Genomic DNA, 72,089 nt, shown 5'->3' with positions numbered 1-72,089 from the left:
CATCCTTTCTGCTTCATGTACAGAAGGAAAGAGTTTCTTTCTTCCAACAGCCAAACAAAAATCCTAGTTCTTATTATTATTGGTCAGATTTGGCCTGTCTCTCAATAAAATACAAAAAAGGGCCGAGGATGTGGCTCAGTGGTTAAACACCCCTGAGTTCAATACGAGTACCAAAAAAAAAAAAAAAAGAGTTGAACATGTGACCAAACCAGCCTAGTGTCTGAATTTTACTTCCTTGGTGATTGATTGGTTGATGGAAAGTTTTTTGACCAAATTTGCTTAATATTATAATGAGTCATGGGAAAAGGTTTCATTTCAAATTATTTTTGAGATGAGGTCTTGCTATTGCCCAGGCTAACCTTGAATTTGTGGGCTCAAGTGATTCTCCTGCCTCAGATGTCAGAGTAGCTGGAACTATAGGTCCACACTTCAGAGCCTGGCTCCTCAAATAACTTTGAACCTTAAATGATATAAGATGACCATTTTACCATCTCAAGGTTAAAAACTTGCCTGAGATAAAACTAGCACATAGAAATGTAACCAAAAGATGGGAGTGGGGAGAATTTAGTCCTGGTATCATCATTATTTCAAATGTGATCACTACTCTTACACTTTTCAATTATATGAGTCAACAAATTCCATATTTTGATTAGGCAAGTTTAATTTCACTAAGCCAACTATTTATTAGTGAGAATTCTCTTACAAAAAGTACCAACTAGGCCAGGTATGGTGGCATACACCTGTGATCCCAGCAACCCGGGAGGTTGAGGCAGAAGGACTGCAATTTCAATGCCAATCTCAGCAATTGAGCAAGGCCTTAAGCAGCTTAGCAAGGCCCTGCCTCAAAATAAAATATAAGGGTTGAGGTTGTAGCTCAGTGCTAGAGTGTTTGTCTAGCACTTACGAGGCACTGGGTTCTATCTTCAGCACCACATCAAAAAATAAAATAAATAATAATAAAGACATTATTACGACTAAAAGGTATTTTTAAAAATATACTTACAACTAAAAGGTATTTTTTAAAATTTAAAAAGTCAAATATATGGGCTGGGGATGTGGCTCAAGCGGTAGAGCGCTCGCCTAGCATGCCTGCGGCCCGGGTTCGATCCTCAGCACCACATACAAACAAAGATGTTGTGTCCGCCGAGAACTGAAAAATAAATATTAAAAAATAAATAAATAAATAATAAAAAGTCAAATATAAAAGGGCTAGAGATGTGGTTCAGTAGTACAGCACCCCTGGATTCAATCCCTAGCACCTTTTTTTTTTTTTTAACAAACAAACAAAAAACAGAAAAACAACAACAAAACCAACCTGGTGTGTGACATGTATCTGTTCCCAGGAGGATCACTTGAGCCCAGGAGTTAGAGGCCAACCATAGCAACATAATGAGACCCCATCTCAAAAAAACCCAAAAACATACAAATACCACATGATCTCACTAATGAGTGAAATCTCAAAAAGTCTAATTCAAAGAATAAAGAGTGAGCTGGGAGTGATGACGCATGCTTGTAATCCCAGCAGCCCAGGAAGCTGAGGCAGGAGAATCACAAGTTTAAAGGCAGCCTTAGCAATTTAGCAAGGTGCTAAGCAACTAAGTGAGACCTTGACTCTAAATAAAATATAAAAAAGGCTGGGGATGTGGCTCAGTGGTTAAGCACCTTGGGTTTAATCTCTGTACAAAAGAAGAAAAAGGAGAAGGAGAAGGAGGAGAAGGAGAAGGAGAAGGAGAAGAAGAACAGAATGGAATGAAATGGTGGTAGAGGATATGGGTGGAAAGTAGATTGGTCAAAGGATATAAGACAGGAGGAATAAATTCAAAAGATCTATTGTACAACATGGGGACTATTGTTGATAATATCTAATTATGTTCTTGAAAATTACTAAGAGACTAGATTTTAAGTGTTCTCACCACAAATAAAGTATAAATATGTAATATAATTCACTGCATTAGCTTGATTTAGCCATTCCACCATGTATACATATTATAAAACATTATGTTGTATGCCATAAATAAGCAAAAAAGACATAAATTGAAAGTAAATGGAAGAAAAAATAATTATGCAAACAACAAGCATCATAAAATAAAAATTGCTATATTAACATATGCTAGACCTCAAGACAAGAATATCATTGTTATCATCAGGGGCTAGGAATATACAGTGCTTGCCTAGCACATTCAAGAACCTGGGTTTGATCCTTGGTCCTGAAAAAAAATTATTATGATGATTAATAAAAGTATATACTTTAAATAGTTGCAATATGGTCTATGTAAATTATTCCTCAATAAGCATTTTTTTAAATGAACAAAAATTATTTTTAGCTAATTCACTCCTCAGTGCCATGTCCAATTTGCTTGGAACTTTTTATTTTATTTTATTTTTCTGACTTGTAAACCATGGACAAATTTTGTTGTACAGTCTAGCCTAGGTGAGCAAAAAGGACACAGGCAGACATCATGTAGAGACAGTCCATCATAGATATCCCGTGATTACCCTTTCAAAGTTTTCCAGAGAAGCCATAAACAACTCAAATTCTCCAGCTGCCTTGAGATAGCAGTTACCCAAGAAAAGGAAAGCAAAGTCATTATTCCCAAACTGTGTTTTTCCACCATCTCATTTTCCTTATGTAAATAATGTTCTTGTTTTCATTAGAATTGATCTATCAGGCTGGGCAAGGTGGCCCCCTGCCTGTAATCCCAGTGATTCTGGAAGTTGAGGCAGGAGGATTCAAGTTTGAGGCCCTAAGCAACTTAGTGAGACACTGTTTCAAAATAAAAAATAAAAAGGGCTGGGGCTTTAGTTCAGTGGTTAAGCACCCTTGGGTTCAATCCCTGGTACTCACCCTCCCCCACCCCCACCCCCCCAAAAAAAGAACTGATCTATCAGTTGATCTCTCTTGTATACAAATAAAACAGCATGCTAATAATTACTTCTCTTAATTATTGTTCTTTGATGCAAATTAAAACTACACTGAGATTTCATCTCACTCCAGTCAGAATGGGAATTATCAGGAATACAAGTAACAATAAATGTTGGCAAGGATGTGGGGGAAAAGAAAAGGTACACTCATACATTGCTGTTGAGACTGAAAATTGGTGCAACCACTATTAAAAGCAGTATGGAGAGTCTCCAGAAAACTTGGAATGGAACCACTATTGACCCAGTTATCCCACTCCTCGACATATACTCAAAGGACTTAAAATCAGCTTGCTATAGTGACGTGGCTACATCATTATTTATAGCAGCTCAGTTTATAATTGCTAAGCCATGGAACCAACCTAGGTGCCCTTCAACAGATGAGTGGATAAAGAAAATGTGATACACACACACACACACACACACAATGGAATATTACTCAGCCATAAAGAAAAATGAAATGATGGCATTTGCCAGTAAATGGGTGGAACTGGAGACTAAGTGAAACAAGCCAATCCCCAAAAAACAAAGGCTGAATGGTCTCTCTGATATGCGGATGCTAACACACAACAAGGGGTAGGGGGAAGAATAGAGGTTATTTGGATTAGATAAAGGGGAATGAAGGTAAGGGAGGGGAATAGGAATAAGAATGATGGTAGAATGAATCAGACATGACTTTCCTGTGTTTATATATGAATACACAACCATTGTGAACAACCACAAGAATGGGAAGTTGGGCTGGAGTTGTGGCTCAGTGGTAGAGTGCTTGCCTAGTACATGTGAAGCACTAGGTTCAATCCTCAGCACCACATAAAAATAAATAAAATAAGGCATTGTGTTCATCTACTATATATATATATATATATATATATATATATATATATATATATATATATTTTTTTTTTTTTTTTTAAGTACTACCTTAAGTTTGGTATTCAGAAGGAGACTGTTCCTTCCCTCCAAAAGTAATACAGAATAAATGTCTTTTTGGAAATCTTACCTAGATGATATGAAAGCACTGAAGAGAAGTATCAAATACAGCCTGGGTATAACTAATTAGCAAACTATTATGCCAACATCAAGTTTTGGGGTTTGGTTTTTTTTTTTTTTTTTTTTTGGTACTGGGGATTGAACTCCAGGGAACTTTATTACTGAGCTATTTCCCCAGGCCTATCTATTTATTTATTAACTGCAGTTCCAGGGATTGAACCCATGGCTAAGCAAGCACTCTATCACAGAGTTATATCCCTAGCCAGTTCCCTTATTTTTTTTATTTTTTATTTTTTTAGTTGTAGATGGACATAATACCTTTATTTTATTTATTTATTTTATGTGGTGTCTCACACATTCTAGACAAGTGCTCTACCATTGAGCACTCTACAACCCCAGCCCTCCTGGTATGTATGTATGTATTTATTTATTTATTTATTTATTTTTGAGACAGGGTCTCGCTAAGTTCCTGAGATCCCACTAAGTTGCTGAGGCTGGCCTGGAACTTTTGATCCTCCTGCCTCAGCCTCTCAAGTTGTTGGGTTTACATCACCACACTCTGCAAGTATGATGTTTAAGAAAATTTATGATTTTTTAAAGTGTTTATGTCTGTAAAGGGAAAAAGTGAGATGCAAAATGCTATAGATTTCTTTTATATATATATAGTATATTTATTTTTTAGTTGTAATTGGACACAATACCTTTATTTCACTTATCTATTTGTATGTGGTGCTGAGGATCGAACCCAGGGTCTCCCACGTGTGAGGCCAGTGCTCTACTGCTGAGCCACAACCCCAGCCCTAGAGATTTCATCTTAGTAATAAACATCAAACCAAAACATTTATTAAAAAAAAAAAAAACTAGAAGAAAATGCACCTAAAATTTAATAATGGGTAGAAGTACAGGTTATGAGCTCCATTTTTTTCTCTTTTCTAAGCTTCCAAACCCTGCCCACTGCCATATTTCCTTTTATTTTTTTTTAAAGCGAGAGAGAGAGAGAGAGAGAGAGAGAGAATTTTTTAATATTTATTTATTTTTTTAGTTTTCGGTGGATACAACATCTTTGTTTGTATGTGGTGCTGAGGATCGAACCCGGGCCGCACGCATGCATGCCAGGCGAGCGCGCTACCACTTGAGCCACATCCCCAGCCCTCCTTTTATTTTTTTTAATATTTATTTTTTAGTTGTAGTTGGACACAATACCTTTATTTCACTTATTTATTTTTATGTGGTGCTGAGGATCGAACGCAGGGCCTTATGCATGTGAGGCGAGTGCTCTACCATTGAGCCACAACCCCAGCCCCTAACTGCCATATTTTCTATCACTTTTATAATTAAATACTTTAAATTTTATTATACAATTAATTAAATGTAATTTTATCATAATAATTTTATATTATATAATGTAATTTTATTATAATATTATTATAAAATTTTATTTTAAAAATTAATTAAAAGAAGAGCAAAATAAACTCCTACATATTATTCTCCCAGATTCAATAATTATCAAGATTTTGCCCCATTTGCTAAATCTACCCTTCTTTTCCCAGAAGATCTTGATGGAAATTCCAGACATCATATTATTTTACCTATAATTACTTTGGTAAAAATCTCATATAATCTGTTTTTATATAATCACAATGCCTTTATAGCATTTACCAAAACTAATAATAATCCCTTAGTATCTTCTCATACCACCTAGTCCTCATAGTCCTATTTCCACAACTGTCTCAAAAATGTTTTTTTAAAAAAAACTGGTTTATTCAAATTCAGGTACAAATTAGGGGTGTGTGGGGGGAATAGAGGGTGGGAGTGGGGAAGGGTGTGTGCAAGGGATCAAGGGAGTGTCTGTGTGAGTCTGTGGTGCTGGGGATCAAACCCAGGATCTCACACAACCAGGTAAGCACTTTACTCTGCCTCGATTGACACTCGACTCAGTCAGTCAGGGTCTATCCAGGTGAATTGGGCTGGCATGAACAAATCACACAGACACAGAAAGTACCTTTTTCTTGGGGTTGCATAGGCATGGGCATTACCAAGAGTTGTTTCTTAAATTTATTTTAATTTGGAGAAGACTCACCCCGCCCCCCACATATATATTCAAGTCATTGATGTGTTGCAAAAACTGTGGTGCTTTATAGAATATTCCACATTTTATATGTGTAAGTTTACTTCCCTGTATTATCATTTGACTTCTTCCTCTACCTCTCTTATTTCATCTAAATGGAAATTACTCCAGAAGCCCAATTTGATTCAGGTTCAACATTTTGTGCAGTAATATTTTATAGGTAATGCTCTCAAAACTTTTGTGTTTAAAATGAATATTTATCTCATATTTATCCCCTCCACACACACACAAAATATAGAATAAAAATGGAAGCAGTATTTTGCCTGGTGTGGTGATGTGTACCTGTAATTCCACTAACTCAGGAGGCTGAGGCAGGATGATCACAAGTTCGAGGCCAGCCCCAGGATCTTTCCAGTCTCAAAATAAAAAGGTCTGGGGATGTGGTTCAGAGGTTAAGCACCACTGAGTTTAATCTCCAGTACCAAACAAATAAGAACAAAAACAGAAGCAGTATTTTATCATGGAAAGAACATAGGCTTCAAATCAAACAGACTTACGTTTGAATCCTGGTGTCCCTATCAGGTATAAGCTTTTAGGTAGGTGATTTTAATCTCTTAGCCTCGATTATTGGGCCTGTGGTGGCATAGTATATCATGGTGGGAGGACACGTCAGAGGAGTTTTGTTCACCCCATGTAGGCTGGAAGCAAAGAAAGAGGCTGAGGTGAAGTCAGGCATGGTGGCCTATGCCTGTAATCCCAGTGGCTTGGGAGGCTGAGACAGGAGGATAGCGAGTTCAAAGCCAGCCTCAGCAACAGCAAGGTGCTAAGCAACTCAGTGAGACCCTGTCTCTAAATAAAATACAAAATGGGGCTGGCAGGGGATGTGGCTCAGGGGTTAAGTGCCCTTGAGTTCAATCCCCAGCACCACAAAAAAAAAAAAGAAAGAAAAAAGAAAAAAAAATACAAAACAGAGGTGAGGTTGGGGTTCCAATATCACTTTCAAGGACATACCACACCCCCAGTAACTTAATTCCCTCCATGAGGCTCCACTTCCAAAAGGTTCCACCACCTTGTGATAGTGCCACAGTCTGATGAAAGTCTTTAACACACGGGCCTTTGGGAACATTATAGCAGTTAGATAATATCTTAAAAGGGCTTAGTATTGCCAGCGACCTGAGCTGATGGGATGAGCTGGGTTCAAAAGAGCTGGCTGCAACATTAAGCTAAGAAAACGGTGATAAATCACGCAACACAGAAGTAGTTTTCATGTCGAGGGTAGGACGGTTCTGCCACCTCAAGGGTCAGTTTCCACAATGAAAGGCATTGGAAAGAGAGAATGCACCTGGAATCTCTTTATTTTTATAGGGAGGGGGACACACAAAGGAGATTTGATGGAGTGTTCGGCACCAAATAAGGCAGAGGATAAGGTTTCAAAGGTGGAGTCTTGCTTCCGGATGTCTTGTGGTCAGCAGATTGATTGACATCTCAGGTGCTGTGTGGGATCACAGGCAGAGCCAGAGGAGAGGCGCTCTTGCATTGCACAGCCCAATCAGCATAGCTACAATGCGCAGAGCTCACACACACAGCCCATGGATGGCTTGCGACAGCTTAGTATGGTGTATAGCAGAAGAGTTGCTCAATAAATAGTAGCTACTGTTAGTACTGACAATGAGACTTCATTATTTTCTTTAGTGCACATCAACTCCTTTTAAGCTCCAGTAAATGGATGAGGGTTTATATTCAGAAATAGGGACATGTTATAACAGGTTTGGTGATCTCATTCTGTGCTTCCTAATGAGTAATACATTACCCTTTTAGGTTGTAATGTTGACACTAGCAAGTCCCTAAACTCTTTTCTTTGAGGTCCTCAAAATTCAATGCTTGCGCTGGGGATGTGGCTCAAGCGGTAGCGCGCTCACCTGGCATGTGTGCGGCCCAGGTTCGATCCTCAGCATCACATACAAACAAAGATGTTGTGTCCGGCAAAAAATAAAAAATAAATATTAAAATTCTCTCTCTCTCCCCCCCCCACCTCTCTCTCTTAAAAAAAAAAAAAAATTCAATGCTTAACAAAGCCTTTTCTACATTAATGTGATTGTCAGACCAAAGCAATAAATAATCTTAATCTGACAAAGAGTAAAGAGAAATCATTTATTTAATCTTAAGGACACCCAAACAGGTTTGAACAGGGTTTTCTTTCTCCTTGGCAACTTTATATTCCAAGATGAAATCTGCGCCAAATATTCAAAGAAAACACAAATTTTCTCCAATATGTGATAAAGTCAGAGTGCTATATTACCAAATTATGTAACAGGTCTCTAATAAGAATTAATCTATTTTAGGAAAATTATGTTTTTCTATTATTGGAGATAACCAGTCTATCACCAATGTCAACATTTTTCTAGGAGCCAATAAGTTGCATTTATAGTTTATAGTAGGAATTCAATTCAATTGCAATGTGTTAATTATCTGTTTTCCTGAACAAATTTTAAAAAGTGATTATATGTTCAGAAATGTTAATGCAGGTCATGGTGATAAACATGGTAATCTTATCCTGATAATTAAGTAGAAAAAGGGAAAGAAGGGAAGGAGAATAAGGAAGGAACTGTATATGAAGTTAGAATATCTGATCATGGTCAGGCATGATGGCGCACACCTGTAATCCCAGTGACTTGTAAGGGTGAGCCCTAAACAACTCAGCGAACCTGTCTCAAAATAAAATATAAGAAGGGTTGGGGATGTGGCTCCATGGTTGAGTGCACTGGTACCAAAAAAAAAAAAAAAGAAAAAGAATTGTTGATCATGTTAATGCACATACTAAATAGCACTTCACCAAGAAATACAAGCGAATACAACTTCAGTGTCCTAATTGCTTTGTAAAATAATATTTTTTTTAATTAGAAGATTAATACATGTATGGGGGGGCAAAAATCAACAATTAATCAAAATGAGTAGTTTTAAAATCACAAAGTTAAGTATTATTACAGCCTTCTAATTCATAGCTCAGTATATTTTCCACTAATTATTTCATCATTTAACTACAGTTGACCCTTGAGCAACTCAGGGGTTAGCACACCCACCTCCATGAAGGAAAAAATCCACAAAACTTTTGACTCTACCCTAACTTTACTAATAGTCTGCTGTTGACTGGAAGTCTCACAACAAGCATTGATTAACAGGGGCTGGGGTTGAGTTCAGTGGCCAGAGCACTTGCCTAGCATGTGTCAGGCACTGGGTTTGATTCTCAGCACTGCATATAAATAAATAAAGGTTCATTGACAACTAAAAAAATTTTTTTTAATTAATAAAAACAGTTGATTAACATATACTTTATATATGTATTTCAGTGACAGATATGTGAAAACCACGAGACATTACTTTTTACTTGATAGGCAATTTACTAAAGAGAGGAACTGCTCACATGGTTAGAGTCACACAGTGTTTATTTGTTCTTGGTACTGGGAATTCAACCTAAGGGCCTTTTACCACTGACAGGGTTTCACTAAGTTGATGAAGTTCTCCTTAAATCGCTGAGGCTGGCCTGGAACTTGTGATCCTCTTACTTTGGCCTGCCAAACTGCTGGGATTATAGGCATTTGCCACGGTGCCTGGCTTCACACAGTGTTTTAAGCAGACACTTGCAATACTTGATCTCACCGCAATAGCAACAGGAAGTTACTATGAAATTATTGCAGTAGTATAGTATGTAGTACAGCTAATTTTCTGCAGTTATGACTTAACACTGCATCTTTCCATTTGTTGACATTTCTCTTGACTGTGTGTGGCACCAGTCTATATGCATAAGTTTTGATAAATTTTAACTTTATAATAGGTACATACACATTTTATGGAGGTAAATGCTAATGTACACTAATATAGACCATATTAAATAATATATTGTGTGAGCTGGGTGCAGTGGCTCATGCCTGTAATCCCAGCAACTCAGGAGGCTGAGACAGGAGGATCACGAGTTCGAAGCCAACCTCAGCAATGGCGAGGCACTAAGCAACTCAGTGAGACCCTGTCTCTAAATAAAATACAAAAAAAGGGCTGGAAATGTGGCTTAGTGGTTGAGTGCCCCTGAGTTCAATCCCTGGTACCCCCTCCAAAAAATAAATAAAATAATAATAATATATTGTGTGCATTCATGACATACCCAGCTATTGTTTTTGCAATGTTTCTGGGTTGTGCAGTTTGTCTGCTTTTCAAATTATTGCAAATCTCAAAAAAAAAAAATTTATAAATGAACCTGTGTATTTCAAATCTGTGTTTTTCAAAGATCAACAGTATATTAATTATTTTATATTTTAACCTCACTGCATCTCAGTCTATTCATTTTTCAAATAAGGAAGTTGAGGGATGGGGATGCAGCTGAGTGGTAGAGCATCTGCCCAGCATAAACAAGACCCTAAGTTAGTTTCCTAGCATGACAGAATAAATAAAGAGAGAAAATAAGGAGATTGAAACAGATATGAAGATAGGGCACTTGAGGGTTATTTCCACTATTCCACAAAGAACATGATACTGATTGTGTCAGGATGTGCTGCCATACAGGTATTAGAGTCACATGTCAGATGGTCATCTGCACATGCTGAACACATTGCGCATGCTTTGTGTGGCAAGAGAGTTCAGAATGTCTGGCCAAAGCCAGGCATGGTAGCATAGTCCCATCTGAAGCAGTAGGCTGAAGAAGGAGGATCATTTGAGTCTAGGAGTTCAAGATCTATCTTTAAAGAAAAAAAGAAATGCAACATCCAATTTAAGCAGCAAAATGTTCTCCATGGATCCTCACAGTGAGAAGATTGGAAACCACCACACTAAATTGCTCTCTTGCCTTAGAGTGGCAGAAAGAGGTAAGTAACTTCCTGCTACTGCCTCTTGTTTACACCTTATCTGAAAGTGGAAGAGATGAGTCAGAGTTGAAGAGTCCCCCGGGGAAGTAGATGAGATAGCTATACTTTAGGCCTTCAGGCCACTGACAGAGGGCCTGAGCTTAAGTTTACTAGGCTCTATTTTCATTTCCATAAACTCAGATATTTTTATTTTAGGCTTATTTGTTAAGCTTCAAGGCTTGAAACAGCTTGTGCAAATAAGCTCATGCTGTTCCAGACACTGCTGTTGGGGAATTTGGCTGGGGAACACATCCCTTTTTAATGTTTCATTAGGATTTAAATTTATCACTGCCCCCACAAGCCTTGTGTTTGTTCTCTTTTTAAATGTTTTTGTTCTCTTTTCAATAGAAAATTTTATTAACATCCAGATTTTAATCACAAAGTTGAAGCTACAGAGTGTCTTATTTAGTTTTTTTTGTGTGTATGTATAAATCAAATTATGTATATATTTAATCAAATTATATATTTTTAATCAAATCTGATGCATCTGATATAGATAATCTGGATGATTTGTAAGTTTAAACATTTGCTGTTGCTCGGATCATTTACTTTTCTTTTGGTAATGATGGATCATTTGGAGGTTGTTGAAAGGAAAACAACAACTAAGGTTTTTGGCCTTACATAAGGCTTTAAGCCAAAATGATGGTAACGATGCTTTTAAATTTAAAGGATTAAATTATGGGGTGCATCATTAAAGGGGGGAATTATAGTGGCACCCCCTCCTCCACAGAAAAACTTAACTAAGCCCCTCCAGAAATCTTCACCATGATTGATTTTAGGACTATCAGCAAAAGAGTCTCTACAAAAGAGTTCAATGTAAGTAAACTTCCTGTTTTCCTGTTGCTCTATTTTACTTGGCCAGTGGTCTGGGGGAAATCAGCACTCCAGGTGCTAAACACCCCTTTACTAGTTTTTCACCAAAATTTATCCAGTATAGAAGTTTGTAGAAATGTGTTTGCAAATGTGAAATGTGTCAATAAAAAGACAAATCCTTTAACAAGGCCTCTGGCTGTGAGCTGGGCTTCACAGAGATGTCTACATTTCTAAGATAAGAGAAGTTACCAATTGAGACCCATGGTAACAGCTGGCAGGGGGAGGAAAGAAAGAGAAGAAGCAGCTCTCCCCTTCTGAGGTGTGGTCCTTGAAGGGTTAACTTGCCCAGAACAGTGAAAGAAAAAGCTACTTTTTTGAGAACTTCTGGTGCCTGGGAACTTCTGAGCCCCTCCCCTTCCATGCTGAGTATAAAGTTCTGAAACTACCTAACTCTGTGTTCAAGGGATTAATTGATCACAGTGAAAGCTGTGCCCTCTGAGCCTGGCTGCAGCCAAATAAAACTGTTTCCTGCTATCTTCGGTGCTCTGTCTTGTCTGTCCCCTACAGCAAGGTCAGAAGCTTAAGTTTTGATATTGAATACTGTTGTCAGGCACATGAAAAGAAAAACTCCAACTTTATTATTTATTTAGTTAGTTAGTTTAAAATCTATTTAGGGAACTAGACCCTTATGGAACAGTTAGCTACTCAAAGTCAAATTCTAATAAAAATGATATATTATGGTGGAATAGATTCTATAGGTATGTTTTATCATACATATGATATATTGGATATGTGTACTTTTATATATGTTATGTGAGTGAGTTATTTATTTATTTATTTATTTCGTAATGGGGATTGAACCCAGGAGCACTTAACCATTGAGCTACATCCTAGCCCTTTTTAATATTTAGAGACAAGGTCTCACAAGTGGCTTAGGGCCTCATTTAAATGCTGAGGCTGGCTTTGAACTCACAATCTTTCTGCCTTAGCCTCCCAAGCAGCTGGGATTATGCATGCTTGACTGCATCTGACTATGAGTAATATATATTTTATTATAGTGTATAGTGTTGAAGAAGAATGCAAGCACAACTAAAATCCCACCTCTACATGTGGTGATGTCATTTTATAATAAAACTTATGAACAAGAGAGATATTGTATATCTGTTAGACAGTAGATTGAATCAGCAAAACTCAGAGACTTAATATTCAGCTTGGGAATAGGTAGGAATCAAAACTAAGTAGTTGACCTTTGGTAGCAACATATACAACAAAAGCCAAAAATTATGGTAGAATGTCTTTCACATTTTTCTAGCAGTCTAACGCCACTAAATAAATAATATATATATTATATATTATTAATATAAGTAGGGGCTGGGATTGTGGCTCAGCAGTAAAGCCCTCGCCTAGTATGGGCGGGACCGGGGTTCGATCCTCAGCACCACATAAAAAAATAAATAAATAAAGGCATTATGTTGTGTCCATCTACACCTAAAAAATAAATATTTTTTAAAAATATATATATAAGTAACATATTTATTTAGTACTAAATAGTCAAAATACAGGGGCTGGGGATATAGTTCCGTTGGTAGAGTGCTTGCCTTGCATGTACAAGGCCCTGAGTTCAATCCCAGCACCAAAAAAAAAAAAAGTACGCTGTACACACTCACATGTGCATGTTAAAAAGTTCAACAGGCTGGGCCTGGTTGTGTACATCTGTAATCCCAGTAACTCTGGAGGCTGAGGCAGGAGGATCACAAGTTCAAGTGCAGCCTGGGCAATTTAGTGAGATGCTGCCTCAAAAAAAAGAAACAAAAGGTGGGGGGTGGGATGAGGTGGGGAACCTGTTGACATAAATGTAGCCCAGAAGTATAGCACTCTTGGCTTCAACTGTCAGTATCTTCCCCCAAGGCAAATTGTTTGTGACTGAGGTTATAGCTCAGTCAGTGGTTGAACCCTTGCCTAACATGCACTAGACCCTGGGTTCAACCACCAGTACCTCAAAACCCAAACAAGTCAAAAGGCTTAATAAAGCTTTTAAAGATGAAGATCAGTTCCCTGTATTTCCTCTCTACTCAGAATATCTACTCCCTCAAGGTAATTTCTTTCAACTCTTTTAGTTGTTTCTTTTAATATTTAATAGTTAATGCTGCATTTATAAACATAATTACTCAGCTATTCTGAATTATTAACCATCTACTAAGAAAGATCATTTTGCTCTCTTATGACCCCCACTACCATATGCTTCTCTTCCCTTTATCCTCCTAACATCCACCTACTGACATAGTTAGATATCATTCCCTGCTGGGAGCCATTAGCCAAGTAAGTATGACAATTTCCTTGCCAGCGTACCCCATGTTGCAGTGACATTGAATGTACTTAACCTTGCTCAAGGACCAAGGCAGATTAGGGTGTTCCCGGTTTTAAGATAATCTTGTTTAGGGCGTTCCCAGTTTAGGTTCCAGGTTTAAGGTTTAAGATTATTCCTGCTGGGAATAGGGCGTATCCTGCTGCCTGAGTTCCCCTTGAGTTCTCACGGGATTCAGACAGTATATTTTGGAGATAGAAGCCCAGTGGAGGTGAATTTGGGCAGAGAACGTGGATTTGGGCAGAGAACGTGGATTTGGGCAGAGAACGTGGATTTCCCCAGAACGTGGTTGTAGACGGCTGGTGTGAGTTCGGGAATAAAGAGTTGCTGTTTGAATCTACAAGCTGTGTGGTGGCTCGTGATTGTGTGCCCAGCCAGACTGCGGCATTTGTGCCCAGCCAGACTGCGGCAATTCCCCCCTTGAAAAACAGGACACCTTAGGCCTAAGAGATGAACGCCTCTCAGGAAAAGAAGACAGCCAGGCTAACTCTCAGCCTTGTGGGGTTAACAGCCACACCAGAAAATCAGGAGTTAAAAAGTGAATCATTCTTCAAGGCTACGGAGAGCAAAGACAGCACCCCAGGAGGTGGGTGGGAGGCTGGGAAGGCAGCTCAGCCTTCTGAGACTATGTGGTCAGGAGAAATGTCGGCGACAACCAGACAAAGCAGAGTGTGTCCAGTTCTGAAAATAAGAATACTGAAGACTTTCCTGGATGATAAGGAACAGCTTCAGGTGGTAAGGGGCAAACACATGCCTAAAATAGTCACTAAAGTAACACGCACTTACCTTTATGTTACTTGTATAGTAAAATGCACACTCCTAGGGAGAGACTTCAGATGGAAATAAGACGTGTGACCCAAGAAGCTTGATGAAGAGGGCAGGCACAACTAAAATCCCATATGTGCTGACATCAAGAGGCAGAGTTTCTGGGGTGGGGCTGTAGCTCAGTGGTAGAGCGCTTGCCTATCATGTGTGAGGAGAGAGAGAGAGATTTCTTTTCTACTTCAGGCCCTAGACTGATGCAGAATTGATTCCTGGGGATTTTTGTCTCATGATCCCCATCATCATTCATGGAATTTTTACCTCTTCCCTATGATGGATCCTTGGTCTCCTAGTTACTATGACTTCATATGGTTTAGAACCCCCTCCCCCCCACCCCCACCCCCACCCCGTAGTGCTGAGGATTGAACCCAGGGCCCTATGCATGCTAGACAAGCACTCTACCAACAAAGCTATATCTCCAGCCCCAATTTCATATTTCTTGAATACCTCATTTCTAGGAATACATCCTTCAGTAACTTTCTGAGAAAAAGAACCCATCTAGAAAATTGTTTCTTAATATTTCTTTTTGTTTTGTTTTGGTAGTACTGAGGATTGAACTCAAAAGTGCTTTACTACTCAGGAACATCCCTAATCTTTTTATTTTTAGTTATTTTGCTATTGGGGATTGAACCCAGTGATACTCTACTACTGAGCTATATCCCCAGTCCTTTTTATTTTTTGAGATAGTATCTCACTAAGTTGCTGAGGGTTGCAGCTAAGTTCCTAAGGCTAGCCTTAACTTGTGATCCTCTTGCCTCAGCTTCCTGAATGACTGGAATTACAGGCATCTGTCACTGCCACTGCATTGGGCTCATTGTATTGCCTTCTAACCGGGAATTGACTGTTTTTGTTAGGTGACTGTCATCTATAGGTCTTGCCTCTGAAAGAATATTGCTTTGTTTTTCCAAGAAAGGAAGGAAAGCAGGGTGGGGTGGGTTACTAGCTTATAGGCAGCTCCATAGGAAGAGGTTGGTTTTCTCACCTTTTAGAATACTGACTTCAGTAAGGGCCCCTGTCTTCAGGTAGGACTGTCTTTAAGAGTAGAGTACCTCTTTCTTCAACCAACCTGAGAATAAAACCACTTCATTCCATTATAGAGGAACAGGGGAGGGGGGTGATCTGACTGCAGGGGCTGAAGGAGATACTGAGGAGACCAATTGATGTTTAACATACTGCAAGCAGTTCCTTCCAAAGATGTGTCACCACTACCATAATTCAATCTAATCTCCCTGTGGTTTTCAGAGCCCTACATCTACCACTCTTTCCCTTATTTACATGCTCCAACCACATTGGCTTTCTTTTCCTTGAATGAACACACCATGGCCATTTTTTTTTCATGCTATGTCTTTCTTTAAAGCAAAGATCACTAGTTGTCCCTCAATATTTATTATCTCCTCTTCCTTGAAAATATAACCCCTAATTTTTAACTCAGCATGGCCATCCAGAACAGAAACAGTATTTTCTAGCTAGATGTGGCTAGCAAGGCTTTAACCAGAGGGATAGAACTAGAAATTATATATGTTAAACTTTCAGGAAGAGTCTTTAACAAGAAGTTAGCTTTTCTTGATCCTCTGCATACCCCAACCCCCACCCCTTCCTCCTTCCTGTTAGCTGTAGCTCAACCAACCCATGCCCACTAGGAAACAGAAGCTGCTTAATGAGGGTGTGAGGCAACAAGCCACCTCCATCAGAGGCTAGGTCCCTGATACCACGGAGTGCCACTCAGCCACAGAAGGCTTACCTACAAACTGCATTTATGTGGCAGAGAAATAAACTCTCATTTTCTAAATCACTGTTATCTGGGTTTTCTGTCACAGCTGAATTTCACAATGACAGGTTCAGGATATATGTTACCTCCTCAGAGTGGTGTCCCCCAGCCTAAGTCACTTTCTATTTTTTCCCTTGTAGCACTACTCATGATCTGAATCTATTATATTTTAAAGTTTGCTTTCTTAATATTTATCTCTCCCAACAAGAATGTAAATTTCATAAAAGCAAGGGCGGGATCAAAGTCCTACTGATGTCAGAAAAGAGAGCAGAATCTTCTCTGCAGGGGATAGTTCCACTCTCTCTGTTCAGATACCACATTCACATACCAAATTACAAATTCAATTTACCAGGTGTTCTGGAATCAGAATATTAAATTTGGAAGTGGGAGTACCAGAAATTGAACTCAGGAGCACTCGGCTATTGAGCCACATCCCCAGCCCTATTTTGTATTTATTTAGAGAAAGAGTCTCACCGAGTTGCTTAGTGCCTTGCTGTTGCTGAAGCTGGATTTTGTTTTTTTTAACTTGAGATCCTCCTGTCTCAGCCTCCTGAGCAGCTGAGATTATAGGTGTGCATCACGTGCCCAGGTGGTACCAGAATATCAAATCTCTGAGGAGATGACTCATATTTTTTGGTTTATAAAAGGTGTGTTTCAGTCAGCTGTAGTGATGCAAGCCTGTTATCACTGCAATGGGAGATTGGGGCAGGAGGATCAAAAGTTCAAGGCCAGCCTCAGCAATATACTGAGGACTTAAAATAAAAACTGAAAAGGGCTGGGGATGTAGCTAGTGGTAGCGCACCCCTGGATTCAATACCCAATACCAAAAATAAATAAGTAAATAAAATATGTTTACACCATGATTGATAAATTGAGGTTATGGTTTATAATTGATTAGGGGGCATAGCTTGTTGCGGGGCAGATAAAGGTGTAAACAGCAGTTTTACTACTTATGGAAATGTGAACTGGACTGTCACAGCTGAATTTACTGAGCTTTAGTCCCTCATTTGTTAAAAATGGAGGCTGTGGGAAAGACTAGCAATATCTGCTGGTGTGAGGACCAAATGAGATAATACATATAAGAGATTAAGTAATTTGCTCAAAAAGAGAGCTAGGAAGTAAGGGGACCAGTTTTTTTGTTTTGTTTTGTCATTTTGTCTTTAAAATGCTTTTTTAGTTGTCAATGGACTTTATTTTGTTTATTTGAATGTGGTGCTGAGAATTGAACTCAGTGCCTCACACGTGCTAGGCAAGCACTCTACCACTGAGCCACAATCCCAGCCCAGGGACCGGGTTTTAAACCCAAGTCTATGTGATGTCGGATTCTTAGCTCTTACCCTCTATACTATGCCACCATTGAAAAGGCCTCTATGGCTATCCTTGTCAGTCTAATGGTCTTATAAGTTGGATTATTACCTTAGCTTGGTAGGATAGAAGAAATGGGGAGTGGTAGGAAGGAGACAAGCAGGAGGGAAGAGGCACTACAACCTGCAACTTCAAATCTAAAAACTCTATGAACACCCTTCTTTGCTTTCCAGGCCTGTTTTTCCTCCAGACCTAAATTTATCCATTAATTATCTCCCCGCCCCCCGCCCCGCTCTCTCTCTCTCTCTCTCCTTCCCTCTCTTTCTCTCATTTATTTTTTATTTTTTGAAGTACTGGGGATTGAACCCAGGACACTTTACCACTGAACTACATCACCAGTCCTTAATTTTTTTTTTTTTTTTAATTTGGGACACTGTTTTGTGACGTTGCTAAGGCTGGCCTGGAATTTGCAATCCTCTGCCTTAGCCTCCAGAATCTCTGGGATAAAAATTCTTAAAAGATCCAGTAATGTTGGGCGCCGTGGTGCATCCTTATAATCCCAACGGTTTGCCTATAACCTTAGCGTCTTGGGAGGCTGAGGCAGGAGGATCGCAGGTTTAAAGCCAGCCTTAGCAACAACGAGGCACTAAGCAACTCAGTGAGTCCCTGTCTCTAAATAAAATACAAAAAAGGGCTGTGGATGTGGCTCAGTGGTCAAGTGGCTCTGAGTTCAATCCCTAGTATTCCCCGCTCAAAAAAAGACCCAATAAATTTTAGAGAACTGTAAGTCCAGTTAGTTAGTGCCTATATACCTTGTTAGTTACAGAATGTATTTTTACACTAATTAAAAGATGTCTGGAGAGATATTGCTATAAACCCATGATATGGGTATAGTCTAAGCACCATCCATTAACTAGATAACATCAGCCTAAAGGTTTTGAAAAGAACCTGCCCTGTGCTTCATGAGCAAAAGAATGCAGCTGATTCCCCACTAATGCTTCTCATGTCACCATTTATAGTTTCTTTTAAAAGAAGAAGACTGATAATAAACAATAATGCAAGTAATTATCAATGCAGTTGTAAGGAAGTGGGGGGAAAGAAACACTTCTACACTGTTGGTGGGATAGTAAACTAGTACAACCATTATGAAAATCGGTAGGGAGGTTCTTCAAAAGTCTAGGCATGGAACCACCATATGACCCAGCTATGCCACTTTTTGGCATTTTCCCAAAAGAATTCAAGTCAGCATACTATAGCAATCCATGCATGTTCATGTATTCACAATAGCCAAGTTCTAAAACATGCCTAAATGTCCATCCATAGATGAGCGGATAAAGAAAACACAATATACATATACAATGGAGTTTTATTCAGCCATAAACAAAGAATGAGGGGGCTGGGGTTGTGGCTCTGTGGTAGAGTGCTTGCCTACCACGTGTGAGGGACTGGGTTCGACTCTCAGCACCACATAAAATAAATAAATAAATAGAATAAAGGTATTGAGTCCATCTACAACTAAAAAAAAATTAAAAATAAAAAGAATGAAGTTATGTCATTTTCAGGAAAATGGATGGAATTGGAGAGCATCATATTGAGTGAAATAAGACAGATTCAGAATGTCAGAGTGAAAGAGGGAGAGAGAGAGATACAACAACAACAAAAACACTTCATGTCAGGCATGGTGGCACACTCCTGTAATCCCAGCAGCGCAGGAGGCTGAGGCTGGAGGATTGTAAATTCAAAGCCAGCCTCAGTAACTTAGCGACAGCCTGTCTCAAAATAAAAGGGACTGGGAATGTGGTTCAGTGGCTAAGCCCCCTTGAGTTTAATCTCTGGTACCAAAAAAAAAAAAAGGGCACTTTATGAAAACAGAAGGGAATAGAGTCTAGTGGAACATCTGTAATCCCGGCAATTTAGGAGGCTGCTGCATCTGGCTCTTGGGCTTTTTTTTTTTTTTTTTTTTTTTGATATTAGGTATTGAACCCAGAGGGGCTTAAACAGTTTTGTGATGAATCCTTAAATACCTTTCTGCAGCTTAGGTCAAGAACCTGCCAGAGCTGAATTGAGACCCTTTTCTTCCTTTAGCAAAAGCTGCATGGACCCTAACCCCGTGACAAACTGACTTGGAGAAAGAACACTACCCTCTTCATATCAGTTTACATGATGAAACAAGACTGAATGTTTAGAACTTGGAGTTTGTTCAATCACAAATGGGGACATTTGATAGGAAGGTTAAATTTTGGGTTGGAAAGCCTACTAATAGATCAGTGAATCCAGCTCTAGTACTCTTAACAGTAAAGAGGCATGTCCCTATGTTACATATATTAACTTTTACCTCAAAAGTTTATTTTCCTAAAAAATAGCTTGTGATACAACTCATATACCATACAATTCATTCATTTAAAGTGTATAATTCAGTGGTAGAGTTGTGCAAACATCACCACAATCAATTAAGAAGATTTTTGTGATTCCCAAATGCAACCTCATACCTATTAGCAATCATTTCCCATTTCTCTGCCACTTAGGAAGTGGATATATAGCTCAGTGGTAGAATGAAGCTCAGCATGTACAAAACCCTGGGTTCAATTCCTAGCAATGCAGAAAAAGAAAATCAGTTTACCATTTCTCTACCACTTTTCCCTCCTGCCCTCCACCCCCATCCTAGCAGCCTCTAATCTTTCTCTGTAGATTTGCTTATTTTGGACTTTTAATATAAATAGGATCATATAGAATGTGGCCTTAATGTTTTTGAGGTTTAGCCCTGCTGAGGCACACATCAGTATTTCATTGTCTTTTATGGGTGAATAATATTATTATTTTCTTTTTAAATTTATAGTACAAATTTTATTTCTCAAATTTGGGAGGCTGGAAGACCAAGACTGGGGGCCAACTTCTGAGAACATTTTTGTTGTGTCCTCCTGGGGAAGCAGGTGAAACAGGGACAAGGGCTGCTTTGAGAAGTCCCTTCCCAGGGAAGGTGAGTCCATGGCCTAAGCATATCTTCAAGTCCCCACCCCGTAACACACCATAATGCAGAGACAAAATAGAATGACATTCCATGCTCCCCAGAACATCCCAACTTCTTGGCATGACTCAATTTCTGCTACATTTCACAAGTCTTGATTTTGGATAAAACAAGAGTTAAGCTTAACACATGGGGAGAGGTCTCCCTTCTCGGCTCCTGCTTGCAGTGTTGGATGTGGCCTTACAAGCCATCACTGAGGTTCTGCACAATAGCTCCAACTGCCCCCCTACCACATCCCCATGGGGCTGACTCACACTCAAGTCCTGAACACTCCCAAGTCCAGAAACCAGAAACACAGGAAAATTCAAGAGAGATTTGTTCAAAGTCCGCCAAAAATACCAGTCCACACTTGCTCAAGTCTCTTACAAAAATGGCAAGTATTTGCATCTAAATGCTGCATATCTTCTTCCTATAGCACTTCCATTATCTCTAGATGACTTTTGACACCTAATGCAATGAAAGGGCAGTGTCATTCTCGGTAATACTGTAAAATCCAGGAAACAATGAGGAGAGAAGTATCTGTCCAGAGAGACACAACTCCTTTCCTGATAGTTTGGATTTCCACCTGGCGGGGACCATGGATGCAGAAGAATGGGTGCAGAGCCAACTGCACTTTCTTGCTTTTCATTGATGGGAGGAAACATTGCAGCCAAGATGAGGGCTTCTAGGAGCTGATATCCTTCAAGTCAACATCTGGACACATCTGCCCTTCAAGCCGGAAGACTTTCTTGCAGGGGATCCAAGGACTTGCCTCAGTGTGGAACTTTTCAGGACAAAGGGGATCAAATCTCATGAAGCAACTCTTTTCTCTTTTAGCCCATGGGCAATGCAAGGAACCTGCATGATACCAGAGGCTCACTTCTCTCTTCTCATGTCTTCTGGAAATGAATCATTAATGCTTCCTTCAAAGTGAAGCAGAAGCCTGCATTCCCAGCTGCACAGAATGTTTGAGGGCACTGTCTCCCAAATGCAAAGGTCCATGAAGAATTACAGTCTCTATACATGAATTCATCATCAAAAGCCTCGAGTCAACAGGGGCTTCACAAAATGGCTTCTTGGCAAACTTGATGACCTCCTCCTCAGGCAATGCTTCCACCTTCTCAGCCGCCTGGACCCGGCAAGCCAGGACCTGCCAGACGGGACCTGCAGCTGGTGGGGCTACTTCCAAGCTCCTCTTTATGGGTGAATAATATTCAATCATATGAATGTACGACTTTTTATTTATCCATTCCTCAGGCGATATACATTTGGGTTGTTTCCACTTTTTAATTAATTAATTTATTTTTTTGTGGGGCTGGGGCTTGAACCCAGGGCCTTATGCATGCGAGGCAAGCACTCTACCAACTGAGCTACATCCCCAGCCCATTTCCACTTTTTGACTATTATGAATAATTCTTCAATGAACATTTATGTACACATTTTTATGTGGACACTGTTTCCATTTCTCTTGGGTGTACAGTTAGGAGTACAATTGCTGAGTTATGTGGTAGTTCTGTTTAGCCTCTTGAGGAACTTCCACCCTTCTCTCCATAGTGGCTGCACCTGGGGAGGGGGGTGGGGTTCTCCACATCCTAGCCAACATTTACCAAATTTTTAGTTGTAGATGGACACAATACCTTTATTTCATTTATTTTTATGTGGTGCTAAGGATCAAATGCAGTGCCTTACACATGCTAGCCAAGTACTCTACCACTGAGCCACAACCCAGCCTTGTTTATTATCTTTGTTTTTCATTTACCATTTTTTTAAATTTATTTTTTTGGGTACTGGAAATTGGATTCAGGAGCACTCAGCCACTGAGCCACATCCCCAGCCCTATTTTGTATTTTATTTAGAGACAGGATCTCACTGAGTTGCTTAGCACCTTGCTTTTTGCTGAGGCTAGCTTTGAACTCATGATCCTCCTGCCTCAGCCTCCTGAGCCACTAGGATTATAGATGTGCACTACCAAACTCTGTGCTTGTTGGTTATTTATTTATTTATTTGGTACAGGGATTGAACCCAGGGATGCTTAATCACTGAGCCACATCCCCAGACCTTTTTAATTTTATTATTTGCTATTTTTAGATACACATGACGTAGAGTATATTTTGATATATTATACATACATGGAGAATTAGGAGATCCTAATTCTAATTAGGATCCCATTCTTGTGGTTTTACATGATGAAGAGTTTCACTGGTTGTGTACTCATACATGCACATTAGGAAGTTCTGTTGAATTCATTCTACTGTCTTTCCTGTTTCCACCCACTTTCCCTTCCCTTCCTTCACCTTTATCTATTCCAGTGAACTTCTATTTTATACTCCCCCCCATTATGTGTCAGCATCCATATGTCCCTTTTTATTTTTTATTTTGAGACAGGGTCTTGCTAAGTTGCTGAGGCTGGCCTCAAATTTGTGATCCTCCTGTTTGAGCCTCCCAATTAGCTGGGAGTACAGGTGGGCACCACTGTGCCCAATGTTGTTTGATTTTTAAAAACCATTAACTAGCTTCAAAACTATAATTCTTCTATTTGAAAGTAACTGCAGTGGCTAATTATATAAGCACATATTATCTTGCAAAATGAGAAATTATGAGTCAGGTAAATAGTACTTGATCCTGTTTCCTGGTCCAATCAAGCAACAATCATTAATGGTCACTGAAGCTATAAGTGGTGTGTTCACAGAGAGCTCTAAATAGATCATCTTACAGCAACAGAACCCACTGAATAACTTTAATATCACTAAACATGGGGCACCCACATATCATATTCCTCAAAATGTGATGCAATAAGAAGCACATGCCACTGTTTATGAATATTCTTGTTAAACCTACACCTAATCAAGCTTCTATATCTAACTACTAGTTTATAAAAAATATGGAGGTTAGAGGAACAAGAAAAACAACATTGTGTAGATACAATCAGCCAAATCCAGAATGTGAGAAATTTACAGACCAAATGATCTAGTATTCAACCAAAGTTGGCATTTAAAAGAGAAAGAGAGCTGTGTGTGGTGGTGCACACCTGTAATCCCTGTGACTGGGACAACTGAGGGAGAAGGATCACAAGTCTGAGGTCAGCCTTAGCAATTTAGCATAGTCCTTAGTAATTTTTTAAGACTCTCTCAAAATAAACAAGAGCTGGGGATGTTGCTTAATGGTTAAATACCCTGAAACCAAAATAAATAACTAAATAATAAATAAAAATAAGAGAGAACTGTTATAACCAAAATAGTCTGAAGAGATATACTAGCCATATACAATTTGTAGATTTTATTTAGATCCTGATTGAAAAAAAAACACTATAAAGGACATGGTTGAGATAATGGAACATGAATATTAGATGATAATAATAAATTACTATTATTTTTTGGCTATAATAATGGTATTGTAACGGTTTTTTAAAATTTTTACCTGTTAGAAAAATATATTTAAAGTAGTCAGATATACTCCAAAATATTCCAGCAAACAAGAAAAACAAGCTAGGAGCTAGGTATGGTGGTACATGACTGTAGTTCCAGCTACTCAGGAAGCTGAGAGAGGAGGATCAGTTTGCTGAGCCCATGAGTTCAAGACCAGCCTGGGCAATACAGCAAGATCCCATCTTGAAAAGAAAACGAACAAAAAACCTGTAGGTTAATGGAGATAGATGATACAAGAATGGCAGAAAGCTGATAGCTGTCGAAGATAGGGGATGATCTCAGGGGATCCATTATGCCATACTTGTGTGTGTGTATGTGTGTGTTGGTGGTGGTGGGGACCAAACCCAGTGCCTTATGCATGTTAAGCACATACTCTAACATTGAGCTATACTCCCAGCCCAATTATACTATACTTTTTTTTTTTTTTACTTTTATGAGCATGTGAAGTTTCCACAGTAAAAGGTTAAGATAATAACTAAATTGATTATTACATGAAAAATTAAAGCTATTAAATTATAGAACATACAGTAACTCTTCAGATTATTTCCTTCCAGTCCTGAGATGTAATTATGTACACAGAACATTTAAAAGCAAGCAAGAAGCTGGACATGGTGGTGCATGCTTGTAATTCCAGCAGCTCAGGAGACTGAAACAAGAAGACTGCAAGTTCAAGGCCAGCCTCAGCAACTTAGTGAGACCCTGTCTTTTTCTTTTTTTTCTGCTTTGGGGTACTGGGGATTGAATTTATGGGTGTTTAACTACTGAGCCTCATCTGTAGCCCTTTCTTTGGTAATGTTTTTAGTTGTAGATGGCCACAATACATTTATTTATTTATTTATTTATTTTTTATTATGCAGTGCTGAGGATCAAACCTAGGGCCTCACATGTATTAGGTAAGTGCTCTACCACTGAGCTACACTAGCCCCTCCAGCCCTTTTTTATATTTTATTTAGAGACAGGATCTCGCCGAGTTGTTTAGGGCCTCACTAAGATACTCCTGACTCAGCCTCTCAAGCTTCTAGGATTATAGGCATGTGACACCATTCCCAGCTAAGACCCTTCTTAAAATAAAAAGAAAACAAAAAGGGTTGGGAATGTAACGCAGTGGCAGAGTGCTTGCCTAGCATGTGTGAAGCCTTGGATTTGGTTCGCAGCACTGGGGAAAGAAAAAACAACAACAACAATAAAAAGTCAATGTGGGGCTGGGGTTGTAGCTCAGTGGTACAGCACTTGCCTCAAACATGTGAGGCCAGCCTTGAACTAGCGATCCTCCGGCCTCGGGCTCTGAAGTAGCTGGGATTATAAGTGTGTACCATTACAGCTGGCTATAGTTTGTATTCTTTTTTTTTTTTTTTTTTAGTGGTGCTGGGGATTGAACCCAGGGCCTTGTGCATGTGAGGCAAGTACTCTACCAAATGAGCTATAACCCCAGCCTATATTTTGTATTCTTATCAAGTTGCAAATGTTCTTTATTTATTCTGGATACAAATCTTTTGCTGATATATGACTTGCAAATATTTTATCCTATTCTATGGCTTTTCTTTGTTTGATCTATGAATTAAAAGTTTTACTTTTCTATTAAGTATTAATTTTTTCTTTTGTAGATCATGATTTGGTGTCAATAGCTAAGCAATCTTTGCTTAAATCAATACAAAAACATTTTTTTCTCATGTTTTCTTCTGGAATTTTTTTCTCCCTATACTGGTGATCAAACCAAGGGCTTCGTGCATGCTAGATAAGCCCTCTACCACATTATTGTGAAGAAAGCAAAATAACCAGGATGAAGTTGGTGTAGATGGTATATGCCAGATTATATATCCTATGGGGTGTTATATCTGATTTTGCGTGATCACAGTGTTTTGATGAATTTTTAGTAGGGTAGTGAAAATACGTTTTTCTCTGTTTTCTATTATTTTATGTTCTGTTTCTCTAATAAGAAGAAAATAATGTTGTTTTTTTCTCAAAAAGTAAAAATAATGCACTTAATTCCATAAAAAGGAAAAGTATAAGAATACAGAAAGGCCTAGCAGGGTGCAGTGGTGCACGCTTGTAATCCCAAAGGCTCCAGAGGCTGAGACAGGAGGATTGTGAGTTCAAAGCCAGTCTCAGCAAAAAGCAAGGTGCCATGCAACTCAGTGAAACCCTGTCTTTAAACAAAATAAGAAAAAGGGTTGAAAATGTGGCTCACTGGTGGTGTGCCTCTGAGCTCAATCCTTAGTACCCAAAAATAAATGAATAAATGAATAAATAAATAAATAAATACAGAAAGGCTTGACTTTAATTTACCGAGACCAATTAAATGTACTTCCAGGAAAACTGCACAATGCTAGGAACTGGGACCACAAAAGTAAGATAAGGACAATACACTCAAAGAAAAAAAAAATTTTTTTTTTAAAGAGAGAGAGAGAGAGAGAGAGAATTTTAATATTTATTTATTTTTTTCAGTTTTCGGTGGACACAACATCTTTGTTTGTATGTGGTGCTGAGGATGGAACTGGGGCTGCAAGCATGCTTGAGCCACTCCCCAGCCCCCACTCAAAGAAATTTTGAACCAATGCATAGAATAGCAGGCAGAGGTACCTCAAGGACTATGGAAGCAAGTGAAAGGGAAAAATGTTCCCAAGACCTAATACCCATCCTAAACTCTCAAACTTTCAACTACAATTATGACAAGTTAACTTTTAGAATCTATATTATGTGTTGGGATCTATGTATGATCCAATTTGAATAAAGTACTCTATGCCTTTAGAAAGGTTTGAAAACCACTGGTCTAATAAAAGTGAAAAGTGAGAGGCTGCTACTACTGTAGAAAGAATACTGGATTGGAAGTTCATAATACAAGTTTTATTCTAATTGTCCTACACGTATAGCCATGTGGAAGGCAGAATTCTAGTTCTCAATGACTCAATGACACTTTTTTATGTGAATGTTAATGTTATTCGTTCAATAAATATTTGTTGAATGTAATAAATACAATAATGTTATTCACATATTCATGATAAAGTAATGACAAGGAAGGGGAGAGAAGAACATGTGGAGGTTATCAGCAAAGCCATCAGAGAGATGTAACAAGTTGGGTCTTGGAGCCTGAGAAGTCTGTATCCATTGATTAAAAGGAGAAACCAGGAGCATTACAGATAGGTTCAATAATAATAATAATAATAATAATAATAATAATAATAATGCTGCCACAGAATAAATGCTTGCTTTTGTGCACAAAATTTTATTCTCATAATCACCCCCTGGAGGTAGAGGTTATCATCCTTTTGAACAGACCTTGGGTTTACCCACAACACAAAACTCTTGACTGGCAGGGCCACACCTGAAATTGGGGTAGTCTGATGTCAAAGTGGAGGCTCTGGGTTCAAATAGGTACATATACTTAAGATATGTGAGCAACGTGGGGCTATTTGAAGAGGGAAGTGGGGAGCGAAGAGGCTGAAAACTTAGGCAACCACTCTCGCTCAGTTGACCTCAGGGAGTTTGGGCAAAGAAGAGCTGGTATGGAACCGGAGGTATTGAATCAAGGCGTGATTTCAAGTAAGTGTGGGTGTGTATCCATCCCAGCTCTGTGGACTGAAAAGGCCTAGAAGCAATGACACACCAAGGCACATTCGATGGTTGGGGTAGGCAGGGACCAAGGACCTCCAGGTTCGCTCCCCGCTCTCCTGCTGGCTTCTCCGCCACATTCCACTGCCACCTCGCGGCAGACCCGGTGTTCTTCACCTGCCTGCCTCTTCTGCAGTCCGTGAAACCGCGCCCTTAACTCCTGCGACATCTTAAGGAGAGATCCGCAGCATCCCCGACGCCGGCCGCCATTAGCGTCAAGCAGATCACAGGAAACTATAGAAGAGGTGAAGAACACCGGGGCGCGGCCACCTGACAGGCGACCTGGAGGAGCCGTTTCTTATTGGATTTCACTGCTGCCAGTCGCGACCTCCTATGTTCTGTCCCGCCCCTTCCGCGCAGTCTGTTCTCTAAGTGGCGGGCGGGGCCGGGCGGCAACTTCCGGTTGGGGGAAGAAAGTTAGGCCGAAGGAGGGGCCACGGAGAGGGAGAAGGAAGAGGCCAGGGCCGGGCGGCGACGGCTGTAGGTTGTGAGACGGCGGCGGCTGCGGCGGCGGCTCTCCCTGGGGTGGACGATGGATAGCCAGGGCAGGAAGGTGGTGGTGTGCGACAACGGAACCGGGGTAAGTGCCGGGCGAGGAGTCCGCGGTGGCCAGAGGCCCGGACAGGGATGTACGGGGCTCCTCGGTGCCTGGGGCTGCACGTCTGGGCCTCTGGGGTGAAGGGGGGCGAGTGGCGAATGGAGCCTCCCGCCTCCATGGGCGTGGGAGCAAGCGGGTCCGGCTCTGGACCCGCCACCCCCGTAATTTCCCAGGTCTGAGCGGTAGCGAGACCGGCACTGGACGCTGACCCCCACCTGCTGTCCCTAGGGGGCCGGCTCGATTCTCTAGCCGGAGCAGTTTGGCCAAAATATCCTAAGGTTTGGGTAAAAGACTTGAGTTTGTGCAATCGAGAAGGGTTCCATTTCTCAGACTCGCCGGTGTGTAAAAAGGAGAAAGACCTAGAGGCCTTCCTCTTCCTGTAAGGTTGTAGATACCAAATGGGAGGCAGGAAGCAGAAAAAAAAAAAAAAAAAAAAAAAGGAAGTGCTGTCATGCAATTGGCCTCAGCCCTTTCGTAGTGCTTCTTGAGGGTTTGTTCTTTGCTTTTTCTTCCTTCTACCTGTCTTGAAAGAAAGGGAAACCAGATCGGCAGTGTATCTATTGCTTTTTTTTTCTGCATGTGATAGTTTGGTCCTAGTGCACCCTCGCAGAGACCAGCGAGCATGTTCCATGGGATGATTTGAGAGGTCTGAGTGTTAATTCCACTGACTTGGGGAAGTTAATCAGTTTTAGTTCCTCCTTCTCTCTCCCCTTTAAGTACAGAATACAGATGTTCAGTCTTGAAGATTCTAATTGTAAAAATCCGAGGAAAGCATTAATTTAGAAACTCTTTGAAAGTGATTTCTTTTCACCCCCCCCCCCGCCCTTTAATTATTTTGGATGCGTTCTATAGTAATTTCTATTTTAGTGTTGCAAATTTTGTGATTCCCCCCTTCCCACGTATATAATGTGACATATAATGAATTAAAGTGGGTTTAAGTCGAACTTTAAAACACTTTGGAAATTATATTTTCTTTTAGATTTTTAAAACAAATTGTATTTGGTTTAAGTGCTATCACTTTTCATTATTCTCAATTTCATTTATGGAAATTGGATTGTTGGGGCTGGGTTGTGGCTCAGCGGTGGACCGCTCGTCTCACACGTGAGAGACCTGGGTTCGATCCTCAGCACCACATAAAAATAAATAAGTGAAATAAAGGTATTGTGTCCAACTACAACTAACAAATTAAAAAAAAAAAGAAATTGGATTGTTGGTGGGGGGTTAGAGCTGGCATCTATTGCCATAATCTTGCCCTTGATTGGATTTGTTTTTTGGTTTGTTTTTGGAACTGGGGATGAACCCAGGGCTTTGTGTATATCCCGGCCCCCACTGGATTTGTTATAGACTTCTACAAATAAAAATTATACTAGGTTCTTCTGAACTGTTAAAAATGGACAAGAGGGCTGGGGTTGTGGCTCAGTGGTAGTGTTTGCCTAGCATGCATGAGGCACTGGGTTCCATCCTCAGCACCACATAAAAATAAAATAAAGATATTGTGTCCACCTAAAACTAAAAAATACTAAAAAAAAAAAAAAATGAGCCAGGGTAAGAAGAATGTTATAATGCAACAGGTCATTTATATAAAATAATTTTTTAAAGGGAGGCAGATCCATTTGTAGGGAAATGTCTAAAATTTATTAAGGTAAAAAGTTTTAGAATGAACCCATTTATGTGTATTCTTTATTAAATATATTTGTATGCCCACAAATTTGTGTCTATATATGAAAGTTTTGGAAGGATACTTGAAATTCTATAAGTTATCTATGGGACAAGGAATAAAAGAGTAAGGTGAGAGGAGAGAACTTCATGAATTCTCTGAATAATTGGAAAAAAGTTCTTTTTTTTTAATGTTTATTTTTTAGTTTCAGGGGGACACAATATCTTTATTTTATTTTTATGTTGTGCCTAGGATCGAACCCAGTGCCTTCTGCATGCCAGGCGAGCGCACTACCACTTGAGCCACATCCTGAGCCCCAGTGTTTTGTTTATTTTAACAAAGCATGTTATTATATTTAAACTAATTTAATTACATACATATATTACCTTAGCAGTTAAAACTGCATTTTAAAAGACTACAGTAAAGGTGCATTTAAAAAAAAAAAACATGAAGTTTTTTTTTTTCCTTTGGTACCAGGGATTGAACCGAGGGGTGTTTAACCACTGAGCCACATCTCTACCGTGTTTTTTATATTTTATTTTGAAACAGGGGCTCGATAAGTTGCTTAGGGACTCACTAAGTTATTGAGGCTGGCTTTGAACTTGTGATCTTCCTGTTTCAGCCTCCCAGACCACTGGGATTACAAGCAAACATGAGCTCATGGTTGGGGATGTGGCTCAGTGGTAGAGCACTTGCCTAACACAGCAGAGATTCAGGTTCAATCTCTAGCACCACAAAACAAACAAAACCACACACACACACACACAAAACCATGAGCTTAATAACCACCACAGTATCAAATTGAACCTCTATATAAATTTAATACTTTTCAAGTGAATTTACAGTACTTTGTGACTCTGTCAGGCACTCTCTTTTTAATGGATTCTTTTTCTTTGAGGGATATAGCTGAGGTACCCTGTATTTGTAGTATGGGTACATGTATGTGGGATTTTTGCTTGTGGTGCTGGGGATTAAACCCAGGGCTTTACACATGCTAGCTAATTGCTGTACCATTGAGCTATACCCTTAGCCTCTGTATGAGGAGGTTTACCTTATTTTTTACAGTACTGGGGATTGAACCCAGGATCTCACGTGTGGTGGGCAAGTGCTGTAACTCTGGAGCTTCATCTCAGCCCTTTTTATTTTAGTTTTGAGATGGTCTCATTAGGCTGCCTAGGCTGGTCTGGAATTTGGGATTTTCCTGCCTCAGCCTCCCAAGCCTCTGAGATTACAGGTGTGTGCCATCTTGCCCAGCTACCAGTGGGGTTTTTTGGGGGAGGGAGGGTTACTCAGGGGCACTTGACCACTGAGCCACATCCCAGCCCTATTTTGTATTTTATTTAGAAACAAGATCTCACCAAGTTGCTTAGTGCCTCACTAAATTGCTGAGGCTGGCTTTGAACTCCCGATCCTCTTGTCTCTGCCTCCTGAGCTGCTGGGAGGAGCTGCCACCAGTGGAGTTTTTGATGTTCATTTAGAATAGGAGTGTTTGCTGCTGGCTGTGGTAGGCACACCTGTAATCCAAATACTCAGGAGGCTGAGGCAGGAGGATTACCTGAACCTTGGAGTTCGAAGCTGTCTTGGGCAGTTTAGTGAGACCATCTCAAATTAAAAACATAAAAAGGCTAGGGATGTAGCTCAGTGGTAGAGCAAGGTCACCTTGCATGCTTGAGACCCTGGGTTTAATACCCAGTACCACACACACACCAAAAAAAAATGTGTAAATATTAACTGCAAGCTAATTTTTATGTTACTGTTTCATTAATTTAGCTAACATTAGAAAGCTGATTGTATGCATTTGCTAGTCTTATGTATAATCCATAATTTTAAAATCTTGCTCTTTAGGATAAAAGATCTCTTAGCATGATGTAAATGAAAAAGTATAATTAATTTAAACAAAGATTTATGTATTTGATGTTGTAGTTACTTACAAATTTTATCCATGTTTTCTATAAACATGATTGGCTGAAAATGAAGAAACAGCTCGGATATAATATGTAAATCATATGCAAATCAGGAATGCTGTGATACTTAAGAAAATTTAAGAGGATTAGGAACCACTTAGAGTCTATATTTTGTTTCTAATTATACTTCTGGACATGAATGAACATCTTGTTTTGTTTGGATACCTGAAGTTATAATGGTTATTTTACAGTTAAATAATTTATTCAGATTTAATTTTTAAAAACTTCTTGGAAATAGTTGTTACTCTAAAGTGTTTTCATTAGCCCTTATTTACTTTAGGTTTAGATTTTAAGGGCTGGAGATGTAGATCAGTGTAGAGCACTTGCCTACTATGTGTGAGTCCCTGGGTTCAATATCCTAGCACTGGAATGGGAGGTGGGGTTTAGGTTTTAAAATTTTAGGCTATATGAGGTGGAATTTTGTGTTGAACCCAGGGCCTCAGGCATGCTAGACTAGCACTCTACTACTGAACTACATTTCTAGATGTCAATTTTTTAAAACTCCACTAACAGTCCCAGAATTGAATGATGTAAAAGTAGGTGCATTGTTTTGACCATATGCCAGATGTTGGTTTAATAACTTAATGAGGCCCTGCTGCATTTCCTCATTACCCCCCAGCTAGACTAGTGTCTCATTAGGGTGGCCTAGGGGAGGGAAATTCATCTGATTTCAATAATTTATACACTTTACAAAAAAAGAAAAGAAAGAAAGAAAAATTGACTTTCAACCTTAATCATTCAAACCTGCTTTCTAAAATAGAGTCACAGCAAGTGGCCAGGGAGGCCAGAATTTGGAAATCTGTGAAGCACTAGGTTTTGGTCCCTTTATAGTTGGGCCTAGATCACTAGTATTGTGTATCCTGTTACCAAACTTGAGTGATTTCATCAGCAGTGAGTTCATTTATGAACAAAATGAAGACTTTTAAGTGCTGTTACTGGCACAGAGTTTAATAAGATCTAATGATCTAATGATACAGAGAAGCTTACAATGCTAGAATGATTATATTTTCATTTATAATTCAGATTCATAGTTGCTTGTGACCTGCTTTATCAGATTTATGCTAATTTATATGTTGAATTTAGGAATGTTTGAAATAGAAACAGATCAGAAATTTTGCTTTCATCCTGCAAATGCTATGCAATAAATAAAAAAAATATCTTGGTGGCCTAAGAAGTTTTTATATAATTAATACCCCCAAACCATCAGATTAGTAAGGGAAAAATATAAAGTCAATAAGCCCGAATCCCTCTCCCACCTTTTTTTTTTTTTTTTTTTTTTAAAGGAAAAAGGTACTTTTAGAACAGATGTGGTTGGGATTATTCTTCATTTTTGCCTGAGGGAACATTTCCCTGCTCATGCTCTTACCATTTGATGACTCAGTGGGAAGTAAGAGAGCCAGTTTAAACCACACACTATGAAGAGGAAACTATATATGGTAAAATCTATTTCTTAAACACAACCTTTTGCACACAATGAGAGAACTAAGTCACCAAGTCATTTTTGATTTACATGGGGGAGGAATTTCAAGGCTTAAAATGAAACCAAGTGAATGGTCTATAAAAAATAATTTCTTTGCATTTTATCATGTCATGGTTTAGAATTTTTAAATGTCATTTTTTTTTGTAAGAAAGGTATAGGCAGATTGTTGGTTATTGACAAATGGATTATTAAATTATTTCCTTATGAATTATTAATGCATTCACATTTGAAGTAATGTGAAGTAGTACGGTTTCTACTTATTTTGGTGGAGTATCCAAATACTCTTTGGGAATGCTAGCACTGAATTCTAAGATAGCATCTGCTTTCAGTAAGCTATTACTTATATAGTTTTTTTTTTTTTAATATTTATTTATTTATTTTTCGGTGGACACAACATCTTTGTTTGTATGTGGTGCTGAGGATCGAACCCGGGCCGCACGCATGCCAGGCGAGCGCGCTACCACTTGAGCCACATCCCCAGCCACTACTTATATAGTTTTAATTTGATATCTTTAATTTGAAAAGCCAAATTTTCTTTTCTTTTTCCTTCTTTTTTTAAAAATTTTTGAAAAGCAGTTAAAATGAGTTTACATTTGTATCTGTAGTTTCAGATCTCAGTTTTTGTTTTAAGGTACTTGACAATTTTTTGTCACTTGAAGTAGACTCAAGAATTAAGATATGAGCTACCCATCCGAACAGTTATTATCAGAAAATCTTGGTGTGTTTATTTGCCACTGTGCCATGTTCTTGTTTCCACTGTGTGTATGTGGCTCGGAATGAGGGGCAGACATGTCAACCTTAGGAGTCTCTTTTGTACACCAGGGTTTACTTAAGCTCTGTTTTAGGCTCCTCCTCCCACCTTCAACTTCTGTTATGATTTCTCATTTAATAATATAATAAATATAAATCATATATTTATATTTAACATGCAGGAAACAGCTCTTATAAACTTATAGATTTTCTCTTCAGTCATTCATTGTCTAATTTTCTTTGAGAACATTTATATCTATGTTAAGTGAGCATTTTTAGTCAGATGAATGGGTACTTTTGACCCACCCATTTTTTCATTACTTTGAGGTGAGATGTAAGAATTTTGAGCAGTGTTTTTTTCTTAACTCCGTGCCCCCCCACCCCCCATTCACAGTACAGATCAGGCATAGGGCCTGGACTGAGGTGTATATAGGATAGGTTTAATCTGCCTCTTTTTCTGTATAGTCAGTGTAAGGACACAGCCTTTGGTAAGTACCAGGAGGCCCACATTTTATTTATACTGAAATGTGGATTTGGTTGGGGTAACTATAATACTTTTTCTACCTTCTCATATCATTTTTGTTCAGGTGAACTCTATTTTGATTTAAGGACAAAAGAGAGTTTGTGATTTAAGAGAGATTTTTGTGTTTTTTCTTTTCCTTTTAATTCAAACATACTACTAAAAACTACTAGGTATTATTTTTTTCCTCTGTGGTATTTGTTCCTTCAAATCTTTCTTGGTCACATTAATAAATTACTTAAGAAGATGTGGAAAAATGAATAAGTTCTCCTGAATTTTGCTTAACACTTCTTTGAAATGGAAAATATGTTCTTCATTATTAACCACTGTCAAATGTGGAGGTGGATATGAGCAAGCAGGTTACCTATTACATATGCCCTCATTTCACATTAACTTCTGTCTTGAAAGGTGACCCATAAGAATTGTATAGTATAGCTGGGCCTGGTGGCGTACGCTTGTAATCCCAGAGGCTCCGAAGGCTGAGATGGGAATTGCAAGTTCAATGCCAGCCTCAGTAAAACAAGCCACTAAGCAGCTCAGTGAGACACTGTCTCTAAATAAAACACAGAATAGGACTGGGGATGTGGCTCAGGGGTTTAGTGCCCCTGAGTTCAGTTCCCGGTACCCCCCTCCAAAAAAAATGTATACAGTATTATACTTTCAGAAATGGGTAGCTATATTTGAAATATGCCTGTATGTAGCTTAATGGTAAACTGACGAGGACTAGGTTTTGTGGATTTAGCAGAAGGCATATGAACAGTGTGTTTTATTTAAGTTCTAAAATTAAACTTAAAGTGCAAGGACAGAAATTAAGGTGATATTGGGAATATGAAATTTCCTAATTTCAGACAGATTTTTTCATAAAATTTCAATCTGTTTGAATCATAATTTTAACATTTAAAAGACAAGTAAAATTGTGATGGCAGAATGTTCCAGGTTATTTATAGTTAAATATGGTTCATCAGCATCATTTTCAACAGGTCGCTGTAAAGATATTTGAAGATATTTTATATTTTGGAGGGTTAGTCAAAAGTCAGTGAGTTTAGGATGTTGTTAAATTTTACCACATCAAACAAAACAATTCCTTGTACATAGTTGCTTCCTGTCCCTGATACATTAATATTTTATTTGCACCTTTGTATTATTCTGTGTGTATCATATCCAGGTACTTTCATCCTAATTGAGAAGTATATGGTGCTTGGTGCTATAGTACAATAGATTCTTTCTGAATATTAAATACATAGCCATCCCTGGGTATCCACAGGTGATTAGTTTCAGGGAATAGACACATTCTCCTTCTCCCTCTGCCTCTTCCTCTGCTCTGCCTCTCCCCTGCCCACTAAGGGCCCTTACATAAAATGGCATAATATTTGCATATGATCTCCAAATATCCTATATACTTTAAATCATCTCTAGATTACTTAGAATACCTAATACAGTGTAAAGAATTTTATGGAATAATGACAAAAATGTGTTCATTTTCAGTACAGATATCATGTATAGATACAGATTTTTTTTGGTACCAAAGATTGAACCCAGGAGTGTGCTACATCTGAGTCACATTCCCCAATCCTTTTTATTTTTATTTTGAGACAGGGTCTTGCTAAGTTGCTGAGTCTGGCTTTGAATTTGCGATTCTCCTATCTCAGCCTCCTGAGCTGCTGGGATTATAGGCATGTGCTACCATGCCTGGCTATATTTCCTTTCTTAATATAGCTTCCTTCTCCCACCCTGAATTTTTTTCTTTTTCTCTTTTTTGTGGTATGGAAATTGAAGCCAGGGCACTCTTAATAAAGAGCTATATTCCTGGCCCTTTTTATTTTGAGAAAAGGTATCACTAAGTTGCCCAGGCTGGCTTTGAATCTGGAATCCTCCTGCCTCAGCTTCCCTGAGTATCTGATATCCAGGCATGTATTGTCACACCCTATGATTTTTAATTCTTTTTCTTTTTTTTAATATTTAATTTTTAGGTGTAGATGGACGCAACACAATGCCTTTATTTTTATGTGGTGCTGAGGATTGAACCCGGGTCCCGCCCGTACTAGGCGAGTACTCTACTGCTGAGCCACAATCCCAGCCCTTAATTGTCTTTTTCTTAATAGTGCAGTGCCTGCTCTTAAGAAAAATTATGTTATTAATATTAAAAATCCTTGGTTCTAAGTTTTGCTGTAATCGTTGAACCTCTTAAAATACCAATTTCTAAGAGAGAAATATTAGAATTAGTGATGTGCCCTTGAAGAAGTACACTATCTGTGAAATTATGTTGCTTTTTTTTTAACATTTATTTTTTAGTTGTACATGAACACAGTACCTTTATTTTATTTTCATGTGGTGCTGAGGATCAAACCCAGTGCCTCATGCTAGGCAAGCGCTCTACCTCTGAGGCACAACCCAGCCCAAATTATGTTGCTTTTGTGTGTGTGTGTGTGTATGTGTGTGTGGTGCTGGGGATTAAACTCGGGGCCTTGCATATGTTAGGTAGGCAAGTACTCTACCATTGAGCTACATCCCCAGCCCAAAATTATGTTATTGGATATTATTAAACATATTTACTTAAATATAAAAATGTAAGAAGCCAAAAATGATCACTGTGCGCCAAGGCTTCTTTAAACACCAGGTTCCAGCATGAAATGTTCATCTTAGCTCCCTGCTCTTGTGGGCCTTTTCTTAGTGGGGGCTTTTAGATACTGAGTAAGCAATTAACTGATAAATAAGCTCGAACACAGGAAGTAGTGCCATGAAAGAAGTGAAAGGAGATGCTGCTGGAAATAGAGTAGGTGGTTTGAAAGCACTGAAAGTGTAAAATAATGTATAAACACAAAGTGGTGTTTTTCAGATAATGTTTTTAGATGCATATAGTAAATACCTTGATCCTAACCCACTTTTACTCTTTCCTTCCAGTTTGTGAAGTGTGGATATGCAGGCTCTAACTTTCCAGAACACATCTTCCCAGCTTTGGTTGGAAGACCTATTATCAGATCAACCACCAAAGTGGGAAACATTGAAATCAAGGTAATATTTTTATTTATTGTTAAAGTAACATCAAGACCTGTGAGATGTTTTTTGAATTGTTTTAAAATATGATGCCAGGAAAAGCAAAGGGTGAGGGAAGAATTTCTCATTTTTAATTTATACTAACACCTGAACAAAGGCACAAAAACTGAAGTTAATTTAATGTAATTTTGTTTATGTATGGCTCAATGCCATTAGTGTCTAGAGTATAATACTTAAGTTTTTTTTTTTTTACATTGATGCAAAACACAATCAGTAACTTGAAGTCCTATTACATAATTTAATTTTTTTAAAACAATGAGCCTGATAATTTTATGTCTTTCAATTGAATATATTTTAGTGTCTCTTTGGGACTTTAATCTTTTTTCCCCCATGTTTTCATGATCTGATCCCCCTACTTTTTTTATGTAGTCAGGAAAACACAGAATGTGAATCCCATTGATCCCTCTTTTCACTAATAAAATAACTTTTTCCATAATGTGCTGGAGGAACCTGTGCCAATCTTTTGGCCTTGCACTGTTTATCTTACCATAAGGAAAAGAAGCCGGGTTGTCATTGCCTACTCACTATACATAACCACTAGAGACTCCACATTAAGGATGAGAGATCTTTCTCCCAAAGGATTAAAAACCAAATGGGAATTACATTATCTTAGAAGAAAGAAAGAACTAGAAGAGAATTAAAAAGGACAGTGGTCACCAATTGAATTTAAATCCTTCAGGTGGCTTAGGGATTAAATTATACAGAATGCAGTAGAATCGAAGGACTTTTTTAGTGAATCCTTTGTGAATACACTAATATTGCTGATCTTTTCAGGATAGTCCTTGGCAAGAATTCAGTGAACAGTTAGGTTATGAATCATTTGAAATATGAGGGTGTACCTCTTGGGACATTTGTGTAAAATATTTAGGGAGGTGATAATAGGTGGTAGAAATTTTCTACTTGGTAGGCCTCTACTGTTGGGATTAGAGAATTGAGTTACACTGTTAATAAAAATACAAACGGAAATGTAGGTTCTATATTTTTTAAAGACAAAATGGTAATTTCTGGCCTCTTTTATGTTACACAAATTAAAATGGCACACTCAGTATAAGGCTTTTTGAAAAAGGGTCTTTTCTTCAGGGAAATATATGGAATTTCTCATTCTCTTTGTGAACGCCTTCCATTTTGGTTGCATTCTATCATAAATGAACTTCAGCTTGAAATTTATCTAAAAATAGTAATAAAAACAAATTGCTGTTTGGAAATAAATTTTAATTTAGTTTCTGTCTTTTTTATATTCCTTATGAACAATAAAATTTTTGAGACATAAGATACATTGTGTATAGCCATTTTTATTCTTCAACATAGGCATAAATAATTACACATCTCTTCATGCCCACTTTCTTGCTTTTTAAGGCCAAGTGATAGAAATCAAACTCATTGATATTCCAATAAAACATTTTTGCCAGAAAATTCCCTAGTATTTGCTAAATGGTTCTGTGTTCTTTTGGCTTGGTTCTTTTCACTCTTACTTTCAAGTTGAACGGTATTTTCAAATAGAAAACAAAGAGACCAGTGTCAAATGTAATTTGAATACTACAGCTTGGACAAACAACTCTGAACCATCTACCTTTCTACCTACTTACTCAACTATATCTTTGCTGTTGTCATTTGTATTCCTTAAAGTTCTTAAATTCAGTAATGAATTAAAGAAACTTGACTTTTTGGAATTTCTGAGCTTTGTAGATAGACTTATATTTGTGTGTCTTGTTAGCTAAAATGTGTAGACTAAAAAAATAGAAATTTAAATTATTTGTTTAGTTAATTTTCATTCAGGAGTAATAACTGTCCATGTTAATTTGGCCCTAATTATTAACTCCATAAAATATAGTAGTACTGCATCTGACCTCAACCTAATTTGTCTCTGTTGCTTGTATGTTTAAAAATTTCAGTGAGGATTTTATTTAGGCCTTTTCTGACTCTTACTTCTACCTTCTCTTTCTTCACCTTTCTTGACCTGTTGAAGTAGAATAACAAAAAGATGGTAAGTGAGGTTACACACATGCTGTTTGTTTTCCACTTTTGCTTGGTGGGACAGTAGTTGTTGTTTTGTGTCCCTTTAGTATTGGGGAGGGGGGTAATTCCATATTTTTATTTTAAGTACTTTAATTTTTAACCTTTTTTCATTGCTTCAATTTGGTAGCAACTAATTAAGTCCTGTACTTTCCTGATTGCATACAATGGACCAAACAAGCACTAATTACTAACATAGTTTTGAATTGTTTTATTTGTTTTTCTGTAGATGAATGTTATAATTAAAATGGAATGTGGTGTGCATAATGTTAGAAACCAAGGCTTTATACAGGATCAGTATGATCCGTGAAATTTGGATAAATTCACTTTATTTACTGATGTTAAATTAAACATTACCTATCATACCTTGTGTGTATGTATTTGCATTCAGTATGGTATCATATATGTACTTAATAAACTGAGTAAAATTTGGATATGCTAATGAGTCATAAGTGGAAAAAGAGAAATAAAAGAATGATTTGTTTCCAAATAAGTAGATTTGACAGCATTATCTGAGGATAAATAAGAAAAAGGTAAAGTGCTTGTAAGGTTTCCATTTCCCCACAAACGAAATTCCCCCACCCCCAAGTAAATACCATTGTAAATACCTTTTTCTTTTCACCTAGAAGCTTGCTGGGCCTATCTCAGATATTTGACTCATTATTCTATGATAGTCTAAATACTTCTATAGTAGATATTTTCAAGTTTTTTTTTTTTTTTGATATAATGTTTGTCAGCAACTTTCACAAAGATAAATATCAGGCATTTCTAATTATATATTTTAACTAGTAGCAGTAACTTTGTGAAAATTTGTTTTGAATAGACAAAAACATATAAAAGTGAATATTCCTATATTTTTTCTAAATAAAAATCATGCACTTGTCTTAAAATCCTAAAGAGATTTTTTAAAAAGCTATACTTGTAGAGAATAGGGTAGGCTTAAGTTAACAAGTCTTTTAAGCAGGATTTGTATGTAGGGATGTAATTGTGGTTTAAGCTTGCATTTGTTCTGTTCTCTATAATTTAAAGTGACATTGTTCACAAGGTTGCTTATCAGGTATAATCTATACTATCTGCTTTTGGTAAAGTGTAGGTGCTTTTGAAACAGCTTCCCAGACAGTTAACTATGATTTCTCATTCTTTCAAGTAAAAGGTGATGGTTGTGGGGCAGATGGTAAAGACCTAAAACCTACTCTGATTATTTATAACTTTGTTCTGAGGTATGAGGGCAAGTTACTGAACACATGAACACACTTTTTTTTTTTTTATCCCCACCTTCGGTACTAGGGGTTGAACCCAGGGTACTTTTACCACTAAGCTAATCTCCAGCTCTTTTCAAGAGCATATTTTATTTTGAGCAAGATCTTGCTAAATTGCCAAGACCAGCCTTGAACTTTTGATCCTCCAGTATCAGCCACCCAAGTCGCTGGGATTATAGGCATGTGCTACCTCACCTAGCACTTTTTTTTTGGAAGGGATATGGGGACTGAACTCAGGGGCACTCAGCCACAGAGCCACATCCCCAGCTCTATTTTGTATTTTATTTAGAGACAGGATCTCACTAAGTTGCTTAGCACCTCACCATTGTTGAGGCTGGCTTTGAACTGAGATTCTCCTGTCTCAGCCTCCCAAGCTGCTGGGATTACAGGCGTGTGCCAATGTGCCTGGCTCACCTAGCTCATTTTTTACTTTTAAAAGATAATGGGTACTAGGGAAGGTTATGTGTCATAGGATTATTTATCTTTTTGAGAGAGGGTCTTACTAAATTGCTAGACTGACTTCAAACTCTCAATTCTCCTTCCTCAGACTCCTGAGTAGCTGGCATTATTGGCATGTGCTACCAGTGTGGTTTGCTCTAAGCTTTTTGTTTTTTGTTTTTCAGCACTACTAGAATGTGAACCCAGAGGCTCTTTACCACCTAGATACATCCCCATCCCTTTTTATTTTTTATTTTTTACTTTGAGACTGGGTTTCACTAAGTTGCCTATGCCGCCTTTAACTTGGCGTCCTCTTGCCTTAAGCTCTGGAATAGCTGGGGTTATAAGCATGTACCCCACACCTGGCATTGAAATTTTACTCAAGAAATTTTGCATTTTTCAAATAAGCTAATACTTATTTTCTTCCATTTAGAATGTCTTATATTTAGAGAGAGCACTGAGGATACTCAGTGCTCGATTTTTTTTCCCAGTTAATTCTTTATGGTACGTGTGGTTATAGAAGTAGATACACGAACAGACTTTTTAAAAATTATTTTTAAATTTTGAATCATTTTTTATGAACCTTTATTGTAGTTATTTATTTATATGTGGTGCTGAGAATCGAACCCAGTGCCTCACACATGCTAGTCAAGCACTCTACCACTGAGCTACAACTCTAGCCCATGAACAGGCTTTTATTTTAAGTTGGCATTAGGTCAGACATACTTAAATTCCTATTGTTGTGTGGAATAAAAATTAAGTACTCTGTTGAAATTAGGTCAGACTTACTCCAAATGGTTAAAATAATAATGATTATAAACCAGCTAATATAAAACAAATAATTATCTAATTGATCATACAATACAAGGAGAGTATCTTTGTTATAGAGGAAAGTAAGTAACAAATTAGATATTAAGTTAGATTTGTTAATGATCAAAAATAATATATGTACTTATAAGTATACTTTTTCCCCCTTAACATTTTTAAACAGTGAAACAGTGTTTGAGAACATGAGCAATGTTAAAAGATCTTTTTTTTTTTAACTGGGAATTGAACCCAGGGACATTTTACCACTGAGCTACATTCCCAGCCATTTTTATGTATTTTTTTCCTTTTTTGTTTTGAGACAAGGTTTTCTTGTTAAGTTGCTTATGGCCTTGCTAAGTTGCTAAGGCTGGCCTCAAACTTGCGATTCTCTTGCCTCAACCTCCTGAGTCCATGAGATGACAGGACTGCACCACCACACCTGGCTGCAGTGCCAAAAGAATGTTATAGTGAAACTCATATCTGTCACCTAGATTCAGATCTTTTTTTTTTTTTTTTTTTTTTAAAGAGAGAGTGAGAGACAGAGAGAGAGAGAATTTTTTTTTAATATTTATTTTTTAGTTTTTGGCGGGCACAACATCTTTGTTTGTATGTGGTGCTGAGGATTGAACCCGGGCCGGACGTATGCCAGGCGAGCGCGCTACTGCTAGAGCCACATCCCCAGCCCCTGGATTCAGATCTTAATGTATATTATACTGATTTATCATGTCTGTCCAAGTAAATATCCAATAAACCATCATGTGTTTTGATGGATTTTTTTTTTTTAATTTTTTTTTATAATTTTTTAATATTTATTTTTTAGTTTTCGGCGGACACAACATCTTTGTTTGTATGTGGTGCTGAGGATCGAACCCGGGCCGCACGCACGCCAGGCGAGCCCGCTACCGCTTGAGCCACATCCCTAGCCCTGTTTTGATGGATTTTAAAACAGTATGGAGGGATTTCAGATATCAGTATTATTTTCCCTAAATACTTCAACTTATTCATGCCATTAGTTAGAGTTCACAAACACAGAATTTTTAGTTTTGCATTTTCTTCCCCTGAAGATTCTAAATAGTTAGTAGTTAAGAAATTTGAATATTAAGTTGTGGGGAAATTAACTTTATAAGAAATTGGTTATGACATGAAGTTTTAATGAGCATCTTTAGTGTGCTTTCACTTTGTTTCCCTTTTTGGTGTTTCATTAGTGGACTTGTCAGAAATCAGTTTTGTTTTTTAATAGGTCTTTACCTTGGTTTTACATCTAATTTTTTCTTAAGTTTAAAACTCACATTTTTCAAAGCTCTGTCTTAAGTCATGTTAACTTTGCTGCTGCTTTTCTTCATTTTCCCGTATTTTGAACGGGTATTAAATGAATAGTAACTATTTCTGATGTTGATTTTCCAAATTGAATTCATCGGCACATATAAAAATTAATATTTAATGTCTCACATACCTAAGTTCTAAATAAGTTTTAATTCTAGGACATTGTTAGCCTTATTATACAAAGTTTGATTTTTTTTTTAAAATGTGGGTCACCTTAAATATGCATTCACTGGAGACAAGAGTTGTGAGTATTATGCTTCCTCTGTGATAGCATAGATTTCTAGTATTAGACTTTAAGATTGAAAATGTTGTTCTTGAGATTATTTTTAAAAATGAGTTTTCCTTATGTTTTTAATTTTTCATATTGATACAGATTTTTCATTCATCTCGATAAAGTATATGTAGAAATTTTATTTAAATTTTAATTCAGACATCTGGAGAGAAGTTTGTGAAATTTACAAGTTAATTGGTACATATATGCATTACTGTAGAGTAATAATCATTTTTGCTTCTTTCAAAATTATGTTTTGTAGTACTTAACATTTATTATTTTGATATTTAGTACAAAGAAATGTGCTGCATGCATTGAGCATTTTTCTACAAGTTTTTTTTTCCCTGATGTGCTATTTCACATATCACAGGACTTATTTTTTGAACATTTGAGCAAAAGAAACAGATGAAACCTCATACAAAACCCTCCAAAATATGAAAATATGGGGTTTATTTGTGCTAATGTTCTTCTTTTGGAAACATATATATTAAAGGTAAGGTCAATTTATTGATTTAAACCATGTAGTACATAAAAATTTATTATCCATGATTAAACTTTGTAAGACATTGTTCTTAAAAAAAAGATTTTTAACTTGTGGAATAAAAACTTTATCTGAAAAGTGCCAAAAAGACTAAAATTAATTATTCCCAAGTTTTCAGAAATATCTTGGGAATATAATTTTTTGAAGCTGCTTTATATAAAAATTTGACTGGTTTTAAACTTTGATATTATCATTTTCTAGGATCTCATGGTTGGTGATGAGGCAAGTGAATTACGATCAATGTTAGAAGTTAACTATCCTATGGAAAATGGCATTGTACGAAATTGGGATGACATGAAACATCTGTGGGATTATACCTTTGGACCAGAGAAACTTAACATAGATACCAGAAATTGTAAAATCTTACTCACAGAACCTCCTATGAACCCAACCAAAAACAGAGAGAAGATTGTAGAGGTAAGTTTTTAGATGGGATATGCATATGTGTGTCTTTCTGATGTTATATTAAATAAAAAATTCTTTTTTCTTACCATAGTTCCTATGGATAAAGGGAATAAAAATAATCTTATTTTGCATTTTCTACAGTTTGACCATTCCTAATATGTAATCTAAAACTTTTTGAGCATGGCATGATGCTTAAGAAGTTTTGGACTATGCAGCATTTTAGATTTTGGATTTTTGGATTAGATGCTCAACTGGTAAAGTCTGTGAATATTCAATGCCTGAAACACTTCTGGTCCCAAGCATTTCAGATAAGGGATACTCATCTTGAATATGCTAGTCTTTATTACTCTAAGTGGGATATATTAATAAACAAAATCCTGATGATGTGAAGTTTATATTTTAGCAGGGGAATATAGGCTTTTTGTTGTTGTTAGGACATAGTAGGTGCTAAAGGAAAAACTATAGAGTAAGTTAAGGAAAGTGGGCAGTTGCAGCTGTAGACAGGTTGTGGTAATAGGCCTCTATCTAAAAATGATGTTTAAACAAAGACTGGTAAGGGAATTAGCCAGGATATATAGGGGAAGAGCCTTGCAGGCAGAAAGGAGTAGCCAATGTAAGTCTTAAAGTTGGAACATGTTGGCATTTTTTTTTTGTTTGTTTGTTTTAAAGAGAGAGAGAATTTTTTTAATATTTATTTTTTAGTTTTCGGCAGACAAAACATCTTTGTTTGTATGTGGTGCTGAGGATCGAACCCCGGGCTGAATGCATGCCAGGCGAGCGGGCTAACGCTTGAGCCACATTCCCAGCCCCATTTTGGCATATTAGGGGATCAGCCAGAGAGTTAGTGTGACTGCAGAGTGTGGTTGATGGAAGAAAACAAAGAGATAACATTGGATAAGGAACATGATTGCCTTGTAGGCTAAAACAGGGAACTACACTTTTACTCTGAGTGAAATGAGGGGCACTTACAGGGAAGAAATGCTGATTCAGATTTCTTTGGCTGCTGTGTTGTGAGTATACCATAGGGAGGCAAAGGTGAAAAAGATACCAGTTTGAAGATTTTCAGTTATTTAGGCAAACGATAATGATGGCACCTCGAGAGGTGGCGCATACCTGTAATCCCAGGGGCTCAGGAGGCAGAGGCAAGAGGATCGGGAGTTCAAAGCCAGCCTCAGCAAAAGCAAGGCGTTAAGCAACTCAGTGGAACCTTGTCTCTAGATCAAATACAAAGATAGGGCTGGGGGCTGGGGATGTGGCTCAAGCGGTAGCACGCTCTCCTGGCATGCTCTCCTGGCATGCGTTTGGCCCGGATTCGATCCTCAGCACCACATACAAACAAAGATGTTGTGTCTGCCGAAAACTAAAAAATAAAAATATATTAAAAAAAAAAAAGATAGGGCTGGGGATGTGGCTCAGTGGTCGAGTGCCCCTGAGTTCAATCCCCAGTACCAAAAAAAAAAAAAGATAATGATGGTTAAGATCAGGGATAACAGCAGAAGTATGAGAGGTGATCAGATTATTATGTACAGGAATTTTCTGATGCTTTGGATGTGGGGTTGTCAGGAAGGTTCTGACTTTAGTAACTAGAGGACATAGTTACCATCAGCTAAGAATTTAAGGCAAATGATCGGGAGTTCAGTTTTGATATGTTAAGTTTAAGGCTGTCGTTAGACATCAAAGCAGAAATGTCGAAGATATAGTTGTAGATGTAAGATCGAGTTCAGGCTGGAGATATAAATTTGAGAGCCTTCAGGATCATACTGTTAGCCACAGTGAGAGTAGACAGGGGTGAAAAGGCTAAAAACCAGAGAGATCAGAGAATCCAGCGGGAAACTGAGAAGACTAGTACAGTAAGGTAAGCAGAGAAGAAAGAAAGAGCAGGAGAGCTACATTTCTAATACGTAAAGTTTCAAGTTTCTCTTTCATTTTGTTATATGATATAGAAACTTTTGATAACTTTCTACATCTTAGTAGCTTGCTATTTGCTATGCAAGGTAAATGAACCAATTTTTACGTAATTTGTTTTACTCTATGAATATATTTAGATGTTGAAGGAAATTTTGGAAAAGGGTTAGAAGAAATTTCCTGTTAGATGACATTTTATAGTTTTAGACAATGAAAACTCAATTTTTTTTTGTTGTTTTTTTGAATGGACAGGCTCAAGTGGTCCTCCTGTTGGTAGCCTCCTGGGTAGCTAGAGGCTAGGTATTCATTACCGTATCTAGCTAAAACTTAATTTTTGTATTAAGTTTTGTACACTTTTTTTGTGGGGCGGGGGGGGGGTCTTGCTGAGGATTTATCCCAGGGGTTTACGTATGCTAGGCAAGTACTGTACTACTGAGCCACATCCGCAGCCCACAAGTACTTGAATAGTCTTATAAATATAAATAAATTTTTTTCCTTATTTAATTAATTTATTCTTTTTTTTCTTTTATAAATAAATTTTAACAGACTTTCAAGTTGGTATGTGCACATATATAGCATCACTCTTCCATTTTCTTTCCTGTGGAGGGGTGTTTATTCAAAGGTTGAGGAAATAGAATACTAGTCAGAATATCTAGTTGTTTAACTGATGAATACATATGAATTTAAGTTCTATATAATTCTCATTGTGATCTATTGTAAAATTTGTAAGTATCTAGATATTCATAGTGACAGTGACCCTACGAGTCATGCTCACTAGAGATTATTGGTAAAAGAAATGCAAGTTATTCCAGCTAACCTGGGCTGCAGAGAATAAGTGTGACTGGAGAGGGCAAAAGGAAACTCCCTCCTCCTGTGTAGTTCATGGGGAAGAGAGAGGAGTTATAGGCTTGGTTCAATGATGGGACCACGTGCTCTGCAGCTAAGCAATTTCTTTATCTGCCATCTTATTAACACAGTTAATAAAAGTCTTCATCTTCTCATTTTATTTCATGATTTTAGGGTGTGTGTGTGTGTGTGTGTGTGTGTGTGTGTGTTGTTTGTAGGAATTGGTAGGATCCAGGGGCCCTTGCATGCTAGGCACTCTACTATTAAACTGTATCCCCAATTCTACTTCTTTGTTTTTTAATATTTTTTTAGTTGTAGATGGGCACAATACCTTTATTTATTTTTTTATGTGGTGCTGAGGATTGAACTCAGAGCTTCACATGTGCAAGGCAAGCACTCTACCACTGAGCCACAACCCCAGTCCATACTTCTTTGTTTTTAACTACAAGGTTGAAGTGCAGGAAGCTTTCTGTCACACTAATTAGCCACTAATTATAACACTCTCAGAAATCTTTGTTTTGTAGCACTTATGAATGCTTGGAGATTTAGTATGTATCCAAAAATTTATGGTCAGCATTGGAGCTCTGTGACAGCAGGAGTTTATAGAGGCAGGAGAAACTGTTTAGAATGGATGACTGTTCAGGTCCCTTTAATTCTATTTGGTCAACTGATCCTCTCTATGACCATGAAGAAAGCATATAAATATGTATTATGCATCTTTGTAAATACCACTTTTTTTTCCCCTACATTTTCAGGTAATGTTTGAAACTTACCAGTTTTCTGGTGTGTATGTAGCCATCCAGGCAGTTCTGACTTTGTATGCTCAAGGTAGGTAATACTTAACTGTTAGAAAAATTAATTCACCATTAATCTTATGCCAGAGAAATTTGATTTCTCATTAAGTTACAAATCCCAGAAAAATCACATTATTTATATACCACACTTTGAAAAATTTTCACAATTTGTTATTTCTCAAATAAAATATCATACACTTTTATTTGCTTTACTGCACAGGAAGATTTAAAGCAATTCATCAATTTTTGGTGAAGGGGGCCAGTGCTAGGGATAGAATCCAATGTCTTAAGCATGCTAGAGAAGTTCTTTGCCACTGAACTACATCCCCAACCCAAGACCAGTTTGAAAAAAAGGATATTCCCTCTTAAGCTATTTTAATTTTTTATGCAGAAGAAAATAAAATGGAACTATCTTAACAATTGGCTTGAATTTAAAAAATACACACAAACACACACACACACACCCCCCCACACACACATATCTAATAGATTAGCCTGAAAATCAGACTTGTCAAGATATAAAATAGGAGGAATAAAAGGGAAAAGAAGGACATTTGGGATTCATATTTTTTGAGGTGGATTTAATGAAAGACTGGTGGCAGACACTGGAACTTTGACTTTGTGACTCTAGAAAGGAAAACAAGTCAGGACAGAGAACAAAGAAATGTAAAGCTTTTATTAAGGCTTCTCATAAGAGAAAAACTGGGCAGCCTCTGGAACAAAGGGAGTTTTATTCCTGTGAAAGGGCTGTTTGGAAGGAGAGGCTAAGGCTTAGGAATGTTAATTGGCTTTAGGTACCTTTCAAAAGTGTGCTTTTCTTTTCCTGTGAGAGCATCTTAACTCTGAGGAAGGCACTGTCAGCGGTCATCATGGAAGAGTCTTGACAGGTTTTCATACTGATGCCACATTCTGTATAAACATCTCTGTCTTGTGATAAGGATGAGATGTTATAGCTGTTAAGAGAACACATGGGTGGGAAATAGAAGAGAACACAAAATCATGGCAAATAACAATTTAAGGGCTCAGTCCTTAACAGTTTTAATCTTTTGTGTTGTCAGAGAGTCATGGCAAGAGTGTTTTGGCCCTAATGATGCACCTGGTCTCTGAAGCTGATATGGTTGTTTGAAGGGGGTGGGTAAGGCATGTACCAAGCTTTTAATAGTTAACAAGTTATGAATGAAGGTGGGAGAAAAGAGAAAAAACATTATACTATCTTTTAATGACTGTCAGGCCATGAGTTAATAAGGCCCAGGAGTGCATTTGCTCTTTATCCCTGTGGTGGTCTGTCTCAGATCTACTGTTCTCTTGGTATTGCCATACCCTGCCTTCTTGTTTATTGAGAATCAGATATTGGCCATGTGGAAAGAGCCCTTTATATTTTGATGGCCTTATAAGTTCAACAAGAACTATTGAGAATTTATGGTGCTATCAAATATGTGCCAAGGAGTCTTTTAGGCATTGAAGTAAAAGATGCCCTCAAGTGATACCGCCGGTTATCGGGTGACAAGCCTTGCTTCCCCACATGTTGAAGTTTGAACATTAGAGAAGCACATGGAGGCAAGCATATGATGCAGAGTTTATTTAAAAATGGGTAACATAGACTTCTCCCTTGAGGGAGAAGGGGGTCATAGCTGGTATCATGGTATCCCAAGAGGCGAGGTGTTCTGCCTTTCCCCCCTTATCTTTCTCCTTCCTGCTTATATGACTAGGCCCAGGAATGCTCCTTGGGATGGCCAAAAGGTGGGAATCAGGTGGGCTGAAGGGGGAAGGCCAGGATGGAGTAGACAGGGACACATTAACAACCTTAAAGCAGCTCCCTGGGACAGGTTACTTTGGCAACAGGTTGGAGCAGGGGCAGGTTCTTGATAAGATTCCTCAGAGAACAGTCTCCAACTTCCCAGACTCACTCAAAATTGGCCTCCTTGACCTGACCTGACTCGATTTACCTATCTACACTGACTGCCTATCTAATTCTGGCTTCACAAGGAACTTATGGGGAGAACAAAAATTCAGAAATAAAGAATTTAACTTTATGATGATTTATCTGATTTTACTCATAGATTAGTAAAAACTTGGAAAATACATTTTGGGTTTAAAAAATATCTTTTGTACTATATATAGATACATAGAAAATACTTGGGTTAAATTTTTTTTTTTTTAATATTTATTTTTCAGTTTTCAGCGGACACAACATCTTTGTATGTGGTGCTGAGGATCGAACCCAGGCCGCATGCATGCCAGGCGAGCGAGCTACCGCTTGAGCCATATCCCCAGCCCTTGGGTTAAATTTTTAAAGAAGCTTTATTTATTCACGAAATGTAGTGTGTGTCTTGCACTGTTTAGAACAAAGGATATAGCAGAGAAAGAGACATGGTCTCTTTGTCCTTAAGGTGATTTTAGTCCAGCTTTGAGAAACTTTTCCTTTGAAGGAGGAGAAAAAAAAATCACTTACTTTTGTATAAGAGAGGGAGTGCTTGTCTGCAACTAGGTAATTTTATTTCATTTCTTAAAAACAACTTTTAGGCCAGGCTCAGCGGCACACACCTGTAATCCCTGCCACTGAGGAGGCTGAGGCGGGAACATACAAGTTAAAGGCTAGCATCAGCAACCTAGTGAGATACTAAGCAACCCTGTCTCAAAATGAAAAATAAAAAGGGTTGTGGGTATAGCTCAGTGATAGAGCCCTGGGTTTAATCCTAATACCACAGGTTAAAAAAAAAAATTATATCAACTTAAAAATGGAGGTAGTTGTCGGGCATGGTGGTGCTTTCCTGTAATCCCTAGCAGCTTGGGAGGCTGAGGAGGATCTATAGTTCAAAGCCAGCCTCAGCAACAGTAAGCAACTCAGTGAGACCCTGTCTCTAAATAAAATACAAAATAGGGATGTAGCTCAGTGATTGAGTGCCCCTGAACTCAATCCCTGGTACCCCACCCATAAAAAAAAAATGGAGGTAGTTGAGTAAGTTTATTAAAAAACAATTAGGGGCTGGGGATGTGGCTCAAGCGGTAGCACGCTCGCCTGGCATGCGTGCGGCCCGGGTTCGATCCTCAGCACCACATACAAAGATGTTGTATCTGCCGAGAACTAAAATAAATAAATAAATATTAAAAAAAAAAAAAAAACAATTAGATACTATAGCACATGCAAACTTACACTAATAAGAAAGAGGAAGAGAGCCTATTTAGGGATAAGTAAATAGTAAAGTAAGAGTAAACTTATAAATAATGTATATTTTGGTTTAATTTTTTTTCTATTAAAAAATATAAGGAAAAAAGGGCTGGGGATATAGCTCAGTTGGTAAAAGTACTTGCCTTGCATGCACAAGGCCCTGGGTTCAATTCCCAGCACCACAAGAAAAAACATATATATGGAAAAAAAAATTTTTTTCCCTTGTTGCACAAGGTGGAACACTAACTTTTTGCAGCCATTTTTGTTTTCCTATAGAACATAGGAGAAGCCAAGTGGCTTCTCTGCTATTCTTTTATTATAAAGTAGAACCAGCAGTGTTTTTCTGGTTTTGGGTGAATAATTGAACTAATGCTTTGGCTAGACAAGCTTAATTGTTCTTAGTAGTCTAGCCATCCAGTATTAGTAGACATTTCTAAAATAACCATTTTGAATGTGCTGTGTGTCCAAAAAACAGTGAAGAATTATATGATTTCAACAGGTTGACGGGTCAACTTGTTATTTTGTGCAGTATCTACAATTTTTTTAATATATATTTTTTTTATGTGGAGCTGAGGATCGAACCCAGTGCCTCACGCATGCAAGGTGAGCGCGCTACCACTTGAGCCACATCCAAAGCCCCAGTATTTTTTCACAGTGATTTTTTAAAAAGTTATCCATGATGCTTTAGAGAAGTTTACTTTTAGTAAAGTCAGTGATCAAGATTAAGTTGGAGGAGCTGGGGTTGTGGCTCAAGTAGTAGAGTGCTCCCTTAGCACCTATGAGGCACTGGGTTCGATCCTCAGCACCACATAAAAATAAAATAAAGATATTGTATCCACCTAAAACTAAAAAATAAAAAAAAAATTTAAAAGATTAAGTTGGAGCCAGGTGCAGTCACACCTGTAATCCCAGCAAATTTGGAGGCTGTGTCAAGAGGATTACAAGTTCAAGGCCAATCTCAGCAACTCAACTAAGCAAGTTAGTGAGACCCTGTCTGAAAAATAAAAGGGGCAGGGATGTGACTCAGTGGTGAGGTACTCATGGATTCAATCCCCAGTACAAAAAAAAAAGAAGGCTAAGTTGGAAGGAAAAATTAAGAATTGTACTGAGCTTTAATAATTTATTCTGTTTTTCAGTCCTAGGTCTCAGGGTTTGTTTCTTTCCATTTCCTTAGGGAGGAGAGACATGATTATACTAAAAGTCTCATAAGAGAACACTAACTTTAATATCTGTGTATTAGAAACAAATTGCAAAATAAGTAAATAAAAAAGAAGTGCTGACTTCTACTAGACCTTTCCCATTTGGTTAATTTTCTCATTTGACTTCTACACTATATTGAAACTTGTCATCTTCGATTTTTCTGACTGGGCTTTTTATTTAAAACCTCCTGGTTTTTGTGCAGGTTTATTGACTGGTGTAGTGGTGGATTCTGGAGATGGTGTAACTCACATTTGCCCAGTGTATGAAGGTTTTTCTCTCCCTCATCTTACCAGGAGACTGGATATTGCTGGGAGGGATATTACCAGATATCTTATCAAGGTAAGTGAAAGGAAAATACCATGGAAACTAGTTTTTGTAGTTTGTTTACTGATTTAACACAAAATTTAGTGTATAAGGATTCTAGATAATCTCCATCAGAGAAGTTACCCTGTTATCCATTATTCATGTAAAAATACACATAAGATTTCCATATGTGATTTCTGGTATACTAATAAGAATATATTATTTGCTACTATTGAGAAATGCTGACTGTGCATCAACATAGTTGCATTAAGTCTTTACCTTGACATTGGGTTCCTTTACTCTCATTTACAGTAATCCTCTTCATGTAAGGAGATGAAATTAATGAGATTTTTTTTTTTTACTATTTAGTTTTTGGTGGACACAATATCTTTATTGTGCCTCAAGCATGCTAGGTGAGCGATCTACCTCTGAGCCACAACCCCAGCCCAAATTAATGAGAATTTTAATACTCATTCTAGCCCAAATTCTCAGGTAACCAGCAGAGTTTCTGTGGATCTTATTTTGAATATAAACACAAAGATTAGAGGACTTTACAAAGTCTAGTTGTGTTTATGATGCTTATTAAGTTATTTTCTCTAGGTAGTTTGCTTTTTTAATATTTCTTATCACTTAAGAAATGAAGAGCTAGGTTCATTGTCACATGTTTTTAGTCCTACATGCTTGGGCTAAGGCAGATCACTTCTACTTAGGAGTTCAAGGCTGGCCTGGGCAAAATAACCAGACCCCATCTCTAAGAAAACAGAGTGAGGGAGGAAGAAGTTTAAACTTAGAGATTCAAGTATCCCAACAATTTTTATTCACTTAACAAATTCTGGTGGCCTACCGATAGTGCCAGACATGGTACTGAAAGTCAAAGATAAAACTCTCTAGGATCTGGGGAATTTTATAAGCATGGCATTGATAGAATAAGCAAATTGCAGGCTACAGAAGTCTACTACTAACATAGTATTTATTCATTATGTAGTTTTGATTGTTCACGAGCACTAAACATAAGTACACAAACAGTACTCTTTTTAAAAGCTTTTTTCTAATTTATTTTACCAAATTATTATTCATGAACTGTTAATTTTTTTACTCTCTGTGAAAATGAAATATAAATCCTCTTAAAGCAGATAAAATTCCCACTTCCAAAATATTCAGTAGGAACCGAGGATACACTGCCATTGTATTTGCAATTGATGGGTCATTTTATGAGCATTAATATCTTTTGCAGAGTAGAACTCATTACGGTCTATTATGAACCTTCTGCTGTGTTTTCTTTTCTTTTTTTTTTTTGGTACCAGCTGCTTCTGTTGAGAGGATACGCCTTCAACCATTCTGCTGATTTTGAAACGGTTCGCATGATTAAAGAAAAACTGTGTTACGTGGGATACAATATTGAGCAGGAGCAGAAACTGGCTTTAGAAACCACAGTATTAGTTGAATCTTATACAGTAAGTATATCCAGTGTATAATATAGAATCAGTTTAAAAATGAACAGGCATAGTTATTGATAACAATTTAAGGAGATTATCTGCATCAGCTTTTTATTTTGTTTTTATAGTGCTGGGTTTGAACTAGGGTTTTGAATGAGCCCCAAATAGTTATTTTTAAAGTAATTATAAATGTTTATAATTTTTTTGTTATGATACTGCTCCAAATACACAATAAAATCCACTTTATAACTTAATGATCTCCAAATTTGCCCTTGAGATTCATTCCTGAAATCTTCTCTCAACAGTTTCTGTAGATTTCTTATTTGCCATTTACCTGAATTGTTTGGAAAGAAAGTGGCACAAGGCAAATGATAAGAGAACTAAAAATGCAAATCTTCCCTTCTTTTTCAAACAGTTGAGATAGGTTACAAAAATACATAGAAGTGTAAAAATAGTAGACTGGTGAGTAAATAAAGAAGGACAAGTCTGGGTTAACAAATATAAGATAGGGTGTAATTTCTCTGCACGTATCTGTAAACAACTTCAGCAGCCACTGTTTTAAGGAATATGTTTGTTTTGTGCTTCATTGTCATTTTAAATATAAATTATAAATATAATTAGAAAACTTATAGTTACAGTATGATTATAAATTTATGTATTACTTATTAATAAGTATTCTGTTAAAATATGAATATAAAGAAAATTCTGATATCTCATAGAAATGCATCTAATGCCAGCATTCATGAGCATATATTGTTACTTATATCAATCCAGTAAGTTGTCAGATGTAATATAAGAGTTTCTTCTTCGAATTTCTGATTTAATTAAATATAAACATGGTGTGATATGGGATCTGTTATTTAAATCTTACTGGTTTAAACTAAAATTGTATTCAGTTTTTTAAGAATTTATATCCTGATAGGATATAACAAAATAGCCTATAAAAAGTAGTCTTCGTCAGCGTTCACTTTTTTGATGGTGAACATTTTTTGGATTAAATTATTTGAGAATTAGTACACATAAAGTATTGAGATAGCAAAATAAATAGTATCCAAGCTGAACATGGTAGTGCAAGCCTATTATTCCACCTATTTAGGAAGCTAAGGCAAGAAGAGTTTGAGGTCAGCCTAGGCAATTCAGTAAGAAGTTGTTTCAAAATTAAAAATTTAGGCTGGGGATGTGGCTCAGTGGTAGAGTGTTTGCCTAGCATGCATGAGGCCCTGGGTTTGATCCTCAGCACCGACAAAAAAAAAAAAAAATTTTTTTTTTAAAGGGTTGGGGATATAACACAGTGGTAGAGTGTAATAGTTTCACAGACTAGTTATTTGGTGAAAGAAAATTGTGTATATATATATTTTATATAGACATAATATCTTTATTTTATTTATTTATTTTTATGTGGTGCTGAGAATCTAACCCAGTGCCTCATACATGCTAGGCAAGTGCTCTATCACTCAGCCCCAGCCCGAAAGAAAATTATTAAAAATGTTTATTGTGAGCTGGGCATGATGGCACAAGCCTATTATCCCAGCAACTCGAGGCTCAGACAGGAGAATCACAAGTTTGAGGCTGTCCTCAGGAACTTAGTAAAGCCCTAAGCATCTTAGCGGACCCATTTATTTTTATTTAAAAAAAATTTTTTTTTAAAGGGACCAGGGGTGGGGCTCAGTGGTTAAGCACCTCTGGGTTCAATCCCCAATACCAAAAAAAAAAAAAAGTTTATTGTGTATGAAATCACAAATGTATTGAAAATTTAAAACAATCAGCATTAACACATACCAGCAATGAGAATATAGTAGTTGTTCAATACTGCTTGTTAATGCTTTGCTGCACACAGATGGATGTCAGGCACATATGTACTGATGAGTTCTCTAAGAAATTCCTGCTATTTGGGAGCATAGCATACTTTTTTTTTTGGTACCAGGGATTGAATCCAGGGGTGCTGTTTTCTATTTTTTATTTTGACGATAGAGTCTCGATAAGTTGCTTAGGGCCTTACCAAGTTGCTGAGGCTGGCTTTGAACTTGTGATCTTCCTGCATCAGCCTCTTCAGTCACTGGGATTACAATAGGCATGCACCATCGTGCCCAGCTGTGACATACTTTTTTTTTTTAATGGACACAATATCTTTATTTATTTTTATGTAGTGCTGAGGATTAAACCCAGTGCCTCATACATGTGAGACAAGCACTGTACCACTGACCTACAGCCTCAGCCCCTTTTTTAAAATGCAAAATAGAGCATAATAATAAGAATCTAAATAAATTTAATTTTAGTTTCCCTTTTTAAAAAAATGTTTTAGAAAAAAATTTAATTGCTTTTAACAAAAAATTTTAGTTATAGAATATACTAATGTATCTGGAGAATACTGTAAAGTACTAGTGTTTAAAAGTACTGACATTCTGGAGAATATTTGGCTGAGACTAGTACCTGGTTATTCTTTGTTTCTAGCTCCCAGATGGACGCATTATTAAAGTTGGGGGAGAGAGATTTGAAGCACCAGAAGCTTTATTTCAACCTCATTTGATCAATGTTGAGGGAGTCGGTGTTGCTGAATTGCTATTTAACACAATCCAGGCGGCTGACATTGATACCAGGTATATTAGAAATGATGGTTTCCAAGTTATTTATCAGAAATGGATCTATTTATCAGTAGTTAGAATGAACAAGTTGTCTATTATCTCACTCATGTTATTAAACAAATTTTTGATAGGACAGTACTGGATGTTGAATAACATATAATACATGATTGTGTCTCAGAAGCCACTCTCTTTTTTCCATTTTTTTTTTTATTGGTACTTTATGATTACACATAATGGGGAGATTTGTTATTATCTATTCGTACATGCACGTGATGTAAACAATATAATTTGGCCAATATCGTTCCCCAGTATTTCCCCTTTTCCTTCCCTCTTTCCTACCTGTTGTCCCTTTTCTCTACCTACTGATCTCCCTTTTTTCCAGGAGATTCTCCTCTTCTTTTCCTTTTTCCTTTCTAACTTCCACATAAGAGAAAACATATCATTCTTGACTTTCAGAAGCTACTTTGTACTTATTTTGAAGTATTCTGTAGATATTAATTTAATACCTACAGAAAACTTGTCTACATTCATTGTTTTAGTATTTTAATGTTCTATATGTTTGCTTTATCATTCTTTTTTTCCCCAAAACCATTTGAGAGTAAGTCAAATGCATCAGTTCTCTTTACCAGTTTGTTTCCTAAGAAAAAAAAAAGTACTCTCTTAGAAAGTCACAATGTGGCTGTCAAATTTATAAGAATTAATTAATTTTTTAATACTGGAAATTGATCCCAGGACCTCATGCACTGATCTCCAGCCCTTTTTATCTTTTATTTTGAGACAGAATCTTGCTAAGTTGTCCAGGCTGGCCTCAAACTTGCAAACCTTCTGCCTCAACCTCCTGAGCCACTGGAATTACTTGTGTGCACCACTGTGCCCGGCTCTCTTAATCACCTTTTATCTGGTACAGTTGTTTGTCTTTCATGGCATTGACATTTTTGCAGACTACAGGCCAGTTATTGTAGAGAATTTCTCTTATTTGTGTTTGTCTATTTTTTTATAGTTGGATTCAAGATGTGCATTTTTTGGCTAGAATACTATGTAAATGATGTGTCCTTCTCAGGGTATTACTTCCAGAGGTTAGGGTTATTATTCATGTTAGTATTAAGCTCTTAGTGAAATTTACTGTTTTTGCTTTCCTCATTAATAATTTGTGGAGAAATACATTGAGGCTGTGTAAATTTTCTGTTCCTCATCACTCTGTCATCCCTATCTCTGCCTTTGGCATCCATTTGTGTTTCTTGCCTAAATCCATTTTTATTGTAATGACTGTGGAGAGTTGGTTTTTAAATTTATTTCTTCTGTTTTATTGATATTCCAGTGTAAGGAATTATTTTCCTACTCTGTTTTTCTTTTTTCTTTCTTTATTTTATTTTATTTTTTTTTTTTTTGGTACCAGGAATTAAACCTAGGGTTGTTTAACCACTGAGCCACATCCCCAACACCGACCCCCCTTTATTTAATTTTTTTAGATTTTAATGAAATTTATATTATTATATGTGGCGTTGAGAATTGAACCCATTGCCTTACATATGCTAGGCAAGAGCTCTACCAGTGAGCCACAACCCTAGACCCCCAGCCCTCCTTTTATGTTTTATTTTGATATAGGGTCTTGCTAAATTGCTGAGATTGATCTCAAACTTGGAATCCCCCTGCCTCAGCTTCCTGAATTGCTGGAATCATAGATGTGCACCACTAAGCCCTGACTTCTTTATTATTATTATTATTATTATTATTATTATTATTTAATCAACGTGGACTCATGATTTTACTCAGTGGGTTATAATTTATTGCTGTCTGTTGTGATGCTTACATTATTCCTGATTCGGCCAATAGGAGTCCCTTCCAAGCAGGCTTCTGTGTCCTTTGACATTCCCCCATCAGTTTTTATGTGTTTTGATATGTAGAACATTGTCTACACTATCAGCTACACAAAAAAATATACCTAGTAGTAGCTTTCCTTAGTCCTCCCTCTCTTGTAGGTAAATGATCTCATTAGTTTCTGGTTTGTCCTTTCTGTGTTTTTTATTGCTCTTCTTATAAAAAAGGTAGCATACTTAAATACTTTTTTTATAATTTTTTTCACTTACCAATATATTTTAAATAATGCTATATCATTTCATCGAGTTTGTCCTCATTCTTTTTCCATTTGTGTAGTACTCCATTATGTGAATATATTCTGTTTCATTCAATGAAACCCACCCCCTTGTTGCAGGGCAGGGGAGTGGCACAGGGAATTGAACCTCAGGACACTATCATTTTGAGTTACATCCCCATCCCTTTTATTTTTTATTTTGAGAATCTCATCAAATTGCCCAAGATGGCCTTACACTTATGGTCATCATACCTCAGCCTCCTGAGTTGCTGAGATTTCAGGCATGTGTACATGGCTCAATGAATCTTTTATTATTGGTTATTTAAATAGATTCCAATATCATGATGAGAAATAACATATGTGTGACCATGTGTATTGTATTGTTGGATGTGTATATTCTGACTGCTATGTCAACTGGTAAATGCATGCCTTTTTATTTTTTGTTGTTCTGGGGATTGAACTCAGGGGCATTCAACCACTAAGCCACATCCCCAGCCCTATTTTGTATTTTAATTTAGAGACAGGGTTTCACTGAATTGCTTAGTGCATCGCTTTTGCTAAGGCTGGCTTTGAACTCACGATCCTCCTGCCTTAGCTTCCTGAGCCACTGGGATTATGGGCGTGCACCACTGTACCTCGCATGCATGCTTTTTTTAATTGACAAAAATTGTCTTTCTGTTGTACATGATATTTTGAAATAGGTATACATTGTAGAGTGGATAAATTTGAATTTATTAACTCCATACATTACTTCACATACAATTTTTGATGAGAACATTCACAATCTCTCTTAGCTGGTTATGGTGGCACAGGTTTGTAATCCCAGTTATTTGGGAGACTGAGACAGAAGGATAGCAAGTTTGAGGCTAGTCTTTACAACTTAATGAGATCCTGTCTCAAATATAAAGAGCTAGGGATGTAGCAGTGGTAGAGCTCTTCCCTAGCATGTTAAAGGCTCAGGGTTCAGCCCATAATACCTCAAAAACAACTACTCAGTGATTTTTCAGGTATCTATTATATTGTTATTAAATACAGTCATCATAGTATACAATAGAACTCTTGAACTCATTCCTGCTGTCTAACTGAAGTTTTATATCCTTTGATCAACATCTCCCTACTTCTGCCCACAGCCTGTGGTAATCAGTAACCACCATTCTACTCTCTGCTTCCATGAGTTCAAATTTTTGAGATTCCATATCCATGTGGAATCATGTGGTATTTTTCTATGTCTGACTTATTTCACTTAACATAATCTGCTCTTGGTCCATCCAAGTTGCTATAAATGACCGTATTTCCCTTTTAAGGGAAATTATATTATATTGCATATAATACTACATTTTACTTATCCATTTATCTGTTAAGGGACACTTAGATTGATTCCATATCTGGGCTATTGTAACTGATATTGCAGCAAACATGGGAGTGCACCTGTCTCTTCAGCATATTGATTTTTAAGTCCTTTAGTATATATTCAGGAGTGGATTGCTAAAGCAGATGTTAGTTCTATTGTTTAATTTCTTGAAGGATCTCCATTATCTTCCATAATGGCTGTACTAATATATGTTCCTCCCACCAAGAGTATACAAAGTTTTCCTTTTCTCATCACCAAAAGTTGTATTCCATGTTTTTGCTAACAGCCATTCTCACAGGTATGAGGTGATACGTGATTCTGGTTTAATTTCATTTCTTTTCATATATCAGTTGTTCATTTGTATGTGTTCTTTCGAGAAATGAGTATTCAGTCCCTTTGTCCATTTTAAAATCTAATTTTTTGCTTTTGAGTTGTGTTCCTCATATTTTGGATACTAACCATTTATCAGATGTATGGTTTTTCTGTATTTTCTGCTATTTAATAGCTTGCCTCTTTACTCTGTTGTTTCTTTTGCTGTGCAAAAGCTTTTGTTTTATGTAAATGCATATATTTTTGTTAAGTATCATCAAATTCTCCTTCCCCCAGGAACATATGAGGGGTAGTAGTTTTGTCCACAGCCTTAAAATTCCAAGTTTTGTCAATTTTATTACTTTTAAATCACTCTGGTCAGTGAGAAATTAATCTGTCTAGTTTTAATTTGTATTTTTTCTCTGTCTTTAATGTGGTACTAGGGATCAAACTCAGGAGCATTTGGTATATATATATATAGAGAGAGAGAGTTACCACCAAGCTACATTCCCAACTTGTTTTATTTTATTTTTTTAAATTTTTTTTTTGAGAGAATTTTTAATATTTATTTTTTAGTTTTCGGCAGACACAATATCTTTGTTTTGTATGTGGTGCTGAGGATTGAACCCAGGCTGCACGCATGCCAGGTGAGCACGCTACCGCTTGAGCCACATCCCCAGCCCTTTAAATTTTTTTTTTATATCTTTATTTTTTTTGTTTATTTTTATGTGGTGCTGAGGATCGAACCCAGTGCCTCACATGTTCGAGGCAAGCACTCTACTGCTGAGCTACAGCCCCAGCCCCCAACTTGTTTTATTTTTAATTTTTATTTTTGAGACAGGATTTCACTAAGTTGTGGAGGCTGGCCTTGAACTTGAGGTCCTCTTGCCTCAATCTCCAGTCACAAGAATTTCAAGTGTTTGCCACCATGTCCTGTTCTATATATATATTTTTTATTATTATTAAGAGTGAAGTTACAGAGCTGGGGATGTGGTTCAAGCGGTGGCGCGCTTGCCTGGCATGCGTACGGCCCGGGTTCTATCCTTAGTGCCGCATGCAGACGGAGATGTTGTGTCCGCCGAGAACTAAGAAATAGATATTGGAATTCTCTCTCTCTCTCTCTCTCTCTCTCTCTCTCTCTCTCTCTCTCTCTCTCTCTCTCTTTAAAAAAAAAAAAGAGTGAAGTTACATCTGGGCACACTGGCATACACCTGTAATCCCAGCAGTTTGGGAGGCTGAGGTAGGAGGATTGAGAGTTCAAAACCAGCCTCAGCAACTTAAAAGCAAGACCCTGAGCAACTTATTAAGATCATCTATAAATACAATATAAAAAAGGGTGGAGTATAGGTTTGTAATCCCAGCAGCATCTAGAGGCTGAGGCTGGTGAACCACAACAACAGGTGAACAAGTTTGCAGCCAGCATGGGCAATTTAGTGAGACCCTGCCTCAAAATCAAAAAATAAAAGGATTTAATAATAGAGCAGAGGATTCAATTCCCCATACGCCAGCACAAAATCAAATAAATAAATAAATGTGAAGTTACAACTGGGTACACTGTACCCTAACCACTTGAATACTTGGGAGGCCAAGGCAGGGGGATCACAAGTTCAAAGCTTGTCTGGACAACTTAGAAAAATCCTGTTTCAAAATAAAAATTTTTAAAGGGATGAGGATGTAGCTCAATGGTAAGAGTCCTGCCTAACATATGCAAGGGCCTGGGTTCAAGTCCCACTACTGCCTCACCCCGCCCAAAACAGAGTAAAGCTGACCTTATTTTTATGTGCTTAAGGGCCACTTTTTTGCCATATACCTCTACAGTGGTGCTGGGGAAGGGGCCACTTTTTGTATTTTGTGTATGTGTGTGAATTGTCTGTTCCGTGGCTTTTGACTGTTCTGTAGAATTTGTGTGTGTGTGTGTGTGTGTTTCTCTCTATGTTATTGTTCATTTGTTTTGTTTTTGTGGTGCTAGGTGTTGAACCCAGGGCCTTGCACATTTCTAAGTACATGCTCTACCACTGAACTACATCCCCAGTCCTTTCCTCCGTGTTTAAAAATTCATTTAGCTCTGTGATAACAGTTGTAGGTATTTTTCTCATTATTTGCTATTTGGTTTTTGCACATGGTGTTTTTGGCCATGCAAAAATTTGTTTTTATTTAATTATATCAAAAGATTTTAAATCTTATCTTTTTGTTGCACCCAGAGCTTGAGTCATAGAAAGCTGTCCTCTATATCCAAATTATAAAGAAATTGACCCAGGTATTTTGTAAAGCAAGTATGTGTTTATTCATTTATTTATTTGTTTATTATTGAGTTAAAAAACCACCAAATTAATTTTCTTATGATGGCTGGGGAGAGATAATAATAGAAATGAATAAAAATAGCAGTTGGGAGCTGGGGATGTGGCTCAAGTGGTAGTGCGCTCGCCTGGCATGTGCGGGGCGCTGGGTTCGATCCTCAGCACCACATAAAAATAAAATAAAGATGTTGTGTCCACCGAAAACTAAAAAATAAATATTAAAATCAATCTCTCTCTCTCTCTCTAAAAAAAAAAAAAATAGTAGTTGGCTTACAACAAACTATAAGCCTAATAGAAGATGATAAAAAATCTAATCTGGCCTTCATAATTGTGGTAAATTCTCATGGTAATTATTTAGGCAGATCTTTTTGTCCTTTGATTTAATGACATTAACAACAGATGAGGTAGAGAGGGGAGGGGAGGGGGGATAGTAGGGGATAGGAAAGGCAGCAGAATACAACAGTCACTAATATGGCATTATGTAAAAATTGTGAATGTGTAACTGATGTGATTCTGCAGTTTGTATTTGGGGTAAAAATGGGAGTTCATAACTCATTTGAATCAAATGTATGAAAGATGATATGTCATGAGCTTTGTAATGTTTTGAGCAACCAATAAAAAAAATAATAATTATTACCAAAAAAAAAAAAAAAAGAGTTACATTTAAGAGTGCATGCCCGTTGGTGGTGATTGAAGTTCTGGCATTCTTAAAGCACATCAAATTTAGAACCCTTTCCACAGAGCTTGCATAGGAAAAGTGGCACGACTGATTTTGTTTTGTGTATTCTGGATGCTGACATATATGTACATATCACATGAAACCACATTTCACCTGTGTGGCTTATGCTAACTTCATAATTCCTATTTCCACAATTAAATAGGAAACAAAGGTTTTCTAAAAGCTAGAGTTGCAGCAGCCTTAGCCATTGGAGGCAGGTAAAAACTGAGAAGCCAGTTGGAATTGGCTAAAATGGAAATGCCCCAGCTTCCAAACTTTATTGTGAGAAAAGTCTCTTAGACTCTCATCAAGATTCTGTTTCTTTTACTAGATGAAGATATTTTAGATTTGATTTTCGGAAATCATAGCCAACAGCAGCATATTTGAAAAAGAAAAAAGGGACTGACTGCTAGGAGAAGCAGACACAACTATCTTTCTAGCCAAATAATGAAAGACAGCCTTAAGGCACAGGAACAAAAGGGAAAACTAAAAAGGCAAATGGAAATATTGAAAAGTGGGAATTCAATGAGAGTACAGTATAGCTATTCATAGTAAACACACACATCCCCATGGCTTCAGGGAAACACTGTGATAACAGTCTAAATACTGGAAGTTCTCAATGTAAACTGTAGTCATTTATTACATATGTAATAAGTGTATCATGTGCTTTTAGAAGTATTTTCATCAAATTTTAATACTTTATATGTGAAGAGGGCTTGTTCTCCAATAGCAGTTGCAATAGCAAACATTTAGCCCTGTGGTTTATGTGTGATATTTTATTTAATCCTCCCAGCAGTCCCCTGAGGCTGACATAAATTAACAGTAACCCTAGTACCAGGTATAGTAGTAAGGCTGAGGCCCCCCCAAAGGATCACTTGAGCCCAGAAGTTCCAGGCCAACTTGGACAACATAGCAAGATTTTGTCCTTTAAAAAAAAAAATTAAAGAAAATAAATAGCAGTAACCCTGACTTACTGTTTTCCTAATCTGAAACCTCCAAATGAATACCTACTGTCTCTTCCTAGATCTGAGTTCTACAAGCACATTGTGCTTTCTGGAGGATCTACTATGTATCCTGGCCTGCCATCAAGGTTGGAACGAGAACTTAAACAGCTTTACTTAGAACGAGTTTTAAAAGGAGATGTGGAAAAACTTTCTGTAAGTATTAACAATGCAACAGTTAATGATATTTTAAAACCATGTAAAGAAGCTTGTGGATCTTTACAACCACCAGAGGGAGCAAGAAGTCTTCCTAAACAAATTCCTACTGCAATGAAGTGTAGCCTGGAAGTAAATGGTTCAAGGTAAATTCTATCCAAGAATGGTGTTGCTCCAGGTCACCGCTTATTTAGTGCATTGAGGTGACCAGGTCCAGGCCAGATGTCCTAGTTCAACAACACACATCCTGGACTCCAGCATGCCACTAAGTGCAGAAGGGGAATCTGATATACTATGAAACCATAAATGTCCCATTTGGGGTATTGTTTTGTTCTGTTTTTAACTTTTTGAATATGTAGTTGGCCTTCAACACTACTCTTAGCCTATCATAATTCTGACTTTAGGTTATTTTCTGGCTATTTGTTACATGTTTTATCTCTCCTATCATATGTTCAGTTCTTGTGCATCCTTGTAACTATCATTAGCTCTTAGAACAGACTTTAACTGGTCATTGTTGATGTGTACATTAGAAACTTTTACACTAGGGATAATTGATGCTTCTTTGGCATATGCCCTCCCCTGTATCCAAAAACAAAAAGAAAAACAAACCAAAATGCTGTGGACTATATGAAGTATGCTATATATTTTATGTACTCAACTAAGAGTCATTTAATCTTGGGTTAATCTCTAAGCTTTGTTTCACTGTCTTTGGTCAGCTTTTTTAGATAATGAGATTATATATTATGGAGTACTGTATGTTTTGGAAACACTAATGTTACATCTTTCACAGATGACTCAAAATGAAATTAAATTGAGTATGGACTTACATATGTTAAACAAATTAAGACTGTAAAGGAGCCATGTTGTCTAAGTACTTTGCTCATTTTTCTGATTTTATTGAATTATACATATAATTTAAAATCCATCACATAGGATCATTTGTTTATTCAGCAAACATTTCTTGGACTCCATCTAGGTGCCAAACACTGTTCTAGGTGCTGGTACAAACAAAATAGTGGTAAACAAAATAAAGTCCCTGCTTTTAGTTTAAGTAATATGTCAGTGTTATAATGAAAAAAAAGGTTAAAAGCAAAAAAATGATAGTGATTGGAGAGGTGGTATGTTTCTTCGTAAGTGTGATCAGGAAAGACCTCTCTGATAAGGTCTCTCACTTTTAATGAGAGACCTGTATCGATCGAGGGAAAAGTCATCCAGGGAGGAACTTTTTTAAAAAAAAAATGTCTTGGGAGGGTTTGAGTAGAGAAATGATAAGATCTGATTTATGTACTAAAAGGATAAGTTGGCTATAGTAAATAGACTCGCAGAGGGGAAGGGAACAAAGGTAGAGGAGAAGCATAGTTTGGAGAAGTGGGATGGAAATATTAGAGGTTTAAAATGGAGGAGGTTGAAGTGATTTCTTGAAGAATGGAACAGAGAGTGGAGAAATGCAATAGGATTGCCATTTAGCACTCAGGCCCTTTTTTAGGTTAGTGATGAGTTTACATTTAAAGCAAGTTGTTGGTTTTCTTTCCTATCCAAGTCAGCTGCTTGAGGGTAGGTGCAAAGTTGAAAGATGATAACCCAAGTTGGTATTTGCTAAGTGAGTATAAGAGGAAGAAAAGAAGAAAGTTACCAAGAATCTCAGGAAATGGAGAGAATATGTGCATTCATGAACCAAGAATAGGTATGAGAGGAAATAACCTGGAGATGTGTAGGGGGAATGCAAGAATCTATAGATAACAGGACTTTGACAAAGAGAATTGATGGATGGAGTAGTTGGATAGAATGAGTTTCAGAGCAGCTGTGGAGTTCAGGGAGGAGGGAGATAAAAGAAGCAATGAAGAACAAGAACTCCTGTTACCAAACTAGGGTTAGGAAGGTAGTATGAGCAGGAGAATAGCAGCTAGTTGGGAAAGCTGCAGGTGAAGCAGTGTGTCTTCAGGGGCTATTTAGTTTCCCTTGGAGCAGAAGTGGGTACATTACAGCCCTTGTTAATTTTATTGGAACATAGCTAGGCCCATTTGTTTACAGTAGTGTTAGCTATTGTTATATACTGTGTATGGCTGTCTTCTGGCTACATACGGGTGTAGCTGCCATAAACCTGAAAATCCCCAAGTATTTACTGTCTTAGCCCTTTACAAAGAACATTGATATAATAGCAAAAAAGTAACTGAAGAATTAGAACAGTAGGTTGGTCTCAGAATTGACTAATGAGTAAATTGTTTCATAGAATATCAGATTCCTACATTCTATTTATTGACATAAAGCCATAATGCAGGATGCCATAGTTACCTTTAAGTCTTTTTTGCAGAATTTGTGACATAAAATAACTATGTCATTTGAAGGTTTCTCTTTCAGATGTTGACTATACAGATTAGGATTTATCCTTTTTAGACAATTATAGTAGCTACAGAGTATAAAACTTTTCTCAATTGTCTTAGTTACTGTGTTCATTTTCTCCAACATCCCCATGATTTGTTTTGACCATATTTGGCCTTGTTTATTTGAAGAACATTTCATTTGAATTTGAGACCTTAGAAAGTGAGCTTTCCTTACAAGAAAAGAACTTCAGGACTGTGGGTGTGGCTAAGTGGTAGAACCCTTGTGTAGGGTGCACAAGACCTTGGGTTCAGTCCCTAGCAGTGGAAAAAAATAAGAAGAAAGGAAGGCTGGTTCAGTGTTACTCTGGTGTCCTCAACTAGACTCCATCATTGTCCATCATCTGGTATTTTGACTCTTGGTAAGGTGATTGGTTGTGTAACTTATCTGTCAAGTCAGTGTACTTTTTTTTTTGGTACCAGGGATTGAATTTAGGGGCACTTGGCCACTGAGCCACATCCCCAGCCCTATTTTGTCTTTCATTTAGAGACAGAGTTTCACTGAGTTGCTTGCCTCAGCCTCCCGAGCTGCTGGGATTACAGGCATGCACCACCTTGCCCTGCTCAAATCAGCATGCTTTGGAGAATGAAAGGGGGTGCTATTAAAAATGAGACAACAGGAGTGAATTGAACTGTTCCAAGTACATTAGAGTGGAGCACGGGAGAAATTGCTAAATGTTTCTGTGCCTCGGATTCCAAATCCTGCGTTAGATTCAGCAAGTGAATATGTGAAAAAAGTCATTTTCATGAAATAGAAAGCCCTATACTTACGTGACATTTTATTATCCCTTCTTCAGAAATTTAAGATTCGAATTGAAGACCCACCTCGCAGAAAGCACATGGTCTTCCTGGGTGGTGCAGTTCTAGCAGATATCATGAAAGACAAAGACAACTTTTGGATGACCCGACAGGAGTACCAAGAAAAGGGTGTCCGCGTCCTGGAAAAACTTGGTGTGACTGTTCGATAAACTGCAAGGCTTGTTCCAATCACACCCCTAATGCTTTCTTTCTTCCTTTATTGCCAATCTTTGAACTCATTCAACTCCAGGACATGAAGAGGCCTCTCTGTGCCCTTTGACTGAAAAGGTCAAGTTTTATTCTGGTACCTTGGGGAAGGTTTGTTGGTTTTTTTTTTTTTTTTTTTTTTTTAATGAGTTAATCTGGCTGTTTAATATAACCACTTCCCTGCAAACACAACCAGGGGGCAAAGGGTCCTGTCTGCTGCTTTGTTTCTTCTAAGTAGGCATTTAGATAAATCCTATAGGCTTCCTATTTTCACTTTACTGCTCTAATGTTGCTAGTTTTAGTCTTTAGCACAGTAGGTGGTATGCCTTTATTAGCATAAGAAAAACTTTTACATATTACTGGGGTGGGGGGGTGAGGGATGGGTGGGCAGCCCTGAACCCTTTAGGGCTTTTCTCTGTAGTGTGGCGCTTTCTACAGTTACTGCTGCAGCTTTAAGTGCTTTAAATCTTCTCCTATTAACATCCTAGGGAAATGTTAAGCTCAGAACTAAAATGATTTTTTTGCCTAGTGGGGGGAGTGGGTAATCTTTTGATTGTGATTTTTTTGAGGTTTTCTGCTGGGGGTATATAAAATGAACCTTATTTACAGTACTTTGATTTGACAGATTTTCTTCTTTTTGTCTGCCTGGAACTGTTTCCATATCATATTAAAAGCAAGTATAGTATTCCATTACCATGTGGCTTAGGGATTTGTTTATTTTGTTTATTTCAAATCACCCATGTTACCTGGGACTAAACTCCCAGAATCTATCAGTGGAAAAGTAACATTTAAAATTGCATTTGTTAACTCAAATTACAGATAAAAAAAAAAAAAATAGCTGGTGTTTTCTAAATGCTTATTTATTCCAGAAGCTTTAAGATAACCCATTGCCAAGTACCATTCTTGCAAATTTTCTCTTATATAACTGACCAGTGCTTATTTAATAAAACAAGCAGATACATGTAAATAATTACTGGCAGTAGGTTACAATTACTGGTTAAAAATAACATTGGCATATGGGACTTGTTGCCAGTTGTAATTTTCATTTGTTTTTTGTTTGATTTGAACCCTGGAAGTGGAATAAAATTTGACTATTTAAAATGTTGGCAAAAAAAAAAAAAATTAAGGTTTAAATGTGTATTTGTACTGAAAACTAATAACTGCCAATTCTCAGCCATCTTTTATGCTTGAAAGAAGAGTGGTTGGAATGTTGTGAATGTTAGCAGACTTTCCTGCATGTGTCAGAAAATCCTATTTATGAATCCTGTCAGTATTGCTTGCTGTCTGAAAAAATATCAAATCCAGGCGTGAGTTCTTTCTAAATTTGAAAAATAATAAGAAATTGTATTAGGTTCTGTGAGGAAATGTTTTCCTTTAAAACATTCTTCACTAATAATGGATTTGAAATTTGAAAGAAATGGCTTTTTCTCTTCTTTTCTGTGCTGGGGATTGAACCAAGGACCTTGTGCATGCAAGGCAAGCACTCAACTGGCGAGCTATATCCCCAGCCCCAAGAAATGGCTTAATTTTTTGGTGGCTGAAATCAGAAAAATTGGCTCTCTTTTTTTATGAGAAAATTTAAAAGTTTGTGGAAAAAGCAACAAAAGGAGGTTAGTCTTAATTATGCAACTTCTGTTGTATTGTTCACTGATTTACTTCAGTTTGAACAAGTAAGTTTGTGTGCATGCTGGACATGCTTTAGTACCTATGAACAGCCCTTGAAGAATGTCTACTAGATTTTGGGATGTGGCTTTCAGAGTGGATTTGAATTCTCAAGTATTCGTAAATATGTTTTTTTTTTTTTTTTTAGAAATGCTCCAACATTTTGAGTCCTGGGCTTCTTAAAGGACACACGTACTGTATGTAGGAACAGTAGAACCTACTGACTGTTCAGTTCAGATCGACTCTTGGCCTTTGGTCATGATTTGAAAATACAGGAATAGAAAACAACAAAGAATAGGATGGACTCTTAAGTAACAAAAAGAGTATTTACGAAATTGTCCCTTGAATGTAGATTTTGTTTTTATTTCATGATTCTGCTACCAAACATGACAGTTAAAATGGTGTATTTATATATACGTGTGTGTGTACATATACACACACACACAATAAAATTCCATTTTATAATTTTCCTATCTTATTGAAGTGATGCATTTAATAGTTTGGACGTTGGGAGGTATTATGTTTCATTGGAGTTGTCAGGTGTGAGTCCCTCAGAATTTTTTTTTTTTAATTCTGTTTTAAAAGAAATCTGATTTAGCTCTTGAAACTCATTGTCACTGAGATTTCTAATAGTAGTTAAATTCTTTTACTTTAAAATTAGAATTGCCGGGGCTGGGGATGTGGCTCAAGCGGTAGCGCATTCGCCTGGCATGCGTGTGGCCCAGGTTCGATCCTCAGCACCACATACAAACAAAGATGTTGTATCGCTGAAAACTAAAAATAAATAAATAAATATTAAAAATTCAAAAAAAAAAAAAATAAATAAAATTAGAATTGCCAATGCCTTGAAGAAAAGGTTTCTTAGAAAACATGGTATTGGATGGTAACTTTTACACAGTTCTGAGCACTGTCTGGGAAGTATTTTGAAAAATGAATGGAAAAACTAAACATTCTAAATTTAACACAAATACACTTCTTTTTGATTCAGAAAATAAAATCAGATTTTTCACAGTAAATTCAACTTTTGTCTTTGTTTTTCCTTTTATAGTGTTTCTTTTATTTTGTTTTTATTTATACTTTTAATTTTTGCTAATCCAAGATGGGTTGAAAATTTTATGCTGGTTGTTAGGCCAAGTTCAGTTCACCATGGTGTGCTATTATTGACAAAACTCACTTCTAGTATGGTTTTTAGATAAATATTTTTAAAAAATTAGAAATGACGGCAAATTACATTTATACCAGAGATTTTTTTTCTTCGACACAGTGTTTTCTTTCCCAAGGTGGCTTTCACAGTATTATCAATGCTAGATAGACCTGTATGTAACATGCTTCTTAAGGACATTTTCAGCTCATCTGCAGACTTTTAGGCATACTTCTAACAAAATAACTAAAGCAGAATGAAAATGTCTGACTGACCTGGACCCTTTTTTTTATACTAGCCTTGGGTGGGGCGATGAGAGCTGGGAAGCAGGCATGAAGTATTTTTGTTTTTCCTTAATGAACTTTTTTTTTTTTTTAAAGAGAGAGGGAGAGAGCGAGAGAGAGAGAATTTTTTTAATATTTATTTTTTAGTTCTCGGCAGGCACAACATCTTTGTATGTGGTGCTGAGGATCGAACCCGGGCCGCACACATGCCATGCGAGCGTGCCACCGCTTGAGCCACATCCCCAGACCTTCATGAACTTTTATACTTGAACCTTGTTATTCTTTCACAGCCTGAGTCCCTCAGAACATCCTGAGGGTTACCTCTGGTGTCTTTTCTGAGTTGCCAGAAGAATCATGTAGTGGCAGGATCTCTATATTGATAGAGAGAAGGGATATGATC

General features: G+C 37.4%; 1 protein-coding gene and 1 non-coding gene across 2 annotated transcripts; one reads left to right on the top strand and one right to left on the bottom strand.

The window, feature by feature from the left end:
• Nucleotides 1-28,391: 28,391 nt before the first annotated feature.
• On the top strand, nucleotides 28,392-71,280 carry Actr2 (actin related protein 2). Its single transcript, XM_046422814.2, has 9 exons — nucleotides 28,392-28,560; nucleotides 37,851-37,961; nucleotides 44,857-45,072; nucleotides 48,567-48,639; nucleotides 53,177-53,313; nucleotides 54,582-54,731; nucleotides 57,165-57,310; nucleotides 65,087-65,219; nucleotides 68,395-71,280. Exons 1-9 carry the CDS (start codon nucleotides 28,513-28,515, stop codon nucleotides 68,563-68,565), a joined length of 1,185 nt encoding a protein of 394 aa, XP_046278770.1. The 5' UTR covers nucleotides 28,392-28,512; the 3' UTR covers nucleotides 68,566-71,280.
• LOC124080188 (small nucleolar RNA SNORA51) lies at nucleotides 34,804-34,934 on the bottom strand. Its single transcript, XR_006847622.1, has one exon. It is a non-coding gene; the product is annotated as a small nucleolar RNA SNORA51 (small nucleolar RNA).
• Nucleotides 71,281-72,089: the final 809 nt, after the last annotated feature.

Source organism: Marmota monax, unplaced genomic scaffold, assembly GCF_021218885.2.
Source record: "Marmota monax isolate L192 unplaced genomic scaffold, Marmota_monax_Labrador192_F-V1.1 WCK01_AAM20220418_F8-fsc00015, whole genome shotgun sequence".
Classification (NCBI taxonomy): Eukaryota; Metazoa; Chordata; class Mammalia; order Rodentia; family Sciuridae; genus Marmota; species Marmota monax.
Note: the sequence above shows the minus strand (reverse complement) of the source record. Positions and strands in the feature narration are given on the sequence as shown.

Coding starts and splice junctions, on each gene's coding strand:
- Actr2 (XM_046422814.2), top strand. CDS start 28,513: ATGGATAGCCAGGGCAGGAAGGTGGTGGTGTGCGACAACGGAACCGGG. Junction 28,561..37,850: donor TGTGCGACAACGGAACCGGG/GTAAGTGCCGGG, acceptor CTTTCCTTCCAG/TTTGTGAAGTGTGGATATGC. Junction 54,732..57,164: donor TATTAGTTGAATCTTATACA/GTAAGTATATCC, acceptor CTTTGTTTCTAG/CTCCCAGATGGACGCATTAT.